At 40.9% G+C, this 72089-nt stretch overlaps 2 protein-coding genes across 4 annotated transcripts in view; one reads left to right on the top strand and one right to left on the bottom strand.

Annotated features, from left to right (window-relative positions):
* LOC132882992 (homeobox protein OTX2-like) overlaps nt 1-845 on the bottom strand; it is a 2486-nt gene extending 1641 nt beyond the window's left edge. The window contains exons 1-2 of the mRNA XM_060916111.1: nt 718-845; nt 161-312 (exon numbers count right to left, since the gene is read on the bottom strand). Of these exons, the coding sequence (XP_060772094.1) occupies nt 161-312; nt 718-814 (249 nt within the window). The 5' untranslated portion in view covers nt 815-845. The remainder of the gene's footprint in view (nt 1-160; nt 313-717) is intronic.
* A 28097-nt stretch (nt 846-28942) lies between these two features.
* Nucleotides 28943-63932, top strand: LOC132882991 (N-alpha-acetyltransferase 30-like). 3 transcript variants are annotated; one of them, XM_060916109.1, is made up of 6 exons: nt 28943-29028; nt 29130-29895; nt 47904-48027; nt 48620-48675; nt 54933-55032; nt 63277-63932. In XM_060916109.1, the coding sequence occupies exons 1-6, from the start codon at nt 28973-28975 to the stop codon at nt 63285-63287; spliced, it is 1113 nt and encodes a 370-aa protein (XP_060772092.1). In that variant the 5' UTR covers nt 28943-28972; the 3' UTR covers nt 63288-63932. The 3 variants fall into 3 exon arrangements, with proteins under 3 accessions (XP_060772092.1, XP_060772093.1, XP_060772091.1); XM_060916110.1 differs by lacking the exon at nt 54933-55032; XM_060916108.1 differs by lacking the exon at nt 63277-63932 and having other exon boundaries at nt 54933-55700.
* The last annotated feature ends 8157 nt before the right edge of the window (nt 63933-72089 follow it).

Raw genomic sequence — 72089 nt, 5'->3', positions numbered from 1 at the left:
TATGATTTTATCATATGAAATGTCTCAAGTGTTTATTACTTGCCAAGGTCAGATTAGATTTCTCCAATCCCCTATAATTTGATTTTGGTTCTACAAATAATATACATAAATATTCTAAACATTTTAAAAAAAAAAAACCTGTAGCCTGTGTGTTGCTCACCTGTACCCGAGATTCAGGAAGGTTGATTTTCATGGCCACCTCCTCACGCATGAAGATATCCGGGTAGCGCGTCTTTAAGAAAAGGGACTCGAGCACATCGAGCTGCGCGCGTGTGAACGTCGTCCGTTCGCGTCTCTGTTTGCGGGGGGTTCCTGCCATGACAAACATCAATTATCTTTGTTTTGTTTTGTTTTAATTAGATGTATATTTAAAAAAAAAAAAACAGGACTAGAATTCCTATTCTGCCTGATCGGGTAGGTTAAAGCAAAAGGCAGGATTTAATTATTTGTAATAAATCCGCAAATACTTATTTTGTCAGTAATTTTGTTTGATCATAAATAAGGACTTAAATATTAGGCATCGAACAAGGAATCATAGTGTCGAAATTCGATTCCAGTCCCAGTTTAAATTTGTCTGATCGAAAAAGTTGTCTGGGATTTAAAAAAAAAAAAAAAACTAAACACTTTTTTTCTTCTATATATGCATAATTGTTTGTTATTGGAATCACGAGGGCAAATCATGACGAAAGTTTTATTGATTGATTGATTGATTGTTACCTGGATAGCCCACAGTGGGATGCAGCAGCTCCATGGCAGTAGTAGCCAGACTGAGCCCATTCACTGTGTACGGTGCTGGTTTCAGGTAGGACATCATGATCACTCCTGGTTGAGAGAAGATCCTGCCGGACGGGACAAAAAGAACGGGCTCCTCAGTCGTGCTTTCCTTTTAGTGTGTAGTGCTCAAGGACAAGGCCACGAGGCAAGAAGCAGGGGAGTGAGGTAATGACGCGGTATGTATTTGAAAGGGGCGGGGCCACCAAACATCCCATAATTGCAACACGCCTTATTTGGGAACAAAAAACGAAACAGGGCGTCAACTAAGTATTTAAACTGACATCCTACTTAGTATTCTGTCTATTCTTTGCAATTTTCTACCCAAAGCATTCTCTATAGCCTACTCCTCAAGTTGTTTGTTCAGGCCTATTTAAGTTTTTTTTTTCCTCCTAATTTTTTTTTTTTAAATAATTTTATATTTGATCTAAGCACTAGATAAAACATGTGCTCTATGGGACGCAACCAGAGTCCGCACTAAAACGCAACCCGGCTGCATTTGCATAGTGACCATGGGGTTTCAAGACAAGCTAATTGTTTCCAAAGTAGACAGACTGATTGGGGGCCATTTGCAAAGACAAAGGCTACTGTTGATCAGATAAATGATGGCGATAACAAAAGCCCCTTTGGTGATCAACAATGAGCCCCAGCTGGAAGATTCTGTTTAGTGGCTCTGGGACTGAAACTGAAGCCATACTACCACTTCCTTTCCTGGCGTGTAACATTTCAATCAGCTTGGTCAATGATAAGAAACTTATTCTAGTGGACACGTTATTGACACTCCACAACGAGATCTCTGTTAATTAATTGCACCCGGTAATTAGATTTTCGTCGCGGGACGGTTGAAAAGTGTTGATGAACAAAGAGTATTCAAAGTTGAGCTAAACAAACAAACAAACAAACAAACAACCCATGGTCTTAGATAATGTCTGAAATGTCCGACTACCTCTTTTATCAATAAAGAGTGAGAATATTTAAAAGAAAATCAGTTAGGCAGAAATAATGAATAATGGTGTGATTTATATAAAATATTAGAGCATTGCAAATCATTAAAACCAACACTCAGGGTGTGACGTCACCAGTGAAATGACTTCTGGAGAAGAACAAAATCCCTTTCAACCTTTAACTTCAACTATTTTATGGAAGTCCTTTAGATAGGCTGCTTGGCTCAGTCTGTTAGCTGAAAGCCCAGACATCATCCACCAGTTGCTCCACATCCGCTCAATAATTCATTACTGGATTTTTCCAAGAAATTAATGAGCTAATCTGGGCTGCACGCGCTGCTCTAATTACGCGGTGCTGCGCGTGACTGCGCTTTAGAGCTCATTCATTTACTGCGTCATGAAAACACAACAGTCTGCATTGTTTTTCTAACGCCTTGGGGACTCAACCTAACAACCATCACAATGTCACTTTCCCAAACTACACAATCAGGAGGATTAATAATAATAATAATAATAATAATTCAGAAATGTAAATCACATATATTCTTTAATAATTCCAATATTACAACTTCATATATTTATTCTCTTTCTCCTCTTCTTCCTTTCCTTCCCTAATAATAATAATAATAATAATAATAATATCTTATTAAATCACTGTCGGTTACACTGTAAAAAAAAATAGTTGAGAATACTTGAAATTTCAAGGCAGCCGTCTGCATTAAGAATTTTATGTTTTGCCAATGATGTGCCCATGATAATCCAAACTATGATAAAACTGTTATCTTTATTAAGAATTCTTAATTAAGTCAATTTTCAATTCCTCATTCTGCCAACATAGATTTCTCTTTTTGCTGAACAGTGGCATTCACAGTAGTGCAAAAAGGCAATTGAGGTTATCAAAATTTTTTTGGGGGGGGGCTTTTTTCACCTCTATTTGGATAGGACAGCGTAGAGACAGGAAATGAGCGGGAGAGAGAGAGAGACAGATCGGGAAATGACCTCAGGTCAGAACCAAACCCGGGTCCCCGGATTTATGGTATGGCGCCTTATCCACCTGAGCCACGACGCCTCCGGAGGTTATCACAATTTATCATTAAACTATACATGCCTTTTTTCATTGTTCTACACAATTACAAAACTTCAATATTGAAATAAAGTTTTTAAAACCCACATCGTGGGTATGGCGTCGTGGCTCAGGTGGATAAGGCGCCATACCATAAATCCAGGGACCCGGGTTCGATTCCGACCCGAGGTCATTTCCCGATCCCTCTCTGTCCCTCTCTCCTGCTCATTTCCTGTCTCTACACTGTCCTATCCAAATAAAGGTGAAAAAAGCCCCCCAAAAAAGTCTGATAACCTCAATTGCCTTTTTGTACTACTGTGAATGCCACTGTTCAGCAAAAAGAGAAATCTATGTTGGCAGAATGAGGAATTGAAAATTGACTTAATTAAGAATTCTTAATAAAGATAACAGTTTTATCATAGTTTGGATTATCATGGGCACATCATTGGCAAAACATAAAATTCTTCATGCAGACTGTTGCCTTGAAATTTCAAGTATTCTCAACTGTTCTTTTTTTACAGTGTAGCACTGTCGCCTCACAGCAAGAAGGTCTGGGTTCGAGCCCAGCAGCCGACGAGGGCCTTTCTGTGTGGAGTTTGCATGTTCTCCCCATGTCTGCGTGGGTTTCCTCCGGGTGCTCCGGTTTCCCCCACAGTCCAAAGACATGCAGGTTAGGCTAATTGGTGGCTCTAAGTTGACCGTAGGTGTGAATGTGAGTGTGAATGGTTGTGTGTCAGCTCTGCGATAAATTGGCGACTTGTCCAGGGTGTACCCCGCCTCTCGTCCATAGTCAGCTGGGATAGGCTCCAGCTTGTCTGCGACCCTGTAGAACAGGATAAGCGGCTATGGATGGATGGATAAATCACTGTCCTTATGGTTATTTTTTTTATAAAGGTAAAATTTTTAAATAATACACACACACACACACACACATATATATATATATATATATATATATATATATATATATATATATATATATATATATATATATAGTACCTACTAAACCCTAAAACTCGCCCCACAGAGATGGTTAATTCGCATCACACAGAGCATCCTCTCGACCTGTTAAGGTGATCTTAAAGTTAGACTGCCTTTCAGATTTTTCAAGTGTAGGTCATAAAAATAATTTTCCCGACATCCAATTATTTCTGTTTAGTGGACCGAAAGTTACTGACTTCCAATTTTATTATTTTTTTAAACCTAGAGCAATTAATGAATTTAAAGCCACATGGCCCTAAATTCTCCGCTAATTTTTCCTGCTTCACCATGATGCAATTCAAGATACTACTCACGCATGATGTAGTGGTGGGCTTTCCCTGTTCATGCAAGGTATTGTGGGATACAAATTTGAAACAGGAGAGAAAAATGGAGGACGTGAGTGTGCGAATGAAACGAGAAAAAACGACTACAGTAATGGAAAGCGAGAAGAAAAGACGTTATGTTATATATGAAGGAAAGGAAACGCAGGACTAAACTAATAAATATTGGTGGTCAGCGAGCGCCTTGGTGAAATCAGCTGTTCATTAGTGACAGAATGATGGAACTGTCAGTGCACGGTCAAGGTAAACCTGTAGATGGCAGTAATGCAACACTGTGGAAGCCAGCTGCTGTAAAACCCAAAAGAAGAAGGAAAAGAAGAAGAAGGTAAACATGGACTTTCTCTGTCTGCTTGATTGTGCGAAGTGAGCGATTTCATGAACATTATTTGCTTTAATCCCCTCAAATTAAATAACTTCCCAGCCATAGAATGGCCTGATATTTTATGAGATATTACAGAAATAATCATATATTGCAATGACCAAATTTCAGAGGGAACTAAATTTCACGGATTTTATGAAATCGAAAGGCCGTCTAGCTTTAACTTTAGGATGCTTTTTGGCAAACTTGGCACAGATCTCTCCAGTGAAATATGGCCATTTTACACTCATTAATTTAACTGTCTCTACTTTTATTTCCTGATGATCAGCGACTGATGCTTTACATGCCTTTGTAGGTTTAGAAATATTGTCATATATCTGACACTGTTGTGGCAGAATAATAATAATAATAATAATAATAATAATAATAATAATAATAATAATAATTGAAATAAGAACCTATTACTTGAATTAAATGCCAGTAGACTACTGAATCATATTTGCCATGACTATATTTATACTATAAAAATATACAGTGTAATTATGATATTTCACTGTATTATATTACACTACATGGTCTATAAAACCTGACAAATCAAAGACTTGATGTGTGGCCATCACTTTCTTCTCTTTATAGGCTAATTTATTAATCAATTTTATTCTCCTGTGTTTTCATTAATATCATATCTCCAAATATTATACTTAAACACCTTATTATAATTCAAACCAATTTAAGGAGTTGTAATGTATTTTAAAGGAGAACTGAAGGCAAATTTTTTTATTCAAAATTCTATTTATCTCATTTTATTAAATATAAGTGCATTTTTGATAGCTATTTTGTCACTGCTATAGCAAGTTATGAGTGTTTGAAATACGCTATCAGTCCATATGTCAAAGCAATGGCCGTAAACAAGATTCATTGAGACCTGTGCGAGACATCGTAGGACGGAAGTAAAACGTACAGCGGAAATCAAAGTGACCGACATCTGCCAACGTTGTCAAAAGACGCGTGCGCCCTCTTTCGAATGATGATGTAATCAAGCCGGAAGTTTTGTTTGTTTTGATAGCAATCAGGAAAGTTTGAAAAAAGTAGGCAGTAATCGTCATTTAAACTCGTTTTTGTGCAATATTTCGTTTGGAAAACAGTTTTCAAAATGGCTGCACTGACGCCTGGCTGACACTTCACGTTTCGAGGTCTCGCACAACTCTCGTGAAGATCGTGTGGATAAGCGACGCCTGCCGTGGACCAAACGAACTAAATTCAACACGGCTAAAAACCGAATAAGCTGATAAGTATAATATTTAATTGCAATTAGTTGCCAATATGAGTCACGATATAAGGTTACCAAAACTGAAAACATACTGTAATTGAATAACACGTTAATTAAGAAATAAAGCAAGTTTAAAAATGACTTCAGTTCTCCTTTAAAGGGTTATATGCAACCAAGCAGTACACTCACATATTTGCTTCTCGTCTTTAGGGAATGATTGTTTGTGAATTAGGAGAAAAGGCTTGGCCTAATTGAACGGCTACAGACAGAAGGGAGGAGTTGGGTGGAATGGAAAACAACAATGTAGAAATCCTACAGTAAACAGCCCACCTACTGGCCCTGCTCTCAGCCTGAGTAAACATGCATTCTGTTTAAGACACACACACACAAGAACACAAGTGGACAAGTGCCTTCCTTGTAAATTTTCCATTTGCTCAGTGTATTTACAAAACAAACTGAGGAATAGAGCGATTAGAAATAGCAAGAACAAAGAATTGATGGAGTTGAAACAGTGAAGTGTAAAGTTAATCTGGCCTGAATAGCTGTCTGTCTGAAGAAGTGATGCCTAAAACTGTTTCTTTTTTCTTTTCTTCCCCTCTCGTTCAAACTGCTCCTTCACTCTTTTTATTTCTCTCAACCCTTCCATGTGCCTCTCACTAGTTTTCTGCCTCCTTATCCTTTTTAATTAGAAGGTCCATTTTCCTGCTCTAATCCTCTCCAGACCAACAATGCAAAAGAGCCAGTCTTTGAACAGCCGACCTAAATCCACCAGTCAGACGTGCACACACACACACACACACACACACACACACACACACACACACACACACACACACGCCAATCCTAACAAAACACAAATACAAAAAAAAACCCATATAAAGATACAAATTACTAAAAGTTTTAATTAACCCTATGAAGTTCATATCACCAATTAAAAAGTGATCAACAGTGTCCTGTAATGTATAAAATTACTACCTGTACATTCTGAGCCCATTAGGGTGTGTGTTGGTTTATTAATCACATTAAATAAAAATAATATAATTTTAAACACACACAAATACAATACACGTGGCATGGTGGTGCAACAGGTAGCATTGCTCTTTCACAGCTCCAGGGTCCCAAATTTGATGTTTAGCGTGGGTTATAGTCTGTAGCACACACTCTCTATAAGTGTCCTTATAGGATTCTCTGGGTTCTCCAGTTTCCTCCCACCTCCTAAAACATGCCAGTAAACGAATTAGTCCTTTGTGAAAGACTGATGTCCTATCCTGGGTGTATTCCTGCTTTGCATTAGCATTCCTGGAAAAGGCTGCAGCTTCTTCCTGACCAGGGAATGAACAAGTGAATGAACGAATGAATGAATGAATGAATGCAACAGTCTGCAAATAGTCCGGAAACCTACAAGTGACCGTGCTCGAAGCATTTCCATTTTTCACAATAGTTAAGCACAAACAACAATATACCTGAAATAACAACAGGCTAAATACAGTGTGTTTAAAACTTGGAAGAGAGGCAGACAATTAACTGCTAATTAAAATGGCTGGTAAAGAGAACATGGACAAGCTGTGTGTAGCTCTGCTTCTGTGGTGTACTAATGGAGTAATTAGCCTCTCACTGTGTGGTAATAGAGTTGGCTGTTCCATTGGGTCTCCAAGCATCAAATCAAGTTGAGCCTTGGTGAGTTCAGAGGTCACCATGTGCTACATGACTAAAACTGAAGCAGGAGTTACCAAAAGAGACCAAAGCCAATCCAGGCTGAGGGCTTTTATATATCATAAAGAAGTGAAATATTATCATCTTTGAAATCATTTGAACCAAATCAGAGACATGATGTTCGCCAACATACATCTATTCTTTTCTGTTTTGAAAAGGTTGCCATAAGATATTGAAAAAAGTACAAATATTATTAACAGAACAATTGATTAAATTGGAATTACGTACAAAGGACTGAGGTGGTTGTCTAGTCATAAATGTAGAATCTATTCATGTTTCCTAATTCCTAATGTATTAGGATAGTAGAAAAAACTGCATGATGATGCTACTTCAATGTTATCATACTATGGATTTCATTTATTAGTTCACAGACAGGACATAAGCTTGTTTGTGCTTTGTTCAATGTTGTTTCTGCATTTGTGGTCTAAATCCAGCTCAGACCTGAAGCCCATTTTCCATCCATCCATCCATCCATCCATCCATCCATCCATTTTCTGTAGCCGCTTATCCTGTGCAGGGTCACAGGCAAGCTGGAGCCTATCCCAGCTGACTGTGGGCGAGAGGCGGGGTACACCCTGGACAAGTTGCCAGATCATCACAGGGCTGACACATAGAAACAAGCAACCATTCACACTCACATTCACACCTACGGTCATTTTAAAGCCACCAATTAGCCTAACCTGCATGTCTTTGGACTGTGGGGGAAACCGGAGCACCCGGAGGAAACCCACGCAGACACGGAGAGAACATGCAAACTCCGCACAGAAAGGCCCTCATCGGCTGCTGGGCTCGAACCCGGACCTTCTTGCTGTGAGGCGACAGTGCTAACCACTACACCACCGTGCTGCCTGAAGCCCATTTTCGATTTTGTTAAATATTTAGTTCACATCACAAGCTATACAAAAGAAATGATCCCTGGAAAGACAATGCAGGTCACTGGAAATACAAGTAGTCAAAAGCAATAGAATCAATCTCGCACCCCAGGCCTGTGATTCCACCTCTCTTTCTGCTACCTTTTTTTTGGGGGGGAGTCACTAATCTGTAAACCCTGAATATAAGCTTAAGTAAAAACCCTGTAATACTGGTAACTTGGTAAAGCGGAGTTTCTCCCCATGAGAGACAAAATCCTGTTGACTATTCAGTGGATAAATTGTCCCAAAAGTAATGCCATTAGACCCGTGTGCTACGAATCCCTTTGTAGGAAATGCTGTTTAATTGCCAAGAGCCACTCATTGTTTGGGCTGACGGGAAAATATTATCTTGCAACTCAGGCTGGATCTTGAGAAGGAATGGGATTGAGAACGGAGTGGGAAGTGTGTGGGAAGATGGCCTAATGACTCCAGCACAGAAGAGGAGGAGAGGGATTAACAAAGGCCAATGGAAAAATCCAAGCTTCTGAAAGTGGCCATAGAGCCACTAGTTTAACTGGGGTGCATGGAAGAATCAGTGTGCCAGGTTTTCTTTTTTCACTCAGGATTTGTTTGATAATGAGTATAAGGGAGGTCTTGTCTTTTTAGTCCACTTGAGGGTAGAAGCAGCTTCTCTGAGCATCAGAACTTCTACTTAAGGCTCCATATTTTGTTGTTTTATTTTAGGTTTTGTTTAAAACATTTTTTTGGATCATTTTCTTCCACCTTCTCAAAAGCTCTTTACCACCTGGTAAGCAGATAATATGTTCAGAAAAATTCAGGAATTCCAGAGATACAAAGTTTGATCAGTGATGAAATCAGAGACAGGCTGTACTTGTAGACAAAAAAAAGAGAGAGAGAGAGAGAGATGGAAATGTGGAAAACAAAGCCCTTCCCTATCTTTATGCAAACTTACTATCCATTCCCACATGAATGTTGAAGAGTTTGGACAAAGCCCCAGCTCCCCTGCCCTCCCCTCGCTTTGCCCCTCTTAGTGGACCTGTCCATGACGATTTAAATTGGATGTGATGAGTGTGGCGGTCATCGTTATGCACCATTGTTAGAGGGAGCCTGCAATATGAGCAATGCTTCGAAGGCTTTACACACCGACTGGCTTTGATAGGTCATGAAGACAGGCGAAGCAAAACCCCTTTCTGTCTTTTTCACTGAGTCCCTTACAACAGAAGGCCTTTTTATGTGTGTTGCCTTTCTCCTGCCCCACATCACCATTATGCTGCTGGATTTAAGATGAGAAATTCAGCTGGACCAAAGGGGCTTGTCATGTGGTTCACCTAATCCACTTTTTACCTTTTCCTCTTACATTTATTCTGTACTTGATCCTGACCATAAATCTGATGCATGCAATGCAAAAGAGATCCTTGTCAGGCACAGCTTAGAAATCTTTCAATTTGTGAAAAGAAAACTGTATTGTTCACTACTAGAATGCAATTACTTTGCTATTAACGCAGTGTTTAAAAAGGTATGAATATAAGATGCAACAGCTGTCAACATACTGATGAACCTGAATGCAAAACCTAAAATGGTGCAGAGGTAGTATGCATAGATCTGTTTATTCTTCTGTCTGTATTTATGTTCAGATTTACATGTATTATCTGTTCATGTCTCTGTAGTAAATATCTATAAATGTGGAAGTGCCCTGTCTTGTAAACCCATGTCTAAATTTTGGTAATCTCATTTGGAAAAGCTGTTTTGTGGCTAAAGCTTTGTAACATGGTTAAGTGATTAATCTTGCCTGGGGGTAGCATCATCGTTTTCAGTCATTTCACTCTTCGGATTGACTAATAGCATATCTTCAGTAAGTTGGTTTTAGTCATTTGCTTTATATTTCACCATCAGTAGAAACATTTACATCTCACTTTGCAAATGGGAAAAGAAAAAAGAAATCAGGGATTAATTTTTGTAATGGGCGCCCTGCCCCCTAAACCCAAACGCTGTTTGCCTACCCCTCCAGTGCAGCTTAATGCTAAGACTAAAGTAAGGAATACAGTCTTCATCACCCTGCTGTTTTTAGAGTTTAAGAACAAGAGGGGTTTAATCCTCATTGTTTAGAAGGCTAGGGGGTGCCCAGGGTCCGGCAGCTGTAAAATGATCCAACTGGCATCCCCTAATCCTCCCAGAACCCCCAACCTCTAACTCTACCCCCCAATGGGCCTCATTATCAGCCCAGTATCTGCTACACACTGGAGACTCCTTCCAAATATGCTAAATAAAATCTCCTAACATCTCAACAATTACAAACAATTTTTAAGTCTGTTTATGTGGCGTGTCTAGCATACGAGTCCGTGTGTAAGTTGTTATTACTGAGAGACGGCAACATATTATTCATAACGTATGAATGCATTAATATAGATTAAACCTTGCAAGCAGGCACTACTGTTCGAGCTGTGGTGTTATAGAAAATAAATTATTACAAACTGTAATCTTGTATCATAACACGGTTTTATTAACACATTAATTATACAAACTTGAGCATTCAACAGAGTTAAGGTATAACCACTAATAATAAGCAATTAAATGTATTTAGTTGAGACAGGTCATGTGAATTGTTGAGTGCTGTTGTTCCATTCTGGAACATTTTTAAAGTCGGATGAAAAAGAATGTCTCTTGAACATAGGTCAGGGTACATTGGCAAATGCAAACTATGTACAAAGAATACAGAATATCAGTAGCATGAGGATAAATGTGAGAAGGCATTTCTTCCTCTTGCTGTCCATATTGTGTAGTGAATATCATTATCTCCTTCAGTCTCTCCTTCAGCTTTTTTGTGGCTACTGCCTCATAGAGGCAAAGCGAGTCAGTAGTCACTATGGTGGTGTTTACATTAGACCGTATCCATCTCGTTTTCGTCACGGATGCACTGTCCGTTCACATTAAAACGCCGGGAAACGACTCCACAGGCGGAACAACTTGAATCCGCCAGGGCCCACGTATTCAATCCATTACGTATCTGATCCGGTGCTGTGTAAACATTGAGATACGAGGAAACGCAGTGCTGAGCTCTAGCTGACGTTGTCATTGGACATCGTCACTGTGACATCCACCTTCCTGATTCGCTGGCGTTGTTCATGCCACGTTGGTCATGTGACGCGACTGCTGAAAAACGGCGCAGACTTCACTTCCTGCTATTGTTTCCGCCTTGCATCACCTTTTTGTTTTTCATTAAAGAGTATAAAAGTATGAATATAATGCTTTGCTTTGTCATTCTTAATGTTGTTCATGGTAAGATGCAAATACTGCCCATTGTGTAGTTATGATTGTCTTTAGGCTTGCCATCCTTCCACTTGCAAGTGGTGAGTGACTTGCGCATGCCCGATATGCACTGGGATCACACACACAGCAGCTCAGTCCCGAATCACTGCTCGTGCGCTTCACTCGCGCGCTCTGTGAGCTGCGCAGGGCCGGAGTGCGCACCCTCCAGAGGGCACTCACTGTTCAGGGCGGAGTGATTTGGATCGCAGCCGCTGAGGAGGAAGCGCTGAGCCGCACTGACACATTTCAACTTACGTGCCGTCTAATTAGTCATGTGATTAGCGTATCCGTGTATTGGCGTTGCTGTGTGCACGCGAATCGTTTTAAAAACGTTAATCTGATGATCCGCTGATATGGTCTAATGTAAACACCACCTATGTCATCTTGTTGTAAGAATGAGTGTAACAATAGCGTACTGCGCATACGCATAAGCATTACAGTCACCAGAACGGAGAATCATAGTCTCGCGATACGAACAGTTGATCTCGCGTTATCAAAGGTACACAAGGACAAGTGGTGAAGCCACTATGTCATTGTGTTGTAAGAACGAGTGTAACAATAGCGAAACTTCGTAACCAATCAGCACTTATCCTGATCAAGTTCGATTACCCATGCTACTTCTTGATGAACTTCGGAACCAATCAGAACCAGAAACAAAATAAGAGCAACCTCGTTATAACGTCGTAGTATCGAAAGATAATCGGCAGATAAAAAGATAAACGAAATTCACCTCGTGGTTCGCCAAGCCTACTGATTTGATATCAAGTAAGTTGTGTTTATTTTAAGAAAATGTACCTTTTGATTATCACCGCTTTTGTTTGGTCCTTCTGAAAGGTCAAATGAAAGGTTTTGTAAGTTTTTTTTTTTAATTTGAGCTTTTTGGCAGATATATTGAAAAGCCGATATCAAACTTCTGCTATTCGCTTTAATTCTTTAATTTAATTTTTTATTTTAGAGTCTTGACACTACACTTGTGAAACGAAATGTGCTCATTAGCACTAAATAACGCTTCTAAGACAATTCATGAACAAGTGCTTTCTTACTATTTTGAAAACAGATCTCGTTCACAGCACTGTATTTTGAACAAAACACAGTGTAACCAAAATACTACAAACCCTGATGCTGCGCACAGCTTGGTGACGCTTGCAAGAGATGAGGCGAGTAGAATTGATAGCATGTATATATGCTATATTTACTGTATGGACATGGGATCAGAAAACTATTTTATTCATAAGCAGTAGCCACATGCACCCATAGGATACCTAGTTTTTCCTTTTACTATTGTACTATCAAAAGAACTCTCTCTCATACCATCATCATCATCATCATCACTCTCTCTCTCTCTCTCTCTCTCTCTCTCTCTCAAAGGCTTATCTATCTCAAGCAGATGGTTCACTTGGAATAATGTGCAAGCAACATGATCGGCAGCTATGATAACGACATTCCTCATTATCCCGATGAACTTCCTTTCAATGAACTGCTCTTCTGCAATCCTCGGTTATCCTTATCTCTCCACTTCTCTCCTCCTTTCCCACCTATTTTCTGTTATCACCACTGTCTCTTTTGCCGACAATACAGTTTCACCCACTTTAATCTCCATCTTGGCTTATCTTTTTTTTTTTTTTGCTTTATATGTTTGTTCTTTATAGTCACCCTCCTTTACTCACTTTCATAATTTCCCCTTTTTATAACGTGATTAAACGTCACACCTTTCATGTCTTCCATCATTCCATCTCAGTTTGTACTCTGAGTTCAACACTGTGGACTTTCCTCTATGACTCCTTCACCTCATTTTCTCCTCTCTCTGAAACAACTACGCCCCCCTAACACACGCACACACACACACACACACACACACACACACACACACACACACACACACACACACACACACACACACACACTCTCTGTCATGAGCCCTGCTGTTGTCCAATTGTCTCTCTTCCCTGTTGTGCTGGCGCCCATCAAAAAGGCCCTAGGACGATCAGACAGTAAGGGGTCCCGAGTGTGCCAGGGCTGCCAGTGCAGACTCACTGCTTTTCTATCCCTCCTGTCCTTTTCCTTCTTCTTCTTCCATTTCATCTTAAATATTTTTTTTGTCTTATTTCTGCATGCACCCTCCTTTAAGCCACAGTTAGTGGGTATGTATTATTTAATTTAAGTTTAACTCTCCTTCGCTCGCAAACCAGAGATATCTCCACAGCCAGTACACTTCAAATGGGGAAAAAAAACCCATTTCCTTTTGGACTTTACCTTTGGCTATATTCTTTATACCTTTTGCAGGACAGTACAGCCATGTCTGTCTTAATCAGTCACATACCAGGCCAAATAACACCATTCATTTGGTACTTGAAACTCACAAAGACAATGGAGGATCACATGATAAGGATGGTTGTTTCCTCAGAACTCTTGATCACGTGATTGACCAGATGACATATTCTCTAGAAAGAGTCAAATAAGGCACAGCTGATAGCTGTATTTACGCATGGGCAGGCTCAGAAGTCTGGGAGGTCCAAATGACCCATGAACAACTTATTGTGTGTTGTCTCAAATTTGCCCTGGATTTAGCATTGGAAGAATCTAGCTACAAATGTTGCTCGCACTTTTCCCACCTAAGTCATTTGTCTAAATATAAAGAAATACATTCACTCGTCCATATACAACCATTTATATCTTAGACAGTCATGGCAAGAAGGTAGACAAAAGACTGTTGCTTTTAAAAAGAGACTTTCCCATAAGAGCTCCTTACCCTCTGCAGCAGTGTGACAGGCTTTCTCTAGAGAGGCTTGAGTGACTTTAATCTGGCCAGTAGAATCTGGCAGACATTTTAGAGCACCTGCGACTGGGCAGAGTGGCTTTTGTCCGGCCTTAACCCTGAACTTTTTCCCTCTTAATCAACTTAACAGAAACTAATTAAAGCCCTCTTCTCTCCAGGACCTGCATTGTGTCCCTCAGCATGAAACGTACAAACATAAATAGAGACGCTGAAGAGGGGCAATTGGATATGACAGCAGTAGTTATACAGAATATATTGTACATTGTGATCAATGAATCCCAATAAATAAGTAATGTCAGTCACTGCTGTAGTACATTAATTAATATTTCAGATTATAATTAAACATCATAGACATGCCAAATGCTTTAACTGTATACTTTGCATTCTGTTGCAGCACAAAATACGGTGCAGCTGGTTAAAGGATGATATGGACCTGTTTTTTATGATACTAATGCAAATCTAATTTCAGTGTTGTAATTGAGTCACTAAGCCTCGAGTCCGAGTCCAGTCTTGAGTCCGCGCAGAGCATTTTTTAACATAGTTACTGGGAGACCAAATGGTCTCCCAGTGGCCAGATTTGGTCTCCTAGTCAATGCCAAACCAGCTTCACTGGGAGACCAAATTTTAAACCAAGTTATGTCTTATCATTTGGTTCAATCAGTTGCAATTAATTAACCAAGTACCAACCCTGCAAGTACAAGTACAAGTGCAAGTGCAAGTACAACCCTGATTCCAAAAAAGTTGGGACAAAGTACAAATTGTAAATAAAAACGGAATGCAATGATGTGGAAGCTTCAAAATTCCATATTTTATTCAGAATAGAACATAGATGACATATCAAATGTTTAAACTGAGAAAATGTATCATTTAAAGAGAAAAATTAGGTGATTTTAAATTTCATGACAACAACACATCTCAAAAAAGTTGGGACAAGGCCATGTTTACCACTGTGAGACATCCCCTTTTCGCTTTACAACAGTCTGTAAATGTCTGGGGCCTGAGGAGACAAGTTGCTCAAGTTTAGGGATAGGAATGTTAACCCATTCTTGTCTAATGTAGGATTCTAGTTGCTCAACTGTCTTGGGTCTTTTTTGTCGTATCTTCCGTTTTATGATGCGCTAAATGTTTTCTATGGGTGAAAGATCTGGACTGCAGGCTGGCCAGTTCAGTACCCGGACCCTTCTTCTACACAGCCATGATGCTGTAATTGATGCAGTATGTGGTTTGGCATTGTCATGTTGGAAAATGCAAGGTCTTCCCTGAAAGAGACGTCATCTGGATGGGAGCATATGTTGCTCTAGAACCTGGATATACCTTTCAGCACTGATGGTGTCTTTCCAGATGTGTAAGCTGCCCATGCCACACACACTAATGCAACCCCATACCATCAGAGATGCAGGCTTCTGAACTGAGCGCTGATAACAACTTGGGTCGTCCTTCTCCTCTTTAGTCCGAATGACACAGCGTCCCTGATTTCCATAAAGAACTTCAAATTTTGATTTGTCTGACCACAGAACAGTTTTCCACTTTGCCACAGTCCATTTTAAATGAGCCTTGGCCCAGAGAAGACGTCTGCGCTTCTGGGTCATGTTTAGATACGGCTTCTTCTTTGAACTATAGAGTTTTAGCTGGCAACGGCGGATGGCATGGTGAATTGTGTTCACAGATAATGTTCTCTGGAAATATTCCTGAGCCCATTTTGTGATTTCCAATACAGAAGCATGCCTGTATGTGATGCAGTGCCATCTAAGGGCCCGAAGATCACGGGCACCCAGTATGGTTTTCCGGCCTTGACCCTTACGCACAGAGATTCTTCCAGATTCTCTGAATCTTTTGATGATATTATGCACTGTAGATGATGATATGTTCAAACTCTTTGCAATTTTACACTGTCGAACTCCTTTCTGATATTGCTCCACTATTTGTCAGCGCAGAATTAGGGGGATTGGTGATTCTCTTCCCAGCTTTACTTCTGAGAGCCGCTGCCACTCCAAGATGCTCATGTTAATGACCTATTGCCAATTGACCTAATGAGTTGCAATTTGGTCCTCCAGCTGTTCCTTTTTTGTACCTTTAACTTTTCCAGCCTCTTATTGCCCCTGTCCCAACTTTTTTGAGATGTGTTGCTGTCATGAAATTTCAAATGAGCCAATATTTGGCAAGAAATTTCAAAATGTCTCACTTTCGACATTTGATATGTTGTCTATGTTCTATTGTGAATACAATATCAGTTTTTCAGATTTGTAAATTATTGCATTCAGTTTTTATTTACAATTTGTACTTTGTCCCAACTTTTTTGGAATCGGGGTTGTATACATTTAACAAGGAAAATGAAGATCTATGTTATAAGATATACCGTACACACAAGATCATGTTGGTTAAGAAAAACAAAACTAAAATTTGGTTACTGAGATGGCTGATGTCAGAATCTGATGTTATTACTGTGTAACTTTGAGTGTCTTTGACATAACATTTGTGCTTGGTAATTGCTCTTGATAGCTGCGTAGTCACTGTAGTGTGTTTGTCTGTAGGGTGATTGGTGAACCATTTTGCATCACAGAATATGCCGCAGTGGTGCAGCCGCATGGACTCTGGGGCCTGTGATTGTATTGCCCAGACCAGTTGGTCTCCTAGTGGAAAATCCTTAAAAAATGCTCTGGTCCGCAGTGTTCAAGTCTGAGTCAAGTCCAAGACATTAAAGAAAATTTTGAGTCGAGTTCACTATTGATCCGAGTCAATTCCGAGAACAAGACTCCAATGGTGGCTGTTGCTGTCTTTCTGTGAAACCGTCTCTGCCACTGTGTTGGATTAATGTTACTGCTCGACTGCCCCATTTTAGTTAACAGGCCACAGATAAAAAGCTTGTTCATCGCTCAGCAAGCCCCGCCCACTATCAACAGGGCGAATAACATGAGAGAGGGTTAACACTAGCTAGTTCATTGCTCAGCAAGCAAGCCCCACTATCAACAGAGCAATGAACATAGCGTGTCACTTCCTTCTCTGGGTGGAGTCTTACCAAATGACGATTGAAGTTCGAGGTTGTCCTCGTCGTCTCCTCGATAGTTCTTCCTCATATGGAACACATAGCAGTGCATTTTTTCCCACTGCACGAGAAGTCTGTATAAGCAAAGCAGACAATCCTAGGGGCTTCTCTCCAGGTATTTTTAGCGCCATTAACATTAGTTTGTTCCTGAACATAATGTATGAACAGGTGAATGTGCATTCTTTTTCATGAAATTAGTATAAAAATTAATGTAGACATAAATATCTTATGCCAAATTATTATGGCATGTTACAAAAGATAAAGAAAAAATCAGAGTCCTCGTCTCCAATTTACAAGTCCGAGTGCAGTTAATTCATGAGTCCAAGTCATCAGTGCTCAAGTCCAAGTCAAGTCACGAGTCCTTAAAATTAGGGCACGAGTCGGACTCGAGTACTACAAGCCTGTCTAATTTAATAGTAATATTTTACACTTTCCCGTTATCTTTTACAAGCAGACCAAAGTACACTTTTGTGTACTTTTCACATACTCTAATTAGACTACATTAATGCATTGCTTGCAAACACACCCTTCTTAATTTCTGTCTTAATCTTAATTCTTAAGATGGATCGGCTATGGTAAAATTGACCCCTATGTGAATGAGTGTGTGAATGTGTGTGCATGGTGCTCCAAGAGGGACTGGCATCCCATTTAGGGTGTATATCTGTTTAGCACCCAGAGCTCCTGGGACAGGCTCTGGAACCAGCACGCCATCTTTACCAAAATGTATACTGTTCCTACTCATCTGGAGACATTGGGCATACCTAACAACCTGTGTTTTCTCTCTCCCCCTTCTTCTGTCTGTCCCTCTGAGTTACATGTCAATCCTGAGATCGAGATGCTGACCTCTTCTGCTCCTCGGACCTGCCTGATCCATCCTGATGCCCTGCGTTTGGCTGGAGTCTCATCACATCGCTCCTGTGGAGGACGGCCCCATATGGACAGTTGAAAGTCGCACTTAGAAGATGCTCTGGAGACTTACAGTAATGCTTTTATGGCTGAGGACTACAGTTAGCTTGCTAACTCTAGGACTGCAGTTGTCATGAACAGTTTTGCACTCAAGTTTCCATCAATGAACAGTTTATAACTTCAACAAAACAGACTTCATGTTAAAACTGTTATAATCACATTGTCTGTTATCACCCAAATGAGGATGGGTTCCCTTTTGAGTCCGGTTTCTCTCGAGGTTTCTTCCTCATGTCGTCTGAGGGAGTTTTTCCTTGCCACCGTCGCCACAGGCGTGTTCATTGGGGATAGATTAGGGATAAAATTAGCTCATGTTTTAAGTCATTCAAATTCTGTAAAGCTGCTTTGCGACAATGTCTATTGTTAAAAGCGTTATACAAATAAACTTGACTTGACTTGACCAAGATAAATCAATTGCTGAAGAGCACTCACTCACTCACTCACTCACTCACTCACTCACTCACTCACTCACTCACTCACTCACTTTCAGTAACTGCTTCCTGACCCAGGTCATAGTGGATTCAGAGCCAATCCCACAAACCGTGGGAATGAGACGAGAACACACCCTGGATGGGATGCCAGTCCATAGCAGGGCATCATACAGGCACATATTCACACACCCATTCACACCTACTTAGCTAATCCACCTGCCAGCACGTTTTTGGGAGGTGACTCACACACAACATGCACAGAAACTCCACACAGGCAGACACCTGAGCTCAGACGCAAACCCTGGATTAGTGAGATGGCAAAGCTACCTGCTGCACCACCACGCTGCTTACTGAAGAGTAGTGAATGAACGATCAGGACATTGACTGAAATACAATATTGCTGGGACAATTTTTTAAGATTTAAACATTTACAAATATTTCTGAATTATAACAAAAATATTAACATATTCATTAAAATTATTATTCTAGTGGGGGCGGCACAGTGGTGAGCACTGTTGCCTCACAGCAAGAAGGTCCTGGATTCGAGTCCAGCGGCTGGCGAGGGCCTTTCTGTGTGGAGTTTGCATGTTCTCCATGTGTCTGCGTGGGTTTCCTCTGGGTGCTCCGGTTTCCCCCAAAGACATGCAGGTTAGGCTAATTGGTGGCTCTAAATTGACCGTAGGTGTGAATGGTTGTTTGTTTCTATGTGTCAGCCCTGCGATGATCTGGCGACTTGTCCAGGGTGTACCCCGCCTCTCACCCATAGTCAGCTGGGATAGGCTCCAGCTTGCCTGCAACCCTGTAGGACAGGATAAGCAGCTACAGATAATGGATGGATGGATGGATGGATGGACGGATTCTAGTGATCTACTGTGACAAACTTGCATTCTGGTGAGCTTCACTATATCTGTTTCTATTGTAATAGTTGCATCTACTCATATAAAATGTTCTATTTCAAAGAGAGAACCAGGGAACAAGCACTGATGACTGAGTGGATGGGAATCCCAGCCACTTCTGTGGTTGTGCTCTCACACTCAGTCACAGGCTGCTAAGTGAGAGAGACAGCAATTAAGGAGACCCTGCTCAAATAGATAGGCTTCCAAAGGAGATTAAAAGAGAGAAACTGATTGTGCATGTCTGATTCTAGCTCATCAGAAAGTTCTCAGCCTGGAGGCTTAACTTTCAAAGAGAAGGTTATGCACAAGATTATGTGTATGTGTGCACCCACATGGACACACACACACACACACACACAAGAATGCACATAGACCACATTCATAAAGGCTTTTTACTATCCAGTAGTCTAGCATTAACATTCATTTCAGTGAAAATGATGCTGTCTGCACACATACATAAGCTTACGCTGTAAAATATTGACTGTAAATTTTACAGTGATTTACTGGCAATGGCGTCACCAATAACATACTGTAAAATGTTTACAATAAACAACTGTAAAACAAGTTAATTCATTAGTGGAAGTGACTGAATTAATGCAAGCTGGTTAGGTTTGTTGCAGTGACTTAGTTGTTTAGGCTGTGAATTGCAGAGCAGTAGGTTATGTGTTCAAATCCCAGCACTGCTGAGTTGGGTCCATGAGTAAGACCCTTAAACTTCAGCACGATTGCCTTAATTGTAAGTAGCTTTAAAAAAAAAAAAAAGGCATCAGCCAAATTATCAAATGTTCTGGGCTGTGTGTTACTCTATAAACAGATAATACAATTTATGATCAGCATATTCGATTTGGCATAGGTTTTACACCGGATGCCTTTCATGACACAACCCTCTCCAACCTATCCAGGCTTGGGACTGGTACTAAGTATGCACTGGCTTGTGCAACTCCAGTAGCTGGGTATTTTTACATAACCTGCACGTCCTTGAACAGTGGGAAGAAACCCATACAGACATGGGGAGAACGTGCAAACTCCATACAGAAAGGCCCCTGTTGGCCATGAGGTTCAATCTCGGAACCTTCTAGACAGTGCTAACCACTGTACCACCGTGCTGCCCATTACAGGACTTTACTGTAAATATGCAATATCTAAATATTATAGTTGTTGATTTTTTTTCAGTACTTCATTGGTAAACCTATTGCCAGTAAATTACTGTAAAATTTACAGTCTTTTTTTTTTACAGTAACTAATCTAAAATGACCTGCAAACACACCTACAAAACATAGGAGTGTGTGGTTGTTTTTTTATGGATGCTGAATATACATCACTATTGTGAACAAGCTACAAAAAAAAAAGAAGACTACATTATCCTCAACAAAATTCATTATCATTATAAGAGGACTTATATAATAGTCTACAAAAGAACTACAAAAAATATTGGGTTATTTTCATAGCTTGTTTGAGTGCGTCATCTCAGTGGGTTATTTCATATTATACTAAACCAAATTAGTTATCAGGTGGTGTAGTGGTTAGCACTGTCGCCTCACAGCAAGAAGGTTCCGGGTTCAAGTCCGGGTTAGGTTAATAGACCTAACCCATAACCACGTCGTTGCTTGTTGACCACAATGCATTATGGCTGATACCCGGGGTCAGCTCTGCTATATCATTTACTTTTGCCTTTGTTAAACACTGCATTGTTCTGTCTAAACAGTTTTAACCATGCCTAAAGTGAATTGCTGTGTGTCTTACTGTGTATCCACAACAAAGAGAACACCTAATTTGAGCTTTTATCAGCTGCCAGTTGAGAAGAAGAGAAGAAAGAAATTGATAAGTTTAATCCACAATGAAAACCTTCAAAATGAATCGAAATGGACAAGTGTTTGTAGCTTACATTTCTCTGGTGGGAAAAAGACATACATTCTTATAGAGGATTATAACAATCGACACTGTTCATCGTCTGAAATTAGAGATATTCCAAAGCCTGTAAAACAAAGAAGCGTTCTTCGGCCTTTGCCTCTCAACGTGCCGAAGCACTCGGCGGCTGAACGAGCCTGTCGGACCGATAAAACTCCCAAACCACGAAGGGTTCTCTTTCAGGTATGTATAATGTTCAGTGTACCTCATGAGCGGCGTATACTGAAGAAAATGCATTTATACTGAACATGGCACGGCAGATGAGTGGGTTTCCAAAGTTGTTTTTTATTTTGTAATATTTCCTGATATCAAGTTTTATTTAACTAATCACTCATTTATAAATGTTTTGATGCTGTTCATCTTGGCCCGGGATCACAAAGCAATCTTAGACTTAAGTCAACAGCTGATTTTTCATGAGAGTTTCTCTTACTGCATCTGTAACTTTCATTGTGCTGGATCAAGATTAAGTACAAGGCTAAGATTTCATTAGAACAAAGCTTCTTAGAAAATGGTAAGGAATAACTGAAGATTAAAAGAAACAAATTTAGATTTAAGTCTAAGATTGATTCGTGATCCGATATACGTCCTCAGAAATAAGACATTCTGAGATTTAATGTTGCTGTTGTACAGTGCGGTAGACTCGTTCTAGACTCTTACCTTCTCACCAAGCTTGATTTGGATTCCGATTTTCCTACTTTTCATTGTTGTTTGTCTCTGTGTTAGCCCTACGATGATCTAGTGACTTGTCCAGGGTGTACCCTGCTTCTCACCTATAGTCAGCTGGGATAGGCTCCAGCTTGCCCGCAACCCTGCACAGGATAAGAGGTGATGGATAATGGATGGAAATTAGTTACCATAATAGGTAGTTAATATGACCTAACACAGCAAAGAATGCTTTGTATTGATTCTTTTCCTATAACAACATGTCCTGTTGAACAAAATATTAGTTAGTCAAAATGTAACAATTCACAAATGGTTGTGTTTGAAAGTTCATGTTGTTGTTAATGTGTGTATCATTTCATAGTTATGAACAAGGGCGGCACGGTGGTGTAGTGGTTAGCGCTGTCGCCTCACAGCAAGAAGGTCCGGGTTCGTGGCCGACGAGGGCCTTTCTGTGCGGAGTTTGCATGTTCTCCCCGTGTCCGTGTGGGTTTCCTCCGGGTGCTCCGGTTTCCCCCACAGTCCAAAGACATGCAGGTTAGGTTCACTGGTGACTCTAAATTGACCGTAGGTGTGAATGTGAGTGTGAATGGTTGTCTGTGTCTATGTGTCAGCCCTGTGATGACCTGGCGACTTGTCCAGGGTGTACCCCGCCTTTCGCCCATAGTCAGCTGGGATAGGCTCCAGCTTGCCTGCAACCCTGTAGAACAGGATAAAGCAGCTAGAGATAATGAGATAAGATGAGTTATGAGTAAATCATGAGTCATTCAGAATAATAACATAAAATAAACGTTTCTTAAAAATGTTTCTCATAGTTTGCTCATGTACACTATTATTGAATCGTTAAAAGCTATGAGCAAAAGGTTGTGAATTAATTAAAATTAAAAAATGAACAAGTATCACAAATTGCTATGCTCAATGGTATCATTACTGCATATGGGCAATTCCATGTAAATGTCAACCTCACCATGCAAAAATAAAGCAACATGTAATACATCAAAACCACTCCCAGAGATCTCACCTAGGCCTGTATTTTACAGATGTGAACAAGCTGAACCAATTTGTAACCAACCTAATATGTCACTGTCAGTCTTTCTTTCTTATAATGTAAACCCCAAGCTAAAATCAACTTTGATCATGTACAATTCTATATTATTGCCACAAGCCACAGAAATGTATGCTAAAATCCACAAAACAGCAAAACAATAGCCATCCTAAATATTATTTAAGAACTTTGATAGTTTTAGCTGATATTTAGAGAGTTTTTCAAAGGGTTATGGTGGTTAAATTGCTGATTTTCTAAACATACACCATGTCTATTTCAGACGCGTCACATCCATAACGGAATTTCGTCACATCCATAACGCTGACTTTTCCTTCCGAAACTCTGCATGAAATACAAAATATTTTAAACAAAGATTTTTTAATATTCACCTTGGACCCCTCTATCAAATGGATATCTCCATTTCGACATTAGGTTTACGATTTCACAGAGTTTGATAAAAATGTACAGTCACCCAAGAAAAGTGATACTTTTTCTGTCACATCCATAACGCATCTTTTATTGGCATTTTCTGGCATGCCCTAGATGTACTATGGGAATTGTTCTTGTTCTATCACTTCTCCAGTATAGTACAGCCTTAAAATATGCAACACCTGTTTAAATACTGGGAGACAATAAAACATGCACTGGGTCATTTGTTGCCATTTTGAGTTCAAGTGTCACGTCCATAACGCTGGAATTGCTCATAATTAGGATCTCAGGTGCAGGGCTGGGGATAAACAACAATGCAACAACACTGCCCTCTTCTGCTACTTTGGTAGTACTGCACTACAAATATCCACATGAAGAAAATTCTGAAATCCTCAAGGTGTTTACCCTGACTGACTGAAAACTATTTGTAATGGCCAGAGGTGGACAAACTACCCAACTTCATTACTTAAGTCAAAGTACAGATCCCACTGGTCAAATGTTACTCCGATACAAGTGAAAGTTGTCCAGTCAAATTTTTTACTTCAGTTAAAGTACTGAAGTACTTACTTTTAAAAATACTTAAGTATCAAAAGTACATTTTCTGTCAACGCATCGTTGTATTATTGCCACAACGCTTACAAAACCTAATCCCGTTACCAAAGACAGAAATGTGAATTCACAAAATGAACGCATGCTGTGCCATCATGGTGGTTTAACGTTAAGCTAGCTAGTCTGTGAAACTCCACCTGACATGCTAGCAAACGCTTTTCAAACTCTAAATCATATTGGGTAGTTAATGCTACTAGAAAATAAATATTTCTATATTCTAAGAATTTCATTGTGCAAGAGGACATGTCTTTACTGTGCATATGACAATAAACACTTTGAACTTGAACTTCTGTTTAATTGGCAAGATTATGCTAAAACATATTTCTGAAAGGACTTCAGATAAGTTAACGTTATTCGTGTTAGTGTAACTCCATTTTTACATGCTAACTAACAGTGTCCAAGTTAACTAGCTATGTGTTAACGTTAGTCGTAGGCGGGCAAATCCATAGAAAGTCATTTGACTAACCAGATTGCATAGCTATTGCAATGTTATCGCTAGCTCTAAAAGCACACACAACTTTGTTGGAAGCTTTCTCTTGGAATAAAACGTTTATATGCCTCAATATGCTTCCGCAGGTTGGATGGCGAGTTTTTGTAGGCCGTAATGTGGTTCGTTTTTGGCAAACATTTAAAACGAAATGAATCTTTAATCCTTTCAGAAAACTGAAACATGGGTTCTAGGTATGGCCACGGGTGCGTGCGTTACCCAGAAGAACCGTCTCCTTCCATTCTGCCATCAACTGATCGTCTTAAATAACGCTGCTGAGAAATCACTGAGCTTGATTTTATCCAGTCTATGGACGTGACGTGACCCTAGTGATTACTGATAGACTGTCTCAGTGTCACCTGTGAAAAAAACAATCACGTTTTAGAAAAGAAAAGAAAACACATCCACTTTCAAAGCTGCTTCATAGTAACGAGTAACGAGGACCTTGACAGAAATGTAGTGGAGTGAAAAGTACGATATTTGCCTTTCAAATGTAGTGAAGTTAAAGTCATAAGTTTAAAAAAAAATACTCAAAAAAGTACAGATACTCAAAAAGTGTACTTAAGTACAGTACTCAAGTAAATGTACTTCGTTACTGTCCACCTCTGGTAATGACATATTTGGTAATTTGGGACACATGTTTTCATTGGTTTAGGCCTTTATGTTCATCCTCAATGATATTTATTGTTATTGACAGATTATTGATTTAATTACTTATACAGAGAATCAGTACGTCAAATTTTTAAGAAGAAACAGAAACCTTTATTTGTCACATGCACACTTCAAGGACAGTGAGATTCATCCTCTGCATGTAACCCACCTGAAGCAGTGAACACACACCCAGAGCAGTGGGCAGCCATACTACAATGCCCAGGGAGCAGTTAGGGGTTAGGTACCTTGCTCAAGGGCACGTCAACCCAAGGCCGCCCCATATTAACCTAACTGCATGTCTTTGGGGAAAACCGGAACATCCGGAGGAAACCCACACAGACATGGGGAGAACATGCGAACTCCACACAGAGAGGCCACACCGGCCGCTGGGCTCAAACCTAGAACCTTCTTGCCACCATGACAATACAATTTTCCCAAATCATCTACATATTCGTATATTGTATGAACACAGTAGACAAAGTAAGGGGCAGCACGGTGGTGTAGTGGTTAGCACTGTCACCTCACAGCAAGAAGGTTCTGGGTTCGAGCCCAGCGGCTGATGGGGGCCTTTCTGTCTGGAGTTTGCATGTTCTCCCTGCATCTGTGTGGGTTTTCTCCGGGTGCTCTGGTTTCCTCCCGCAGTCCAAAGACATGCGATTAGGTTAACATGGGGCAGCCATGGCCTGAGGTTGGGCTGAAGTGCCCTTGAGCAAGGCACTTCAGCTTGCCTGCAACCCTGTAGGACAGGATAAGCAGCGACAGATAATGGATGGATGGAAGGAAAATCCTTATTCTCAATAGAAGTCATAACATTATACATATACAGTAAGACTTAACACCCATCCATCCATTATCTGTAGCTGCTTATCCTGTCCTACAGGGTCGCAGGCAAGCTGGAGCCTATCCCAGCTGACTACGGGCAAGAGGTGGGGTACACCCTAGACAAGTCGCCAGGTTATCACAGGGCTGACACATACACAAACAACCATTTGTTAAATTTTAAGAAAAATGTTAAGTCTTATGGGGGCGGCACGGTGGTGTAGTAGTTAGCACTGTCGCCTCACAGCAAGAAGGTCCTGGGTTCAAGGCCGGCAAGGGCCTTTCTATGTGGAGTTTGCATGTTCTCCATGTGTCGGTGTGGGTTTCCTCCGGGTGCTCCGGTTTCCCCCATAGTCCAAAGACATGCAGGTTAGGTTAACTGGTGACTCTAAATTGACCGTAGGTGTGAATGTGAGTGTGAATGGTTGTTTGTCTCTATGTGTCAGCCCTGCAATAACCTGGCGACTTGTCCAGGGTGTACTCCGCCTCTCGCCCATAGTCAGCTGGGATAGGCTCCAGCTTGCCTGCGACCCTGTAGAACAGGATAAGCGGCTACAGATGATGGATGGATAGGTGGATGGACGGATAGATTTTATTTTTTTAATTAATTTTCGTATATTTTTATTAGTATTAGGTTTATATCTCTCTTTCATGCCACATCTTGTATTATGGGGACCACAATGGAAATAAGTTTTGTGTTATCCCTGGCAATATCTACAGTATTTTATGTATTTGTTTTTCTACTCATTTTTTTTGGATTATTTTGTTACGTTTATCATTTTTATGTACTGTACTATTGCCAAATAAATCACATCAAATCAAAAACTATCCCAGTACATCAGGATTTACCCTACTTTCTTTTGTTGTTTGATTGATTGATTGCTTTATTCCGAACAGTAAAAAAGAAAGATAGAAAAAAAAATTAAAAATTAAAAATGCAATGATCAAAACATCATCATAAACAAACAGAATAGCGTAGCCACAAGGCAGTAAAATAATAATGTTCGGAAAGGATTAGGAAGAAGTAAATAACTTATCAAATCCTATACCACTGCTAATCAAACGTCACTTTCCGCCATAATAAACTATATATATAAAAGAAAACAAAAGCAACAAAAACATACCAACATGGTATAATATTGACCAAATCAAATATACAGATACTTATGTTATGCATACACACATCTCATCTCATTATCTCTAGCCGTTTTATCCTGTTCTACAGGGTCGCAGGCAAGCTGGAGCCTATCCCAGCTGACTACGGGCGAAAGGTGGGGTACACCCTGGACAAGTCGCCAGGTCATCGCATGGCTGACACAGACAACCATTCACACTCACACCTACGGTCAATTTAGAATCACCAGTTAACCTAACCTGCATGTCTTTGGACTGTGGGGGAAACCGGAGCACCCGGAGGAAACCCACGCGGACACGGGGAGAACATGCAAACTCCGCACAGAAAGGCCCTTGCCAGCCACGGGGCTCGAACCCGGACCTTCTTGCTGTGAGGCGACAGCACTAACCACTACACCACCGTGCCACCCACACATCTCATCTCATTATCTCGAGCCGCTTTATCCTGTTCTACAGGGTCGCAGGCAAGCTGGAGCCTATCCCAGCTGACTACGGGCGAAAGGCGGGGTACACCCTGGACAGGGCTGACACATAGACACAGACAACCATTCACACTCACATTCACACCTACAGTTAATTTAGAGTCACCAGTTAACCTAACCTGCATGTCTTTGGACTGTGGGGGAAACCGGAGAACATGCAAACTCCGCACAGAAAGGCCCTCGCTGGGCACGGGGCTCGAACCCAGACCTTCTTGCTGTGAGGCGACAGCGCTAACCACTACACCACCGTGCCACCCCCCATACGTACCCATACCCACATATCTCATCTCATCTCATTATCTCTAGCCGCTTTATCCTGTTCTGCAGGGTCGCAGGCAAGCTGGAGCCTATCCCAGCTGACTACGGGCGAAAGGCGGGGTACACCCTGGACAAGTCGCCAGGTCATCACAGGGCTGACACATAGACACAGACAACCATTCACACTCACATTCACACCTACGGTCAATTTAGAGTCACCAGTTAACCTAACCTGCATATCTTTGGACTGTGGGGGAAACCGGAGCACCCGGAGGAAACCCACGCGGACACGGGGAGAACATGCAAACTCCGCACAGAAAGGCCCTCGCCGGCCACGGGGCTTGAACCCGGACCTTCTTGCTGTGAGGTGACAGCGCTAACCACTACACCACCGTGCCACCCCCCATACCCACATATATACACTTATATTATCAATAGAATGTTATTGTAACTCCTCCTCCCTATACCTCATAAAGATCTGTTCCTTATACCTTTTTTAAACTGGTTTATAGTTGTACATTTCATGAGCTCCACATTCAAACTGTTCCCTAGTTTTACTCCACAAATAGAAATACTGAACATTTTTAATTTCCCCCTAAAATTATAGCCCCCCTCCCCCATCCGAGAACATTGTTTGGTACTTTATAATTCCTTACTTTGTACATTATTAAGGCAGTTTTATATTCTATAATATCCCTGAATTTTAAACATTTTGAATGTAAGAATAGTGTATTACGTAATTATGAACAGTTTGTCATGTCTGTGTGCGGCAGTGTGTCGTAAAACTGCTTTGCAGCAATAATGGCGGTCATTCCGACACACCGCTTTCCGGCAGTGAGGAGAGCGGCGCTGTGGAGGTAGTGAGAGAGATGGAGCTTATCTGAGGCTGGAAATGAACTGTTGTTTTTATGGACCCGTTTTGTTTATGAGACTTGGTGAATCCTGCTTCCTTTCTTAGGTTTATTAGGATGGCCGCGGTTCCGACTGGGCCTGGCAGCGGATCGCGGGAAGAGATGATTTCCTTCCCCGGGAATGGGTGCCCTGTCCTGGGGGAACTGGAGAACCTCGGGCGGAAGCTGCAGGACTTGGTTGTGGCACCTACTGGCCAGAAACCACATGTGTGCGGATGTAAAGTGGGGCGAGGTAACACCCGGGATTACCCGTTCTTGGAGCTGAACCATCAGTGTGAAACGTTTGAGCGACGAATAAATGGCTTAAATTGTGTCGGAGTGTCTGGTTTTATCCATAAACATAAAGAGGATGAGAGCTTGAATGGACTTAAAGTGGCTGTAGAGCACTGGGACAGATCCAGCTGCGTCCAGAACACCAGCAACCCAGAGCACAAACTAGGCTTACCTTACCAAGGCATGAACAAGAGTATAGTTACATTATCTCGAACTGAAGCCAGTCAAAGTCATGCAAATACTGGATATGATCTTGGTACTAAAGTCACAAAATGTTACCTAAGGACTGATCAGGGACCTGAGGTAACATCTCAGACTGTATCTGCTGCTGATGGACCAGTACTGGAGATGTGCAGGTTAGACCTGAACCGTTCGCCTGCTACAGAACCGAACCAAAGTCAGGATGTTGTATATGTGCACTATGAGTCTGAGCTTCAGATGCCAGGCATAATGAGACTGATAACCAAGGATCTGTCCGAGCCTTATTCCATATATACGTACCGGTACTTTATCCACAACTGGCCACAGCTTTGCTTTCTGGTACGTAAAAAGCTGCATATGATCTGGTTCATGCTGACTAGACCTCAGGATGAAATGTCGATGAGCAAAGTGAAAATTAATATAATAATAATAATGGGTCATTCTACGTCAATTCAACCGGGGCCCGCGCACTTGGGTCTCAAAAACTTCTGAAAAAATCACCAGATGTACCCGTGTTACCTAGGAGAAACACTGTGCATTTATTTGAATGTAAGATGTATACTTTCCATGTTACAGCCAGTTTTACTGGGCGAGGGGGGGGGGGTCAATTTTGTTCAGACTTTTTTTTTTGTCAAAGTTCACAAGCCCATAGCTCAAGAACTAAACCATGTAGGAGGCTCAAATTTTGCATGCTGGTACATAAATAGGAATAGTATGTAGCAAAACGGCGGCACGGTGGTGTAGTGGTTAGCGCTGTCGCCTCACAGCGAGAAGGTCCGGGTTCGAGCCCCGTGGCCGGCGAGGGCCTTTCTATGCGGAGTTTGCATGTTCTCCGTGTGGGTTTCCTCCGGGTGCTCCGGTTTCCCCCACAGTCCAAAGACATGCAGGTTAGGTTAACTGGTGACTCTAAATTGACCGTAGGTGTGAATGTGAGTGTGAATGGTTGTCTGTGTCTATGTGTCAGCCCTGTGATGACCTGGTGACTTGTCCAGGGTGTACCCCGCCTTTCGCCCGTAGTCAGCTGGGATAGGCTCCAGCTTGCCTACGACCCTGCAGAACAGGATAAAGCGGCTAGAGATAATGAATGAATGAATGATCCTGCATGGTCATAGCACTCCCTCAAAGATGATCAAAATTTTATTGGAGTGTGCTCTGGTTAGGCCTTCAGATGACATATTTTTACCCAACATAGGCTCTTGATTTTTTTTCCCTTATTGAGATAAGTAGAAACACTCTCAAAAAAAGCAATAAACGGAAAGGAAACTCTATCAGCGTTTGAACAGAAGACCTCACAAGTCTGACAAATCATTTTGGATGTCATTTTCAGAGCACCGTAACACCTTGTGGGAATGTGCGCAAGTTTTTTAAATATTTTTTTCTTTATTCTCTATGATCCCTTCTTTTTAGAAACACCAATTTGGCTTGTCTTACTTGAATCTTTCTTTTTTATTTTCCACCCTGAACCGGGGAAACAATGGTGCAAAATGCACCATTGAGAGCAATATCACTACGTTCAGACTGCAACCTGAAACGACCCATATCCGATTTGTTGTGAAATCCGATTTTTTTGTTAGGCCGTTCACATTACCAATTATATGAGACTTGTATGCGATCTCCAATATGAACGGAAAACGACCCAAAAGTGTCCCGCATGCGCAAATTGACACGTAATAAGCACATCTACGTAATACGTAAACAAAAAAAAAGCGCACTCTTCAAGTTTAATGATTTCTTTTTTTTGTTTGTTTGTTTAATTATCTGGTTAGTGTTAAAGTGTGAGGTCTCGTGTGCGTTTTTGTTTCTGAACTGAAATGAAAACGTGTAGCCTGGTAACGAGGGTTGACTCCTAAATGTCTCTCTAATTTCTATATAAGTGCACTACATGTTACTAGGAAGTAATGGATTTTTAAACTCTATATAGTGCACTCGAGCTTCAGTAGGCAGTCATTTGGGATACGGCCGCTGTATTACCAAACTCTTAATTCAGGCTTAATAATTTGCACATATTTATTTCATCATATTAATAAACTTTTTCTACATTTTTATAAATATTTATTTAGATTGTTTATAGCCAGCTGAATTCTGCAACTTCTCTCAGCGCTGGCTCAAGGTGCATAAACACCAGTGCAGTTTGCGATGGAGATGAGGCGAGACCTGGCGATGTGGTTTTTGTGGCGGCGGCGGAACTCACACAATAATCTGATTAATGTGGGCAGCAGAGTAATGAGACCGAAGGTGTCAAATTACTGGAAATTTCCAGAACAATCTTATAATCTTGTAACACAGGATGGTTTAAGTTATAAATCAGTTATAGAAACTGTTTTATTTAATCAGGCTAACAGATCAACATCCAGGTCCCTACCAAATCCACCATTAGCTTGATCAATTCTATAAAAGTCTATTTAAATTCTGAAAACTGTACAGATGTTGTTGTTTTCCACCAAAGAGGCGGGATTAGCCAATGCAGAATAGTGATGTTTGTCTCTTGTTGATGACGTGTAGGTCGCATGAATGCTACCTGTCCGGTCAGACTGCAGTCGCATGTGAAAATAACGGATATGCATCGGAATTAGGACCACATATCCAAGCGGCCTGGGTCGCATGTGAAAAAATTGGATCTGTGTCGTTCAGATTGTCAATAACAAATCGGATACAGGTCGCATATGGGCAAAAAAATCAGATATGGGTCGTTTCAGGGTGCAGTCTGAACGTAGTCCATGTTTTCTATAACATTAATGTAAAAAGAGTAAATAACCAAAGGCCAATTGTGCCCTGACATGATCACCTGAGAGTGCCTGTGCAGGGGTGGAGGGATCCTTTTCAATTTCAGGTTCAATTTCATTGTCCACCAGGTTAATCTTTTCAATATTGAGAGTAACCACAGGTGCCCCTAAAATCACTGAATCATTGAAATTGAAAAGGATCCCTCCACCCCTGCACAGGCACTCTCAGGTGATCATGTCAGGGCAAAATTGGCCTTTGGTTATTTACTCTTTACATTAATGTTATAGAAAACATATTGCTCTCAATGGTGCATTTTGCACCATTGTTTCCCCGGTTCAGGGTGGAAAATAAAAAAGAAAGATTCGAGTAAGACAAGCCAAATTCAGCGGTCTCAAAAGTAGCCGGTCACCGGCGGCAAATCGCCGCCTATGGCTTGTTATGCCGCCGGCTATTGTCAGTCGAGTCACAAAATTTAATATTAAATATTTCTGACAGCAAAAAAAGTTGTGAACGTAAATTACATCCACTATGTCATGTATGTCCGTTGCCGCGTCAACTGTGTTTACATCCTCGACACGAGTGCAGCCATTACTGCCGCCTGTGTTGCCAGATTGCGCGTTTTTCCGCCCAATTTGGGCGGTTTTAAGTGCATTTTGGCAGGTTTTGAACATATTTTGGGCTGTAAAATGTCAGCAGTATCTGGCAACATATTTTTTTACTTAATACAAGAAATTAATGGATGCCAACGTTTTTGCCAAAATGGTATTTTATTTTCCATTGTTTAGGCAGCTTCAGCATCATACTGTGAGATTCTGTTCAAATTGTTTTTTTCTTCTATGAAGCCTGAGCCATTTATTTTATTAGTTTATAATTATTGTTTAATTTAGTCTTCAGGAGAGACTGCCTGCACACAGTACTAGTATTAATAGTTTTTTTTCTTACATTAAAGCTGAGGCATTTATATTATATTTGAAGGTAACTTCATGTTGTGCTGTGAGGTTCTGTGCACTTTAACTTTTGAACCAACAGGAGCATTTGGATAAGTAAAGCCTATTTTTCTGCATTTTTGTAGTCCTGGTAATCTTTTATATTGGTAAAGTTGTTTATAGGACTGTAGCGTGTATCGAGTGTGGGTGGAGCACAGAGGACGGCAGGACAGCGTTTGGAGGCAGACAGGCGATTTATTTTTACAACTTTTCAGTATAATCGCATTCATTCATTCACACGCACACACTTGTCTGGTCCCGGGTTGCGCTCCCTCTCCTCTCTCTCTGCCTCCTTAAATAGGGAGCGGTTACTGGGAAAACACACACACAAACACAGGTTAATTATCCTCAGGTGTCGCGATTCTGCCACTCACCTTCCCCGGCTCCACCCTCCTGTCACAGACCGGCGCTTGACCACGCCCCCGCTGCCACAAGGACCATTTCTCAGTGTCTGTTTTTTTTAATCAATAGTTTTTCAGTAATAACTTAATATTTAACATATCACTCAATTTTAAACAACCCCCACGCCTCCCGCATAGTCTCCAAAATTTCTGTGGGAAACACTGGCGTGCGTAACAACGCTAATCAAGCTTAAGCTAGACGACCCGCCTCAAATACCCGTCCCGGGTAAATGTTATCCCAATTTTAGATGACCTGTTCCAAACCATCCCGCCCCATGAAAAATTCGTACTTGCATCTCTCTCTCTCTCTCTCTCTCTCTCTATATATATATATATATATATATATATATATATCCCTGCACGCTTTGCGTGCATTATGTCTGCCGCTGGCAGACATTTTACCATTTTGCACCCTGCTATTCTCCCAAACTTTGAAGCCCCTGCAAATTGGTGTTTTTAAAAAGAAGGGATCATGGAGAATAAAGAAAAATTTTTTTAAAAAATCTGCGCACTTTCCCACAAGGTGTTACGGTGCTCTGAAAACGACATCCAAAATTATTTGTCAGACTTGTGAGGTCTTCTGTTCAAACACTGATAGAGTTTCCTTTCTGTTTATTGCTTTTTTTGAGAGTGTTTCTACTTATCTCAATAAGGGAAAAAAATCAAGAGCCTATGTTGGGTAAAAATATGTCTTCTGAAGGCCTAAACAGAGCACACTCCAATAAAATTTTGATCATTTTTGAGGGAGTGCTATGACCATGCAGGATCATCCAGACCAAAAATGACAGTTTTGCTACATACTATTCCTATTTATGTACCAGCATGCAAAATTTGAGCCTCCTACATGGTTTAGTTCTTGAGCTATGGGCTTGTGAACTTTGACAAAAAAAAAAGAGTCTGAACAAAATTGACCCCCCCCTCGCCCAGTAAAACTGGCTGTAACATGGAAAGTATACATCTTACATTTAAATAAATGTACAGTGTTTCTCCTCGGTAACATGGGTACATCTGGTGATTTTTCAGAAGTTTTTGAGACCCAAGTGCGCGGGCCCCGGTTGAATTGACGTGGAATGACCCTAATGGCAGCACAGTGGTGTAGTGGTTAGCGCTGTCGCCTCACAGCAAGAAGGTCCGGGTTCGAGCCCCGTGGCCGGCGAGGGCCTTTCTGTGTGGAGTTTGCATGTTCTCCCCGTGTCCTTGTGGGTTTCCTCCGGGTGCTCCGGTTTCCCCCACAGTCCAAAGACATGCAGGTTAGGTTAACTGGTGACTCTAAATTGAGCGTAGGTGTGAATGTGAGTGTGAGTGGTTGTCTGTGTCTATGTGTCAGCCCTGTGATGACCTGGCGACTTGTCCAGGGTGTACCCCGCCTTTCGCCCGTAGTCAGCTGGGATAGGCTCCAGCTTGCCTGCGACCCTGTAGAACAGGATAAAGTGGCTAGAGATAATGAGATGAATAATAATAATAAACTTTATTTGCCAGGTATGTGAACACACACAAGGAATTTGACTCCGGTTTCACTTAGCTCTCTTAGTACAAACAGATAAAAAGCGTAGACAAAAACAAAAAGCTATGTACATGTAGAAGGGTAAATATACTGTATGTATAGACAGCATAGTGCAGGGATGAATTAGTAAATATAAATATACAGTGTGCACAGAATGACGGTATGAGTGTGCAGATATTTCACAGTTGATGTTACTGATGTTTGAGTCCGGTTTTAGCTGTTCGTCACAGAGACAGCCTGAGGGAAAAAACTGTTCTTGTGTCTGGTTGTTTTTGCGTACAGTGTTCTGTCGCGTCTCCCAGAGGGGATTAGTTTAAACAGTTTGTGACCAGGGTGTGATGGGTCTGCAGAGATGTTACCTGCCCGTTTCCTGACTCTGGACAGGTACAGGTCTTGGATGGAGACCAATAATTTTCTCCGCAGACCTTATTGTCCGTTTCAGTCTGTTCTTGTCTTGTTTGGTGACCGATCCAAACCAAACAGTGATGGAAGAGCAGAGAACAGACTGAATGATGGCAGAGTAGAATTGTGTCAGCAGCTCCTTAAACAGGTTGAGCTTCCTGAGCTGGCGCAGAAAGTACAACCTCTGCTGGGCCTTTTTGATGATGGTGACTGTGTTGGTCTCCCACTTCAGGTCCCGGGAGATTGTGGAACCCAGAAACCTGAAGGTTTCAACAGCAGTCACAATGTTGTTGGTGATGGTGATGGGCGGGGGGGGCTCCTCCTAAAGTCCACTGTCATCACAGTTTTGAGCGTGTTCAGCTCAAGGGCATATCACAGGTAAATTCAGGAAGGATAATCAGCTAGCATGTCATCGTTTGGTCAACAGTTACTGTTGTTCCTAATTCCATTAGTAATCTCATTCTCATCTCATTATCTCTAGCCGCTTTATCCTTCTACAGGGTCGCAGGCAAGCTGGAGCCTATCCCAGCTGACTACGGGCGAAAGGCGGGGTACACCCTGGACAAGTCGCCAGGTCATCACAGGGCTGACACATAGACACAGACAACCATTCACATTCACACCTACGGTCAATTTAGAGTCACCAGTTAACCTAACCTGCATGTCTTTGGACTGTGGGGGAAACCGGAGCACCCGGAGGAAACCCACGCGGACACGGGGAGAACATGCAAACTCCACACAGAAAGGCCCTCGCCGGCCACGGGGCTCGAACCCAGGACCTTCTTGCTGTGAGGCGACAGCGCTAACCACTACACCACCGTGCTGCCCCCATTAGTAATCTGTTTATGGCTAAAAAGAAGACAAGACCGTCAGTGACAACGTAGCTCGCTCTGGCCCCGTCTAGTCCAGAAGAAATGATCTAAAGTGGGCCACCTTGCACAATAAAATATTGCTTCTATATAGTGTATATAGCTTGCTATATCCACCCTAGGAATACCAACCTATTTGCCAGAAAGAATCCAAAATGGTGAAGAATTGACTGAGAAGAAGCGATTTTTGTTGAACTGCTCATTAAAGTGCATATCACGGGTAAATTCAGGAGCAAGATCAATGTAATTCTCCTATTTTATATTAAACTTTAGTCAAATATCTGTCACATTCTGCATTCTCTGCAATTTTTTTACCTTGCGCAATACCAGAAAAATTCAGTTGAAATCAAGCCATTTGAGGCGAATTGGTCCGCCTCTGAAAAAACTTTACATTTGGATTTCCCGACAAATATTGATTTTCGTGACGTCGCGTGCGGGACGCGTCCCTCTGAATCCTACGTCAGCGCTGGTTTGTTTATGGCAGATTCTACCATAACAGAGGCCAGTTAAGTCCCATCTCCTTAAATTGCTGAATTGATTATTTTGATCATTCTATTAAGTTTTTCTAGTAGCATTTGGGGTCTTGGACATTCACAGTAAATTTTAGGACAGTAGTCCTGGTAACTAACTAATAAAAGCCTGACATGACAGACATGCTAAATGACAATAGAAACACATCGGTTTCTATCATCAAAATCTGACAGACAAACTAACGTCTGCCATCGTATTCTGACAGACACTCTAGATGACAATAGCAACAAAACGGTTTCTTACATTATTAATCTGACAAATTTAGTAATAATATTAAATACCTCATCACTAGAACCAAATAATAAAATAAAATATTGAAATAAAAAAGATAAAATTTATTTTCAAAATTGAAATATCAACAATAATTGTCAGAACAGTGACGATAGACACGACTGTGTCACTTTCGCGGGGAAATAACACATTGAAATGGCCTGTCGGCTGAAAGGGTCGCAAGCGGCTCTGATTTATCTCAACTTACGATAGTTTTCCTCCAGAAAATTTTAAATATGAATGCACAAATATATTCTCAATGTTTCTATCGTCAAAAATTTCTATCGTCAGGATAGCTGACTGAAAATCTTACCTTGATTTATTTGATGAAATCTAGCTGTCAGAACTCCAGGTCTTGCCCGGAAGTAAATGTCTGCTGTCGCAAAAATGATGCGCAGTAGAATTTCCTCTTTGCGTCAGTCAACATGTGCGTGGTGAGGGCTTGAATTTTGCTATCGTCAGGTGCATTAGACTGACAGACTGACGATAGCATTTTTTAAAAATAACTGTGGGCTTCTCTCGTGAACGAAATAGTTTTTTCGCTGTTAATCTATTTCAACTCTATCTGTTGACACCCCAAAATGATAAAGCCTGCTTCCACACGATAACTACCAAAGATCCATAATGGCCGAGTCTATCGTCAGGTCATCTGACAGAAATTCACTGACGATAGCAACAGGGATAATGAAAGTGATTTTTAAAATGGGAGTTATGTCTGTCAGATATGTCAAAGAAATAGAACTTTATTCTTTAAAAATCTTTTATTGATATACTCAGTGTATTTTTAAATGACGTGCTGTTTTAGAAGACCAAATACCATATTTTCAATCTTGAAAATATTACCTCACTGAAAAAAGGACAAGAAAAATTTCTTATTTTGTGGGCAAGTGGTTAATGGATCCAGTTACGGTAGAATCTGCCTTATGAGAAAACGACCTGGTGGTTTTCTGCAAATTTCTTCAACGTTATCGCGTAATTATTAAAATGGTTAACAGATGTATCGTAGGAGGGTGTAGCAACACCAATCTTGATGGGATTAATACTCATTGTTTTCCAAAAGACCGGACAATGAGAGAGAAATGGGAGCGCTTGGTCTACACAGGCTGTGCACTGAAACCGTGCAAAGCTCGCGCAGCCTGCTGGCGCTTCCGCAGGTGACGTCACGACTCTGGCTCCAGACTCCCTTGGGATTTTTCCGGACGCGTTTTATTTTTTTCTGCTGTAGACAGATGGCCTTGTGCAAAATTACCCTTCTGAATGAGTGTGTAAAGGGACATGCTTTCATATAAAAAAAATGAAATTGGTCCAGAATATGCACTTTAATCTCCTATTTTGGACCAGTGGTGAAACTTCGTGAATACTTGCACTCTGGAGAAAGGGTTTCATTCGGCAATCACTGTGCATTATTGAAGCACAAGCTGTACAAAAAGGCCTCTGTAAAATTAATAGCATTTCGATCTAAAGCATGCCTGTTTCACTCCCACTGCAAAGCCCCAAGGACAGCAAGTGAAACCTGAGTTGGATCATTGGGTGTCGAGAAGCTCTGGTTCTGCCTGAGTAGAGGTTATATAATATATAATAAGCATGCATATGTCCAGTTACTGCTTGGCCACAGAGTTAGACATGAGCCCATCATTTGTGTGCACAACACCAGAGAAATTGTTTAAAAAATGTAACAAAATACAATCTGCAATTTTATCTTTTTTTTTATCACATTATTCCATAGGGGCGGCACGGTGGTGTAGTGGTTAGCGCTGTCGCCTCACAGCAAGAAGGTCCGGGTTCGAGCCCTGTGGCTGCTGAGGGCCTTTCCGTGTGGAGTTTGCATGTTCTCCCCGTGTCCGCGTGGGTTTCCTCCGGGTGCTCCGGTTTCCCCCACAGTCCAAAGACATGCAGGTTAGGTTAACTGGTGACTCTAAATTGACCGTAGGTGTGAATGTGAGTGTGAATGGTTGTCTGTGTCTATGTGTCAGCCCTGTGATGACCTGGCGACTTGTCCAGGGTGTACCCCGCCTTTCGCCCGTAGTCAGCTGGGATAGGCTCCAGCTTGCCTGCGACCCTGTAGAACAGGATAAAGCGGCTAGAGATAATGAGATGAGATGAGAAGAATATGCACATCAGGCCATCCTTAAAAAAAAATCCGTTTCCTGTCCACCGGGTGAGCAAAAAAATTTTCAGTCGGGAGGGATTTAAAAAAAAAAAAAAAAAAAAATATATATATATATATATATATATATATATGGATGGATAAGAAATCGCAATGCTGTGTTTGCTTTTTCTTTCAGTACTTTTTTATTACAAAAGCAGACACATTTAATAAAATATGACGGTTTAATCAACTGAAACTTGTACAAAAACTTTAAGTTAGCATTTTAAATCCTGACTGCAACATTTGCAAAACTTTTACAAAGGTACTTAAAATGTACCTTTGTACACACGGACTTTTTGTAGTTCTAAATCGAGCGTTAGGCCTAGTTCGGATGAAATTACCCTATTAAAATGATCACTGAATGATTTGTTTTTCTGAATCTTTACTATTTTGTTGTTCGCTAGAATACCATTTTGCGATTTCACACTTAAGCAAATGTTTGAAAACTCCGGATCTCCTTCCTTCATGGTGGCTGCCATTTTTTTGTGCCGCACGGCGCATGCGCAGAGCTGATTCAATTCTATGTTCTGCGCGGAATGCAGGGCTTTCCACAAGCGCCGGCTGCTGGCCATACAGCTGACTACACAATTAAGTCCAGCCGGCTACTTTAATGACTATTATTTTTGTAGCCCACAGGCTCTAAATATTAATTTTCGATTTTCATCTCATCTCTATCCGCTTTATCCTGTTCTACAGGGTCGCAGGCAATGCTGGAGCCTATCCCAGCTGACTACGGGCGAAAGGTGGGGTACACCCTGGACAAGTCGCCAGGTCATCACAGGGCTGACACATAGACATAGACAACCATTCACACTCACATTCACACCTACGGTCAATTTAGAGTCACCAGTTAACCTAACCTGCATGTCTTTGGACTGTGGGGGAAACCGGAGCACCCGGAGGAAACCCACGCAGACACGGGGAGAACATGCAAACTCCGCACAGAAAGGCCCTCGCCGGCCCCGGGGCTCGAACCCGGACCTTCTTGCTGTGAGGCGACAGCCCTAACCACTACACCACCGTGCCGCCAATTTTCGATTTTAATAAAATTAAATGTTTATCTAACGGACTGACAATAATGTCAAACTGAACCGCACTCATTTAAGTTGTGATTCGCGCTGTTTGTACCGATAATAACCACAAATTCCCCGCCAACTTCGTTGATCAAGGGAGAGTAACTCATCCGCGGCCCTGACATGCAGTGTGTGTGCGCGCGCACTCGGTGGAGGCAGTAGTGTGTCGGGGCCGTCAGAGGCGACATCGGAGGGAACAGAAGCAGAGATAATGCTTAAATAAATGGTCTGTGGAAAATGCATTTAATTCTGGGAACTGCATGCACAGGAGTTTATTTTGTGTTTACTCCCTGGCTGGCTACTTATTTGTCATGGCTGGCTAGTATGAGCCTTAGTGGAAAGCCCTGGGAATGCGTAAATGTCAAGTTCGATTTTAGATTTACGAACCTGAAAAAAATGTCGAAAAACCGGCGTTAAAAAAAAAATTTCAACCGCACAAACGGCGGACCAGAAACAGAACATTTTTTAATAATGGCCTCAGGCCAGCTTTTTCAATTAGCACTGCAAAATTCACAGGACAGGGCGGCACGGTGGTGTAGTGGTTAGCACTGTCGCTTCACAGCAAGAAGGTCCGGGTTCGAGCCCCGTGGCCGGCGAGGGCCTTTCTGTGTGGAGTTTGCATGTTCTCCCTGTGTCCGCGTGGGTTTCCTCCGGGTGCTCCGGTTTCCCCCACAGTCCAAAGACATGCAGGTTAGGTTAACTGGTGACTCTAAATTGACCGTAGGTGTGAATGTGAGTGTGAATGGTTGTCTGTGTCTATGTGTCAGCCCTGTGATGACCTGGCGACTTGTCCAGGGTGTACCCCGCCTTTCGCCCGTAGTCAGCTGGGATAGGCTCCAGCTTGCCTGCGACCCTGTAGAACAGGATAAAGCGGCTAGAGATAATGAGATGAGAATTCACAGGACATTCTGACATTTAAGCAGCTTTGGGAAAGGTGGACCATGGGAGCAGCAGTGTAATACTCTCTCATGCAGTGCGCAAATGCATTACAGATGGTTTAAATTTATTTTAGTTCTAAAGTTCCTTCAAACTAATGGTCATGGCCTGCAGACAAGAATAAACACGTTGCAGAATAAGAATATGTTACTATAAAATGCTAATAAATATATATATATATATATATATATATATATATATATATATATATATATATATACAGTCAAGCCCGGAATTATTCATACCCCTGGCAAATTTTGACTTAAAGTTACTTTTATTCAACCAGCAAGTTTTTTTTTTGACCGGAAATGACATAGGCTTCTCCCAAAAGATAATAAGATGATGTACAAGAGGCATCATTGTGGAAAAAATGATTTCTTAGCTTATATTTACATTTGAACAAAAAGTGGCTTGTCCAAAATTATTCATACCCTTTGCAAACTGTCACAGTCTATGGGGAAAACCCAAAGTTCTATACCATTCCAAATAGTCCAAGCTGTTCTAAAGCATCCTAATTACCCTGATTAATTGGGAACAGCTGTTTTAATCAACTCAACAGGTGAAAAACAGCAGCTCTCTGCAGTTGGTTTATGGACAGTCATGGCTAAGACAAAGGAGCTCACTGAGGACGTGCGGCTGCGCATTGTGGCTGCTCACAAGTCAGGAAAGGGCTATAAGGCCATATCTAAATGTTTTCAAGTTCCAGTGGCTACAGTGCAAAGTATTATTAAAAAATACAAGACGTTCCGCACTATGGAAAATCTCAGAGGATGTGGTCGGAAGCCAAAGTGACACTTGTGCTGGCCAGGAGGATAGTGAGAGAGGTGAAAAAGAATCCAAGGATCACCACCAAGGCCATCCTGGTGAATCTGGGCTCTGCTGGTGGCAAGATCTCAAGGCAGACAGTCCAACGGACACTGCACACTGCTGGGTTCCACGGATGCAGACCAAGGAGGATGCCACTTCTCCAGATAAGGCACACAAAAGCCCGCTTGGCCTTTGCAAATGCTCATCTGGACAAAGAAGACGACTTCTGGTCTTCTGTTTTATGGTCAGATGAAACAAAAATTGAATTGTTTGGCCACAATGATGTGTCCTTCATTTGGTGTAAAAAAGAAGAAGCTTTCAACCCTAAGAACACCATCCCCACTGTCAAACATAGTGGTGGGAACCTAATGCTTTGGGGGTTTTTTTCAGCCAATGGACCAGGGAACCTAATCACAGTCAACGGCCCCATGAAAAAAGACCAGCACATCAGGATTCTCAACAACAACATCAGGCGGTCTGCAGAGAAACTTGGCCTTGGGCACCAGTGGACATTTCAGCATGACGACGACCCAAAACACACAGCAAAGGTGGTGAAGAAATGGTTAGCGGACAAAAACATTAACGTTTTGCAGTGGCCCAGCCAGAGTCCTGACTTCTGTGGAGGGAGCTAAAGATCAGGGTGATGGCAAGAAGACCCTCCAACCTGAAAGAGTTGGAGCTCATCACTAAAGATGAATGGGCAAAAATACCAGTGGAGACATGCAGAAAGCTGGTCAGCAATTATAGGAAGTGTTTGATTGCTTTAATAGCCAATAAAGGTTTTTCTATTGATTATTGAAAAGGGTATGAATAATTTTGGACATGCCACTTTTTGGTCAAATGCAAATAAAAGCTGAGAAATATTTTTTTCCACAATGATGCCTCTTGTACATCGTCTTATCTTCTGGGAGAAGACTGTGTCATTTCCAATCAAGAAAAAAATTGCTGGTTGAATAAAGGTAACTTTAAGTCAAAATTTGCCAGAGGTATGAATAATTTCGGGCATGACTGTATGTGTGTGTGTGTGTGTGTATATATATATATATATATATATATATACTAGTGCATCTCAGAAAATTAGAATATTGTGAAAAAGTTCAATATTTTCCATTAGTTATTTAAGAAAGTGAAAATGTTATATATGATAGACTCATTACACATAAACTAAAATGTTTCAAGCATTTTTCTATTTTAATTTTAATCAGTATGGCATACAGTACAAAAACATAAAAAACCCATCTCAAAATATTAGAATATTTCATTTCGAGTTTGAGTAAAACAGTATGAACACAGTGCATCTCTCGGTCTAGTTCAGTACACACAACCATAATCATGGGGAAGACTGCTGACTTGACTGTTGTCCAGAAGATGATCACTGATGCCCTCCACAAGGAGGGTAAGCCACAAAAGGTCATTGCTGAAAAGGGTGGCTGGAAAAGGTGCGCAAGCAACAGGGATGGCCGCTGTCTTGAGAGGATTGTCAAGAAAAGTTGATTCAAGAACTTGGGAGAGCTTCACAAGGAGTGGACTGAGGCTGGTGTCAGTGTATCAAGACCCATCACGAACAGACATCTTCAAGAAAGGGGATACAACTTTCGCATTCCTAATATCAAGCTACTCCTGAGCCAGAGACAATGTCAGAAGTGTCTTATCTGGGCTAAGGAGAGAAAGAAATGGACTGTTGCTCAGTGGTCCAAAGTCCTCTTTTCAGATGAAAGTACATTTTGCATTTCATTTGGAAATCACGGTTCTAGAGTCTGGAGGAAGAGTGGAGAGGCACAGAATCCAAGGTGTTTGAAGCCCAGTGTGAAGTTTCCACAGTCTGTGATGATTTGGGGTGCCATGTCATCTGCTGGTGTTGGTCCACTGTATTTTATCAAGTCCAAAGTCAACACAGCCATCTACCAGGAGATTTTAGAGCTCTTTATGTTTCCATCTGCTGACGAGCTTTTTGGAGATGCTGATTTCCTTTTCCAGCAGGACTTGGCACCTACCCACAGTGCCAAAACTACTACCAAATGGTTTGCTGACCATGATATTACTGTGTTTGACTGGCCAGCCAACTTGCCTGACCTGAACCCCATAGAGAATCTATGGGGTATTGTCAAGAGGAAGATGAGAAACACCCGACCCAAAAATACAGATATGCTGAAGGCCACTATCAAAGCAACCTGGGCTTCAGTAACACCTCAGCAGTGCCACAGACTGATCACCTCCATGCCACACCGCATTGATACAGTAACTCATGGTAAAGGAGCCCCAACCAAGTATTAAGTGTATAAATGAATATACTTTTCAGAAGTTGGACATTTCTGTATTGTAAATCCTTTTTTTGATTGATCTTAGGGAATATTCTAATAATTTGAGATACTGGATTTCTGATTTTCATGAGCTATAAGCCATAATCATCAAAATTAAAACAAAAAAGGCTTTAAATATTTCACTTTACATGTAATGAATATAGAATATATTAAAGTTTACCTTTTTGAATTAAATTATGAAAAAAGGAACTTTTTCATGGTATTCTAATTTTTTGAGATGCACTATACACACACACACACACACACGTGCGTGTGAGCGTATGTGTGTGTGTGTGTGTGTATATATTAGGGTACATCAGTTGCCCCCTAAAAATGAAAAGTTCCTCCGATCATGATGCATTTTTGTTTTTCTGTTCCTTTTGGTAAGAAAACACACTGGGTGAAATATTTTGACAAAATTCAAAAGTTTAATGGTGGCACCAGGAGCTCAAAGTTATGGAAAAAGCTGCTATTTTATGACAAAATTTCGATCACTTTTCATGAAACATTATGGCACCTTATAGAGTATACCAAATATCTTAGATACACATTTTAGTCCATATTCTAAATATATTATCAAGCACAGTTTGAGTTTTAGCTGTTCATTGAATCATTGTTCAACTACTTTTAAACAATACAAATGTATTATGAATCACATTAATGCTTCTCAATCCCTTGCAAAGGTTCTTAACATGATCTCTGGGTCACAAGGAATCAATAAATGGAGTCCAACATTGTGATTCAAACCTTATGCGAAAACATAAAATAAGCGTTTTTTGGCAAAAAATGAACCTCATGGTGCCACCATTAGACTTTTGAATGCATCAGATTTTATGAAAGTGAGGGCAACTGATGCACCCTAATATATATATATATATATATATATATATATATATATATATATATATATATATATGAGTGATTCCACGCTTATGGGTACTGAAATGGAGACATGAACTTATTTTTAAAAATTCACCTAAAACCATTTCTTTTTTTACCATCAGGTCACAAAACATGTAATCTTTAATGAATGATATGTTAAAAGATAACTTTAATTTTCTGAGATGTAATAAAAACATATTTATATGCCAAAGTCAGAACGTAACAGAAGTGTTGTGGACATATACATTCTCAATTTTAACAATGTAGAATTTACTTTTTGAAACATAGGAAGGTGATGTTTTAGCAAATATAATTAATAAACATGTGTAGTAGAATAAACATACACATTCTTTCAATAAGATTAACATGGTATATAGCTAGATTGTAATTAATTTGTAACAGACGCGAGATGGACAATCGTAACAGAAGTAATGTAACAGACATCATTTTGGAACTCATAGGCTTGACTTTGGCATATAAATATGTTTTTATTACATCTCAGAAAATTAAAGTTCTCTTTTAACATATCATTCATTAAAGATTACATGTTTTGTGACCTGATGGTAAAAAAAGAAATGGTTTTAGGTGAATTTTTAAAAATAAGTTCATGTCCCCATTTCAGTACCCATAAGCGTGGAATCACTCATATATATATATACGTGCGTATGAGTGTGTGTGTGTGTGTATAGCTACACACACGTGTGTATGTATAAAACACTTTTTCAGTAACTAAATAATTGTTTTAGTATAAATACACAGGTGATTATTTTAAAAAAATTATTTAAAAATTATGTATTTCAAACTTCAAAAATGGCATGCAAATGTAATAAAGACACAGCGCAGACTTGTGTCACTTATGTATGCCGAATCACATGAAATGCTTTGTTTTGATATCTCATCTCATTATCTGTAGCCGCTTTATCCTGTTCTACAGGGTCGCAGGCAAGCTGGAGCCTATCCCAGCTGACTACGGGCGAAAGGCGGGGACAAGTCGCCAGGTCATCACAGGGCTGACACATAGACACAGACAACCATTCACACTCACATTCACACCTACGGTCAATTTAGAGTCACCAGTTAACCTAACCTGCATGTCTTTGGACTGTGGGGGAAACCGGAGCACCCTGAGGAAACCCATGCAGACACGGGGAGAACATGCAAACTCCACACAGAAAGCCCCTCGCCGACCACGGGGCTCGAACCCAGACCTTCTTGCTATGAGGCGACAGCGCTAACCACTACACCACCGTGCCACCCCACTTTGTTTTGATATAGATAAAATAAATCACAGTTCCACCTTACCTTTGAATAGTTTTAGACCAAATTTCGTAGCATCTTTAGTGCTTTTAGGAACAGCATTTTCTTTCATAATTTGTAATTCTTCCTCACTTAAGGTGACAAAACGTTTGGCTGCCATTTTGCTGAGTCACTCGAGGTGATTATTGAGAAATAGTCCGAATTTCTCAACCAATCAGCATGCGTGATTTTCTGTAGTCACCTTTGTATTTATACTTATATATTTCTATCCACATTCACTGGATATGAGCAGTTGCATACTCTGATTGGCTACTCTACTACTAGGATATCAGCTCATACCATGAGTAGAGAAAAACCAGAATGGTGGAGCGTGTTGCTGAACCAACTGAGGACGAAATAAAAACTCTACTCGAGACCAAAACCCCAAAAAAATACAAAATATGGAATAAAAGTACATGATGCTAAGAATATATCTTTACTTTATTTTTCAAGAATTATTATCGCATTTTTCACACATTGCTACTGTCATTTCGTCAGTTTGTTTACATTCTAAGAGGAAATTATTTTGTCAGACATTTTGTATCAAGTGTTTATTTATTGAATTTGTAAAAAAAAAAAAAAAATGCTCTGTTTCCCAAAATCCAGTGAATGTAGATAGAATAAAACAGTTATTCCACTCAATCTTGTCGTACATGGCTTATAGCTGACTCGGTGCTCCGCGCCTCGTCAGCTATCAGCTCATGTACAACTCGATTTCGTAGAATAACTGTTTATATAATGTGTGTGTGTACAGTGGTGCTTGAAAGTTTGTGAACCCTTTAGAATTTTCTATATTTCTGTATAAATATGACCTAAAACATCATCAGATTTTCACACAAGTCCTAAAAGTAGATAAAGAGAACCCAGTTAAACAAATGAGACAAAAATATTATACTTGGTCATTTATTTACTGAGGAAAATGATCCAATATTACATGTCTGTGAGTGGCAAAAGTATGTGAACACTGTATAAACAGTGTATAGTCCGTGTTCCCTGTAATAACTAATAATTTCACCTCTGACTGCAGTGTGTCTGAAAGGAACCTTTGAAAAGTTTAAGGCAAAAAATGAAAAAAAAAATCTATCTTGGTGTTATCGTCTTTTGAAAATCTTGCATAGAAAAAAAATCCAGATAAAGTTAGAGCTTCTATCACTATACGTAAGTATATTAATGATTACGAGTGTTTGATTTTTAAGCAATGCTTTTTTTTATTTCAGGCAATGGTACAGGAGGTCTGTGTGGGAGCAATTGTGTGTAAACTGGACATGCACAAGAAGCTATTTCGCCGTGGATACATTGCCATGCTTGCTGTGGACTCCAAACATCGTCGAAAAAACATTGGTGAGGTTTCCTGTCTTTAAAGCTGGGCATACACTGTGCGATTTTTGGCCCGATTTTGACACGATTTTCACTCGTGCGACTATTTTGGAGATCGGGCCGAGTTTTGGCTCAATCGTGCGTCTCGGATCGTGTAGTATACATGGGGTAACGACAAGCGATTAACACCTCATGACCTCCTCCCGATCGATCGGATGAAAATCAAACCTGTTTGAAATCCTGAGCATCGCATCCGAGCATCGGATCGTATAGTGTGAGAACAGGAATCGTAAGCTGCGTGCTGTTTACCCCTGCGATTCACTCGTACAGTGTGAGCAGCAGCTAAATACCGCGATTGAAAAAATCGCACAGTGTCTGCCCAGCTTAAGTTAAAGAACAGATCATTTTGTCAGTCAAATACGACCAGCGTTTATTGTCCGTTTGGTCCAGGATTTATATTGTTTAAATAAGTTTGAAGAGCAAAACATATCCAGACACACCGTAAAATTCCGAATTCACTGTATTTGATGAGGACAGGAAAAGCATGTCATGTGACCTTATACATGAATGTCCTTGGAAAACCTTGCACAGAACTGTTTTTTATCCTTTATTTCAGGCACTAACCTTGTGAAGAAGGCCATCTATGCGATGGTGGAGGGAGACTGTGATGAAGCAAGTTTACACATACTCTTTTACAGATTTGCTCAAATACAGTGGTGCTTGAAAGTTTGTGAACCCTTTAGAATTTTCTATATTTCTGCATAAATATGACCTAAAACATTATCAGATTTGCACACAAGTCCTAAAAGTAGATAAAGAGAACCCAGTTAAACAAATGAGACAAAAATATTATACTTAATCATTTATTTATTGAGAAAAATGATCCAATATTACATATCTGTGAGTGGCAAAAGTATGTGAACCTTTGCTTTCAGTATCTGGTGTGACCCCCTTGTGCAGCAATAACTGCAACTAAACATTTCTGGTAACTGTTGCTCAGTCCTGCACACCGGCTTGGAAGAATTTTAGCCCGTTCCTCCGTACAGAACAGCTTCAACTCTGGGATGTTGGTGGGTTTCCTCACATGAACTGCTCGCTTCAGGTCCTTCCACAACATTTCGTCAGGACTTTGACTTGGCCATTCCAAAACATTAACTTTATTCTTCTTTAATCATTCTTTGGTAGAGCAACTTGTGTGCTTTAGGGTCGTTGTCTTGCTGCATGACTCACCTTCTCTTGAGATTCAGTTCATGGACAGATCTCCTGACATTTTCCTTTAGAATTCGCTGGTATAATTCAGAATTCATTGTTCCATCAATGACGGCAAGCCGTCCTGGCCCAGACGCAGCAAAACAGGCCCAAACCATGATACTACCACCACCATGTTTCACAGATGGGATAAGGCCACACCAATTCGATTAGCTGGTTCACGGAATCGCCGCTTGAAGAAAATGCAAAATGAAAAAAAAATCTAAATCGACTGCAGGTTGAGGTCACGTGACATCGAAAACCAATCAAATCGCCCCTTTCACTTTAGATAAAGACTTGTGGAAGAAACATGCCTGTGGAGGGGAATCCTGCAAAGCCTGTGTTTGTGATTGTTAGGATATTCAGCGAACAGAAGCGTAAAATCTTTGACAGATGTGTCGAAATTCAAGAGGGGGAAAACTTTGCACAGTTGTACTCAAGATGCCGTGAGCTTGTTACCCTGCGATGTGCCAACTTGGACAACGACTCTGTGGAGGTGGGTTTGATTTATATATTTCATTGATTGATGTGAGGGGCAAACAAAAAATCATTCAAAGTATTTAGCCATCAGAAGTAGCCTACTCCTGGTCAAATCTTTTTTTCTGTGCATTGTAGATGTTCAATTGACTGTAATTCAGTCGTTTATTTAGCCTATCTGTTTACTGGTTTGCCTGATAAAAGACGTGCAGCCAGAGCTCGCCGTTAATGCATATGGGTGGAAATAAGATAAGCTATTAAAAGAGCCATATGAAATGTGTAACAATAATGTATTGTCTTTGTTTTGTTTCTCTATTATGAAAGCCCTCTATTTCCACCGCTAATTTTACCATCAGAGCTTTTTTTTTAATTTTATTTTGCGCGCTCACTTCATATTTTTCCTGAAAAAATCCGAGAACCAACTAATTAAATTGGTGTGGCCTAAGGTTCTTATGCTGGAATGCAGTGTTTTCCTTTCTCTAAACATAACACTTCTCATTTAAACCAAAAAGTTCTATTCTGGTCTCATCCGTCCACAAAACATTTTTCCAATAGCCTTCTGGCTTATCCATGTGATCTTTAGCAGACTGCAGACGAGCAGCACTGTTCTTTTTGGAGAGCAGTGGCTTTCTCCTTGCAACTCTGCCATGCACACCACTGTTGTTCAGTGTTCTCCTGATGGTGGACTCATGAACATTAACATTAGCCAATGTGAGAGAGGCCTTCAGTTGCTTAGAAGTTACCCTGGGGTTCTTTGTGACCTCACCGACTATTACACGCCTTGCTCTTGGAGTGATCTTTGTTTTTTCGACCACTCCTGGGGAGGGTAACAGTGGTCTTGAATTTCCTCCATTTGTACACAATCTGTCTGACTGTGGATTGGTGGAGTCCAAACTCTTTAGAGATGGTTTTGTAACCTTTTCCAGCCTGATGAGAATCAACAACGCTTTTTCTGAGGTCTTCTGAAATCTCCTTTGTTCGTGCCATGATACACTTCCACAAACGTGTTGTGAAGATCAGACTTTGATAGATCCCTGTTCTTTAAATAAAACAGGGTGCCCACTCACACCTGATTGTCATCCCATTGATTGAAAACACCTGACTCTAATTTCACCTTCAAATTAAAGCCTCACTCACAACCTGCCGTACGTGCTGCTACGGGCGGTTTACGGTAAAAAATAGGGCAAAACTCTGCTTGAGACTTGCGCGACACTTGCGTGTGTTCAGCGCCGTAGAAAGTCGCAGACTGCCCGTGGAGACTTTTGGTCCTACACATGCAAATTCTATGGGTCTTGCGACAAATCATGAATGCATACACTATGTACGGGACCCGTACTCCTTTTGTACACCTGAATCAAGTCAGCAGCACGGCTAGTAGGGGCTTTTTGCGATGACAGTAAGACTCATGAGTAACGCACGGTCATTGTATGAGTGATGTGCCTCAGAAGTACTACACAAATATTCCATACTTGCTATTTGTGTGGCGCACAAGACAGAAGCACATCTCACTTTCTACCCCATGTATGGTGTGCACGCAGCACACTCGACCTGCATGCAGCGTACACCACCTGCACGCAGTGCACGCGACATGAGGGGCAAGACTCTGGGTATATACAGTATATTGGGGAGGAACCGATCATGTAGCATTGTAGAAGGGAAGAAGACCACGTCATTTGCTGTTTTTGAGTATATGATTAATTTATCATGCAAACGTCAAATATTAAAACATGAGTCTAAGGGAATAACGCATTTTATTACACTGTAAAAAAATCCCAACTAAATATCCCAACAGTTTGAGCACTGAAACACACTCTGAGCTGCTGTCCTGCACCTACTCCTGCTGAGTGGTGGGACGGGGTGTCGGGATAGAATAGAATAGAATGCCTTTATTGTCACTATACACATGTACAATGAGATTAAAGCATCTCCAATAACAGTGCAAACAGCGTTTAGAGAGGGAGAGAGAGAGGAAGGAGGGGAAGGGAAAAGAGAAGAAAAAAAAGGGGGGGTAAGGTGCACAGTCTGAGGTGTATGTGTTGTGTTACACATTATGGAGTGAGGTATTGCACATATAAAGTATTGCACAGTGACAGTCACATTGTAAATTATTGCACGAGAGAGTCCCATTATAAGATAAAATATTACACATTATGAATTATTGCAAGGTAAGGTAAGGTGCACAGACTTGAGGTGTATGTGCTGTGTGTAAGGTGCACAGTCCTGAGATGTACAACCCCGATTCCAAAAAAGTTGGGACAAAGTACAAATTGTAAATAAAAACGGAATGCAATGATGTGGAAGTTTCAAAATTCCATATTTTATTCAGAATAGAACATAGATGACATATCAAATGTTTAAACTGAGAAAATGTATCATTTAAAGAGAAAAATTAGGTGATTTTAAATTTCATGACAACAACACATCTCAAAAAAGTTGGGACAAGGCCATGTTTACCACTGTGAGACATCCCCTTTTCTCTTTACAACAGTCTGTAAACGTCTGGGGACTGAGGAGACAAGTTGCTCAAGTTTAGGGATAGGAATGTTAACCCATTCTTGTCTAATGTAGGATTCTAGTTGCTCAACTGTCTTAGGTCTTTTTTGTCGTATCTTCTGTTTTATGATGTGCCAAATGTTTTCTATGGGTGAAAGATCTGGACTGCAGGCTGGCCAGTTCAGTACCCGGACCCTTCTTCTACACAGCCATGATGCTGTAATTGATGCAGTGTATGGTTTGGCATTGTCATGTTGGAAAATGCAAGGTCTTTCCTGAAAGAGACGTCGTCTGGATGGGAGCATATGTTGCTCTAGAACCTGGATATACCTTTCAGCATTGATGGTGTCTTTCCAGATGTGTAAGCTGCCCATGCCACACGCACTAATGCAACCCCATACCATCAGAGATGCAGGCTTCTGAACTGAGCGCTGATAACAACTTGGGTCGTCCTTCTCCTCTTTAGTCCGAATGACACGGCGTCCCTGATTTCCATAAAGAACTTCAAATTTTGATTCGTCTGACCACAGAACAGTTTTCCACTTTGCCACAGTCCCTTTTAAATGAGCCTTGGCCCAGAGAAGACGTCTGCGCTTCTGGATCATGTTTAGATACGGCTTCTTCTTTGAACTATAGAGTTATAGCTGGCAACGGCGGATGGCACGGTGAATTGTGTTCACAGATAATGTTCTCTGGAAATATTCCTGAGCCCATTTTGTGATTTCCAATACAGAAGCATGCCTGTATGTGATGCAGTGCCGTCTAAGGGCCCGAAGATCACGGGCACCCAGTATGGTTTTCCGGCCTTGACCCTTACGCACAGATATTCTTCCAGATTCCCTGAATCTTTTGATGATATTATGCACTGTAGATGATGATATGTCGAACTCCTTTCTGATATTGCTCCACTATTTGTCGGTGCAGAATTAGGGGGATTGGTGATCCTCTTCCCATCTTTACTTCTGAGAGCCGCTGCCACTCCAAGATGCTCTTTTTATACCCAGTCATGTTAATGACCTATTGCCAATTGACCTAATGAGTTGCAATTTGGTCCTCCAGCTGTTTGCCTCTGTCCCAACTTTTTTGAGATGTGTTGCTGTCATGAAATTTCAAATGAGCCAATATTTGGCATGAAATTTCAAAATGTCTCACTTTCACCATTTGATATGTTGTCTATGTTCTATTGTGAATACAATATCAGTTTTTGATATTTGTAAATTATTGCATTCCGTTTTTATTTACAATTTGTACTTTGTCCCAACTTTTTTGGAATTGGGGTTGTATGTGTTGTGTGTAAGGTGCACAGTCCTGAGGTGAATGTGTTGCGTTTCACATTTTGGAGTGTGGTATCACACATTTTAAAAGTATTGCATAGAGAGTCACCTTATAAAGTACTGCACATTTATAAATTAGTAAAATAAAATAGACTATAAAGTCAGAGCATATCCGAGTTCAAGGGATGTCCTTGTCCTTATCACTGAGCATGGCGCAATGGCCTGACAGCGATGATGGGATTGCAGTGTCCTCACTTCTGGGCGTCGTTAGCTGAAACATACATGAAAATCAGCATATATAATATTAATTACATAAGCATATAGATACTGAAATGAATGTTTAAAGCATGTGTATTTACCTGTAAAAATCCCTCTGGCGGGGTGCTGTGCCTTCTGCCAGCTTGAAGGCATACTTCTCCCTGTCCGTGCAGGGCTCGCCGGTGCTGCTACCATCATCAAATTCTTCTTTCTCCTCTCCCTCTGCTGTTTCAGAATGGGTTACTTCACTTTTGCTCGCTTCTTCTTGGGTCCCATTTTCTAAACTTTAAGCTGAAAATTTTTTTTTAATTTTCCCACAGAATATCCAATGTTCTTCAATCGAAACACAGATGCAGAATGCTGCAGACACGCTGATTTTATACCCACTCCTGGCTTGCATCACACGCAAATTGAGTGATTGTAACGTGCTAATCACATGCGTCACACATGCTTCACAAGTGCGGGCCGAACTCGTAGCGCAGGAAACTGGTAAAATGCAAGTCTCCCACACTCACTGAACACACACTGATCATGTGCGTCAGATATACGCTTTCCACGTGCTAACGGTGCAATTTTTCCCACGCCTCGAGGAAGTCAGGTGTGCAACCTGTACTTGACAAGTACTTTGCCTGTACTCCTCCCCCAAACTTCCCCCCGGGTTCACCGCGACCCTGCGGCACGGCTGCGAGCTACCAAACCCTGTGGCCCGTGCGTGTCCAAAAACACTTACGGCGGGTTGTGAGTGAGGCTTAACTGCTAATCCTAGAGGTTCACATACTTTTGCCACTCACAGATATGTAATATTGGATCATTTTCCTCAATAAATAAATGACCAAGTATAATATTTTTGTCTCATTTGTTTAACTGGGTTCTCTTTATCTACTTTTAGAACTTGTGTGAAAATCTGATGTTGTTTTAGGTCATATTTATGCAGAAATATAGAAAATTCTAAAGGGTTCACAAACTTTCAAGCACCACTGTATACTATACATACTCGGATGATTTGAATCTCGACAAATAAGAAAAGAATACTGATTAGTTTATTTATGGATGAATTGATTTTTATTTATTTAAGGATAGCAAACTTGCTTTAATAACACAAAGATGACTTGTTTATATTATTTAATTTATTTCTTTAATCATAAGCAATCATAAGTTTTATGTTTCTGTCTATACTAGGTGGTGCTGGAGACAGAGATCACAAACAAGTCTGCTCTGAAGTTATATGAAAACTTGGGTTTTGTTCGAGACAAGCGACTCTTCAGATATTATCTTAACGGTGTGGACGCTTTGCGGCTCAAACTGTGGCTGCGCTGAGCTCAGGCTCTGTCAAAGCCTCTCTTTCTTCAGTACGCTCACAGTCAAACACAATTTAGACTGGGCACGATCAATCAAGGCCATCTTTACTGGTTAAACAAAGTACTATACTTGATATATCTCTGTGAGAGCCAGGGAACGCAAAGGAAAAAAGTGTTAAAACACCACAAGTGTCGCAGCTCAAGTCCTCAAAGAATCATTTGGTATGAATTAGAGGTCTGCACGGGTCGGATTTTTCAGTCCCGCCCGCGCCCGCATTGTGCAGTCCCACTCGCGCCCGCAAAGAATTATGATTTTCAGTCCCGTTCCCGCCCGCGCCTGCCATATTTTGTCCCGCTCCCGCCCGCAAATCCCGCATGATGCAGACGTTCGCGTTATTTCTCAGGAAAGTTCTTGTCTTGACACAGCGTGATGGTGCCCCGCCCCCTACTTTGAGTGGATTTGAGCATAAATATCTACAGCTCACGTTTGTTATTGTTTACCTTGTTTCTGAATTCAGCATGTAGTATCTCTAATAATAATAATTAGGGCTGTCAAACGATTAAAATATTTAATCGCAAATTTTTATCACATGAGAAACCAGTGTAATTCTCTGATCAGCATAAAAAAGTGAATGGACTTGCTTTGTACCAATGTTGTTGTTGTTTTTTTTATTGCAAAGCAGAGCTAGTAAAAGAAGTGAATTGATTTACTGCTTGCGTTAGTCTACAACTTTAATCAGAGAGACAGGTTACACAGTGACGGTAGGCTTGACTCAATGCTATCCCAGAAATCCTTCCTGTAATATGCAAATTTGGCCGCCTCTGATTGGACAGCCAAATTTGCATATTACAGGAAGGATTTCTGGTATAGCATTGAGTCAAGCCTACCGTCACTGTGTAACCTGTCTTCTCTGATTAAAGTTGTAGACTAACGCAACAAGTAAATCAATTCACTCATGGTTCTCTTGCTAGCTGGGTGTGAACTGCGAGTCATTAGAGTGATCAAAGAATTTCCTTTTAGGGTGATCAATGGCAAGTTTAAGCTGCCATTCCTCACTCAATCTGGCAATCTGACTTTCTCTGCAAATTTAGGCATCTTAAAATGTTTTTATTAATGCCAAATAAAATATCCAGCACAAATTATATATGATAGACATAAATTAATCATTTATAAATTTTATTTCAAGCACGTTTTTAGTTAGCGGGACTGCAGCTTATCACCGCTCCCATCCGTGTCGGATATGTGCACTCCCGCTCCCGCCCGCGCGCGCATATGTGCACTTCCGGTCCCGCCCGCACCCGCAATGAGCTTTCAAAATTTGTCCCACGCCGCACTGCTTTGCGGCGGGTCCCGCGGGACTCCCGCGGGAGTGCAGGGCTCTAGTATGAATCTAAGCAGAGCAGAAGAACAAAAAGGAATCGATCCAGCAGGTTCAAATAAAATAAAATGAAACTGAAAAAAGGAAGCGATACAAGTCAATTTGTGTGAGTTTGAGTTGAGGCTTCAAATAAGGTGTGTTTTTTTCCATCATGTTTATCCTTATACAGTGATTGAACAAAGACTGCAGGGTTTTTTATGTAGTGTGAGGTGTTTGATTGCACTGAGGATTTGCTGTGAGCAGTGTGTGTGCGCTAGTAATGTGCTTATTGGCAAAGCTGACGTGATTTCTACATGAGTGAGAGAGGTCTACTCTGCATTGGACCATTGGAGTAATTTCTCCAGATGCTTTAGTTATGTCAGGTATCATTTAATGGGCTACAAGGACAGTTAATGAACTAAAAGAGCAAATACGCAATGTGGAAAACAAAGAATAAAAAGGTATCGTTTATCAGAGCTCTTTAATGTGGTACTGATGCTCATATGCACAAATGTAATGCGAGTGTAAATACTTGCAAAGGAGGCAATTTGAATAGTTCAGTAGTGCCTGTTCAAGGTGAATTAATTTCCTACATTTAAATCTATGTATTTAAAAGAATGTCTATCCTAATGAGAAAAAAAACAGCTTACAGTGGTGCTTGAAAGTTTGTGAATGAACCCTTTAGAATTTTCTATATTTCTGCATAAATATGACTTAAAACATCATCAGATTTTCACACAAGTCCTAAAAGTAAATAAAGAGAACCCAGTTAAACAAACGAGACAAAAATATTATACTTGGTCATTTATTTATTGAGGAAAATGATCCAATATTACATATCTGTGAGTGGCAAAAGTATGTGAACATTTGCTTTCAGTATCTGGTGTGACCCCCTTGTGCAGTAATAACTGCAACTAAAGTCTGATCTTCACAACACATGTTTGTGGAAGTGTATCATGGCACGAACAAAGGAGATTTCTGAGGACCTCAGAAAAAGCGTTGTTGACACTCATCAGGCTGGAAAAGGTTACAAAACCATCTCTAAAGAGTTTGGACTCCACCAATCCACAGTCAGACAGATTGTGTACAAATGGAGGAAATTCAAGACCATTGTTACCCTCCCCAGGAGTGGTCGACCAACAAAGATCACTCCAAGAGCAAGACGTGTAATAGTCGGCGAGGTCACAAAGGACCCCGGGGTAACTTCTAAGCAACTGAAGGCCCATCTCACATTGGCTAATGTCAAGTTTATTTGTATAGCGCTTTTAACAATAAACATTGTCGCAAAGCAACTTCACAGAATTTGAACGACTTAAAACATGAGCTAATTTTATCCCTATACCCAGTGAGCAAGCCTGTGGTGATGGTGGCAAGGAAAAACTCCCTCAGACAACATGAGGAAGAAACCTCGAGAGGAACCAGACTCAAAAGGGAACCCATCCTCATTTGGGCAACAACAGATAACATGACTATAACATTAACAGCTTTAACATGAAGTCAGTTTCGTTGATGTTGTAACTCTTCATTGATGGAAACTTGAGTGCAAAACTGTTCATGACAACTGCAGTCCTAAAGTTAGCAAGTCAACTGTAGTCCTCAGCCATAAAAGCGTTACTGTAAGAGTCCAGAGGGTCCTCCAAGTGTGACTTTCAACTGTCCACATGGGACCATCCTCCACAGGAGCAATGCAATGAGACTCCAACCAGACACAGGGCACTAGGATGGATCAGGCAGGTCCAAGAAGTAGAAGAGGTCAGCAATCCCAGGACCGACATGTAACTCAGAGGGACAGATTTGAGGGGAAGAGAGAGAAAACACAGGTTGTTAGGTATGCCCAATATCACCTGAATAAGTAGGAACAGTGTACATATTGCACTGAGTGCAAGCAGGGACTCCGACAAAACTAACTATGACAGCATAACTAAAAGGGGAGAGCCAGAAGGTAACACAGGCATGAGGGCATCCCGGGACATAAAGCAGCCAGCTACTACACCGTCAACAAACTCGAGTGAACAAGCGAGAGGGGGACTGACAGCATCCATACATCCCAGTTTACCAAAACACTATGTCTGAGGACCCTACAGATCTACATCTTTACCTCATAAACACCATTAACAAAAGGCTTGACTAAACAGATATGTTTTCAGCCTAGACTTAAACGCTGAGACTGTGTCTGATTCCCAAACACTACTTGGAAGGCTGTTCCATAACTGTAGGGCTTTGTAAGAAAAGGCTCTGCCCCCTGATGTAGCCTTCACTATACAAGGTACCAGCAGATAGCCTGCACCTTTTGATCTAAGTAGGCGTGGCAGGTCGTAGAGGACCAGAAGTTCACTCAGGTACTGTGGTGCGAGACCATTCAGCGCTTTAAAGGTCAATAGTAGTATTTTATAACAATATGAAATTGGATTGGGAGCCAATGCAGTGTGGATAAGACAGGGGTGATGTGGTCATATTTTCTAGTTCTAGGAATGTTAATGTTCATGAGTCCACCATTAGGAGAACACTGAACAACAATGGTGTGCATGGCAGGGTTGCAAGGAGAAAGCCACTGCTCTCCAAAAAGAACATTGCTGCTCATCTGCAGTTTGCTAAAGATCACGTGGACAAGCCAGAAAGCTATTGGAAAAATGTTTTGTGGACGGATGAGACCAAAATAGAACTTTTTGGTTTAAATGAAAAGTGTTATGCTTGGAGAAAGGAAGACACTGCATTCCAGCATCAGAACCTTATCCCATCTGTGAAACATGGTGGTGGTAGTATTGTGGTTTGGGCCTGTTTTGCTGCATCTGGGCCAGGACGGCTTGCCATCATTGATGGAACAATGAATTCTGAATTATACCAGTAAATTCTAAAGGAAAATGTCAGGACATCTGTCCATGAACTGAATCTCAAGAGAAGGTGGGTCATGCAGCAAGACAACGACCCTAAGCACACAAGTCGTTCTACCAAAGAATGGTTAAAGAAGAATAAAGTTAATGTTTTGGAATGGCCAAGTCAAAGTCCTGACCTTAATCCAATCGAAATGTTGTGGAAGGACCTGAAGCGAGCAGTTCATGTGAGGAAACCCACCAACATCCCAGAGTTGAAGCTGTTCTGTACGGAGGAACGGGCTAAAATTCCTCCAAGCCGGTGTGCAGGACTGATCAACAGTTACCGGAAACGTTTAGTTGCAGTTATTGCTGCACAAGGGGGTCACACCAGATACTGAAAGCAAAGGTTCACATACTTTTGCCACTCACAGATATGTAATATTGGATCATTTTTCTCAATAAATAAATGACCAAGTATAATATTTTTGTCTCATTTGTTTAACTGGGTTCTCTTTCTACTTTTAGGACGTGTGAAAATCTGATGATGTTTTCAGTTATATTTATGCAGAAATATAGAAAATTCTAAAGGGTTCACAAACTTTCAAGCACCACTGTACTAGCTCACAACACACTTGCTGAGGTGGTAGACTGTGAAGAAAATGTGTGAAACAGTTTTTGAATTACTACTCCTAACGTTACATCATAGACATTATTTCATTTTAGTAAGTAATAAAACAGTAAAACAATTATAAAATAAGTTTTTCATTATTAATGAATTTAGTCAAATAATAATGAAGGGTGGAAATGCAGATGTGCCATCTTTCATGCATTTTATTTATTGGAGTATGCTGCTAAAAAAATAAATAAACAAATTAAAAATTAAAGCTAAACGGCTTTTCAATTTCATAAAACCGGTGAAATTTAGTTCCCTCTGAAATTTGGTCATTGTGCTACAGTTGTGGTCAGAAGTTTACATCCACTGATATGAATGTCATGGCAATATTTGGGCTTTCAGTAATTTATTTGAACTGTTCTTTTTCTGGGGCAGAATGTACAGCATACATCTTTACTTAAAAAAAACCACTAGAATTTGGTGCAAAAGTTTTAATTTTCTTTGGGTTTTCTGAAATCAACACAAAGCCAAAATTATACATACAAGGTCAAAAATTTCTTGGATTATTAATTCAGAGGTGCTGAAACTTCCAAAATGTCTCTTATCTTGCCAAGGCCGAGGTCTCTTAACTTCCTGTTAGTGATCATGATTGACTACAGCTGGTAGCTTCTCTGTGCCTTCATAAAAAGGGTTTGTTTACAGCACTCATTGGATTGACCAACACACAGTAAAATGGGAAAGTCCAAGGAGCTCAGTACAGATCTGAGAAAGAGGATCGCAGATATACACAACTCCAGAATGTCTCTTGGAGCCATTTTTAAATAACTGCAAATGACAAGATCAGTTCAAACAATTGTATGCAATTTATTGTGAGGTGTAGCCACTTTGCTTCAAGAAAACCCAAACTGTCACCCTCAGCTGAAAGGAAATCAGTTTGGATGGTCAGGAACAACCTGGGACCCACTATGGCACAGCCCTGCCATAAACTGGAAGCTGATGGATCACTGTCTACAGTTCAGATCAGCATGGACTAAGAGGCTGCTATCCAAGAAATAACCCCCTGCTCCAAAATTGACACCTTCAAGCTCAACTAAAGTTTGAAGCTGACCACACGGACAAAGAAAAAGCCTTCTGGAGGAAATCTGTATGGTCAGATGAGACAAAGATTGAGTGGTTTGGCCACAATGACCACCATGTACAGAGGGACACTGTACCAGCTGGTGGTGGTGGTAGGATCATCATGCTCTGGGGCTGTTTTGCTGCCAGTGGAACTGGTTCATTGCGCAAAGTGGATGGAATAATGAAGAATTTAACTACCTCAGAATCCTTCAGCATAAACCATCAGAAACTTGAACACGACTTGGGAGTAATAACAGGACAATGAACCCAAACGCATCAGAGCTGGTTGTGGAGGATAAAGCAGGTTCTGAAATGTAGTAAAATGTCTCTTTTTTTAAATCTTAAACATATCTTCCTTTGCATTTTGTTGTGGATTCTGTATTAACTACTTAAGATATAAAATGTTCACGGAATTTATAGCACATTATTAAGCTTAAAACAAGTCCTGACTTTAACCCTATTGGACCGTGCTTATAAGTCGAGTCCAAGCCAAGGAAAAAAAAAAAAAACGAATTTAATTGAATTCTACCCTGAAGAGTCGTGAAGTATCCAACCAGAATTCTGCCAGAAGCTTGTTCATGGTAAACAAAAATGTTTGGTCAAGGTGAATCTTGCAAAGAGACATTTTACCCAAATATTAAGTGTGCTGTATGTATATTTTTGACCATGTATGTATAATTTTGACCCTGTGTTGATTTCAGAAAACCCAAAGAAAATTAAAACTTGTGCATCAAATTCTAGTGTTTTTTTTTTTAGATTAAAGATGTATGCTGTAATCTGCTGAAGAAAAATAACAGTTCAAAGAAATTACTGAAAGCCCAAATATTGCCATGACATTCATATCCAAGATGATATTCATGTCACTGTATGTAAACTCCTGTAATATCTCAAAACCCCCAGGCCATTCTGTGGCTGGGAGGTTATTTAATTTGAGGGGATTAAAGCAAATAATGTGCATGAAATTGCTCGCTTCGTGCAGTCAAGCAGACAGAGGAAGTCTGTGTGCACATGCGCAGGTTTACCTTCTTTTTCTTTTGGGTTTTACAGCAGCTGGCATCCACAGTGTTGCATTACTGCCATCTACAGATTTACCTTGACCGTGCACTGACCGTTACATAATACAGCTAAACAAACAGCTGATCACACCAAGGTGCTTGCTGACTGCCGATATTTATTAGTTTGGTCCTGCGTTTCCTTTCCTCTGCAACATATCGTCTTTTCTTCTCGCTTTCCGTTACTGTAGTCGGTCTTCCACGTTTCATTTGCACACTCACGTCCTCCATTTTTCTCTCCTGTTTCAAATTTGTATCCAACAGTACCTTGGGCAAACAGGGGAAAGCCCACCACGTGATGCATGATGTAGTATCTTGAATTGGGTCATGGTGAAGCAGGAAAAAATAGCAAAGAATTTAGGGCCACATGGCCCTAAATTCATTAATTGTTCTATTAAAAAAAATTGGAAGTCTGTGATTCGAATTCAGTAGCTTTCGGTCCACTAAACCAAAAGAATTGGGTGTCAGGGAAAAATTCTTTTTATGACCTACACTTGAAAAATCCGAAAGGCAGTCTAGCTTTAACAAAGCATTGACACCCGAGACTCCTTATATAAATGTCTCCTTACAGAAAGCTTCACCATATAAACAGTTATAGCATTTTTTAGACTTTTATTATTAGGCGTAGACTACCTATCTGGAGCGTCCTCCATACAAGTCCCTGTGAACGAGCTGTTACTACAGAAGAGACTATAACAGAACGATGGCATTGATATAAACACGTGATTTGAATTACAGCTGACATCACTGTCAGAGCTGCTGTTACAGAACATTAATCAGATTCAAGTATTCAAAATATAAACATAATAATATTTTAGTGTGGAATGCAAAGGAAACAGATAAAAATAGACAAAGAATTGTAACATGTAGAACCAAGACAGCTTATGGGTTTGGTTTCGTTGATGCTCTTTTATTATTACATCTGACAAAAATGGTCACAGATTGGGAGAATGTGGTATAAATGTGGTTTAATCATTTCTATACCCAGACGTTCATCCTGTGAATTATTCTTGTTATCCAGTCTGCGTGAAGTCATCCACAGTGACGGTGACAGTGACAGTATTTTTCTGTTGATCTTGCCTTGTTTTATTTTTAATAAAAAAATAAAAAATAAATTTAAATATATAAATAATAGAATAAATATTTCATAACCAGACAAAATGATGGATGCCAGCTATACACAACTACATATATAAGATCAGTTCAGACAACTGAAAATTGGAAATAAATTTATAATTCTGTGGCGTGTGTAGTTACGTTAATGCGTCAGTTTCAGGATGAGGTGTTTCCTGGAGATAGAGGAGAGTGAAAGACTGGAGTACTTAACCGTCTGTGGAAAGCAGGAGGAAGTAGAAGAGGAGAGAAGATAAGTGGAAGAGGAAGCAGCTGAACTTTTCACATTTTACAGCTTTCACTGAAAGTTTAAATGAAGTGTGTTTTAACTTTCCGTCTGTTTGAAGATGTAATGCTATTATCTGGAATTACGCTGTAATGTAGCTCAATTACAACATGCTGCTTAGTTTTGCAATTAAAGAAGACAATTATTCTATAAATCAGGGCTTTTCAAAGTGTGGGGCGCGCCTCCCCTAGGGGGCGCCAGAGTTCTTCAGGGGGGGCGCAACGTGAGGAAAAATAAACCAGAATAAGTTACTATTGCGGACGTTTAGCGAACTTCAGCTAGCCTTTGCCAGAGACAAAATGGATTGATTTTTAGTACCTAAAGCTACAGTGAGTGAGGAGACAGAGTCTGGGCCAAACAAAAAAAAGAAGGAAGTATGACCACGATTATTTGAAGTTTGGATTTTCATGGACTGGATCTGAAGATGCTCCACTGCCACAGTGTGTTGTCTGCCAAGAGGTGCTAGCTAACGATGCTATGAGATGTTTAAAATGTGTAAAACGAGATGTTTAAAAAAAAAAAAGCACAGATGTTTAAAATGTGTAAAAAAAAGATGTTTTCAAAAAGCACAGATGTTTAAAATGTGTAAAAAAAAAAGATGTTTTCAAAAAGCACAGATGTTTAAAATGTGTAAAAAAGATGTAACATTTTTTTTTACACATTTTAAACATCTGTGCTTTTTAAAACATCTTTTTTTACACATTTAAAACATATGAGCTTTAATAAAGCTCATATGTTTTAACCTCCTAGGGCTTAGCGGTCACATGAGTGGACAGCACTTTATGGAAATTCGGAACAAGAATCCACATATGCGGACATACTTTTTCTCTAAAAGTACATCTTATCAAAAGATGATGCTTAGTTTTTATTCTAATCAGGTTCTAATAAGCCCAAATAGCAAAGAGAAATAAAAAATGCATGTAAAAAAACAGCTTGGGCCTTAGGAGGTTAAATGTGTAAAAAAAAAGATGTTTTCAAAAAGCACAGATGTTTAAAATGTGTAAAAGAAAAAAATAAAAATGTGTACAACCATTTTTTTTTAAATACGAATGGAACATTAAGTATAGCAACAACAACAAAAAAATTGTGTTGGGGGGGCGCTGTTGTTTATTTGCTCTCTGAGGGGGGGCTGACTCTCCCACACTTTGAAAACCCCTGCTATAAATAAAAGTGAGACCTCAATACATGCATTGCACTATTTAGAGCCACAGGCAGAGCGCAGCGCCAGAGCAAAACCACAACTTGCACAGAGTATCCGAAACAAATGTAGAAAATCTCTCAGCCTTGGGTCTTCTCCTACTTCAGTCAGCTGAGCTTGGCAGATGGTAACTGTCGCTTTAAAACTGCGTATTCTTATTATATCAGACTGGGATCTGCACCTGACGCCAGGGGCGCCGCCAGAAATTTTGGGCCCCATGAAAGATTAGAATTTTGGGCCCCCCAACTTTGCCCACCCTCGTCACAATTGCACTATTGTCATTATTTGACTTTTGATAGCCCATGGACCTTGAGTTTGTGACTTTGTTATTACATTTTGTGTATTAACCTACCAGGGACTAGATGAAAACTAGTCAGTGACTAATTCTGGTGCGTTTACAATCACAAATGAAAATTCAAGATTTTGCCACATGCTTCTTGTGCTAGGACAATTGGTAGTGAAATGTGTGATGTGACTGCTAATAAATCATAGAAAAACGTTTTCTACCCAGCATCAAAATACCTATGGAAATCCCATGGATTGTTACGTGTTAAGCTGTGTGTACTGTTCTGCTGTTCTGTACTATCTGTTCAATTTGAAACCAATGGTTTAGAACGTCTGAACATTCCACACACGTAACCATGTCAAACACTTGACTGGTGTCCATTATTAGCAACACTTTAATCTAGCAAACTGTATATGGCGCTCACTCATTAACAACTTCAATCCTAAAGCATGTATGGGTTGTATTGCTGCTTACCTCCTTCTCCAAAGGGGGGTTCAGTGGTTTGGTAGGGCGGAGGTCCCCTGAGGCTGAATCTGTGCTTATTTAGGGCACCCCATTAGTTATGAAACTGGTTATTAGCACTAGTTATTAGCACCAGCATAACGTAATATTTCATCTTGTTTATCACACAAGTCAGTTCAGTTATTAAAATGGAAAAAATGTCACTGTACAAACTGTAAAAGTGTTCTCTTGATAGGCTAATCCAACCACGTTCATACTGTTCATTTACCATTCGCTAATATTTTGAACACACACATGAGCGATAGCTACCTTTCTTTGGGAAAAACGGAGTGACCAGTTGCCTGCCTCTCCGGTCCCTCTCAGCTTTCAGCTGCCTTTCTTTACGTTTTTGACAGCCACTCTTCATATTTAGCGATCATAGACTGTACGCACTCCACTGCTGGCTGGCTGGCTGCTGCACCGCAACACAGCAGCAAGTAGCGTTGCACTGATCAGCACACAGATTTAACGCATCGCGCTTCTACCAGAACTGGACCGTACCATTTCGCAAAAGGAGGAGGGTTAAATGACAATATGTTGAAGAATTCAAGAAATAGACAACCTTGTTCAATTAGCTCATTTTACCAGATGGAATATTGCATTGTTGTTATTTCAAAAGTCTTATTAAAATCATTAAAAGCATATTATCAGCCCCTTAAAGGGCCCCATGGCAGTGCTGGGCCCCTAGAATTGTTCTAATCTTTCCCCCCTTGGCGGCGCCCATGCCTGACGCATGCCTGACCAGATATTATGAAGGGAAGAATGAACACAACAGTCCAGTGCAGGTCCAGGAATGTAACTGTTATATACTTCAGATTTTCAGCATGTTGAATGACCAGTCACGATGTGGAATGTTAAAGATGAAATCCATGAGCTGGTTTTGTATTGAACCGGTTTCTCTGGTGCTTCTCCTTGGGCTGTATTGAGCAGTAGTAGTTCACTTGGGTGAGAGAAACGGTCAAGCTAATCATTTTGATGACTATTCTGTAGATGTGTGAAAGTGTCCATGATTTCCTAGTTGTGTTACAGTGCTGGAAATAATGCGCCATTACCAAACACCTTTTATAAACTTTGACGATTAGCAACTGAGAAAATATTAATTAAGGCCTTAGTTTGTATCCACTAAAGTCAACCAAGTCATAAAAGCTAGAAACTACAGCAACTGAAGTAAGTACTAATTATGTCCACTAATACCTTTAATACTTAAATAATATTGGCTGGTTTTTTTTTTTTCATGGTATATTAGCTATACAGTGGCATGCAAAAGTTTGGGCACCCTTGCTGAAAATGTCTGTTACTGTGAATAGTTAAGTGAGCAGAAGATGAACTGATCACCAAAAGGCATAAAGGTAAAGACGACACATTTCTTTTCAGCATTTTATGCAGGATTTGTGTATTATTTTTTGTTCTGTACAATTGGAGAGTGAAAAAAAGAAAAGGAACACCATGTGAAAGTTTGGGCACCCCAATACATTTGAGTTCTCAGGGAACTTTTACCAAGGTTCCCAACCTTAATTAGCTTATTGAGCTGTGGCTTGTTCAAATTCTTCGTTAGGAAAGGTCAGATGATGCAGATTTCAAAGCTGTATAAATTCTCTGACTCCTCAAACTTGTCCCTAAAATCAACAGCCATGGGCTCCTCTAAGCAACTCCCTCGCATTCTGAATAATAAAATAATTGATGCTCACAAAGCAGGAGAAGGCTACAAGAATGTAGCAAAGTGTTTTCAGGTAGCTGTTTCCTCAGATTGTAATGTTATTAAGAAATGGCAGTTAACAGAAACAGTGGAGATCAAGGTGAGGTCTGGAAGATGAAGAAAACTTTCTGAAAGAACTGCTCGTTGGATTGCTAGAAAGGCAAATAAAAACCCCTGTTTGACTGCAAAAGACCTTCAGAAAGGTTTAGCAGACCCTGGAGTGGTGGTGCACTGTTCTACTATGCAGCGACACCTGAACAAATATGACCACCATGAGAAAGTCATCAGAAGAAAACCTTTCCTGCGTCCTAGCCACAAAATTCAGCGTCTGAAGTTTGCAAATGAAGATCTAAATAAGCCTGATGCATTTTGGAAACAAGTCCTGTGGACTGATGAAATCAAAATAGAACGTTTTGGCCACAATGTGCAAAGGTATGTTTGGAGAAAAAAGGGTGCCAAATTCCAGGAAAAGAACACCTCTCCAACTCTGAAGCATGGGTGTGGATCGATCATGCTTTGGGGTTGTGTTGCAACCAGTGGCACAGGGCACATTTCATTGGTCGAGGGAAGCATGGATTCAAATAAATACCAGCAAACTCTGGAAGCAAACATCACACCATCTGTAGAAAAGTTGAAGTTAAAAAGAGGACGGGTCCTACAATAAGACAATTATCCAAAACACACCTCAAAACCTACAATGGAATACCTCAAGAGGCACAAGCTGAAGGTTTTGCCCTGGCCCTCACAGTCCCCTGACCTAAACATCATTCAAAATCTGTGGATAGATCTCAAAACAGCAGTGCATGCAAGACAGCCCAAGAAACTTGTAGAACTGGAAGCTTTTTGCAAGGACGAATGTGTGAAAATCCCCCAGGTAAGAACTGAAAGATTATTAGCTGGCTACAAAAAGTGTTTACAAGCTGTGATGCTTGCCAAAGGGGGTGTTACTAAGTACTGACCATGTCAGGTGCCCAAACTTTTGCTTCAGGTCCTTTTCATTTTTTGGTATTTTATACCTGTAAATGATGGAAATAAAAATGTAATCTTGCGGAAAATATTAAAGAAATGTGTCCTCTTTACCCTTATGCCTTTTGGTGATCAGTTCATCTTCTGCTCACTTAATTATTCACAGGAACAAACATTTTCAGCAAGGGTGCCCAAACTTTTGCATGACACTGCATTCCATTCAGCTAGCATGATATTGAACGAGTTGAAAATGAGTTCAAGATCATGCTAGCTGAATGGAATATATCTAATATACCACGAAAAAAAGCCTGATGATGATGATGTTGATAGGGCAGCACGGTGGTGTAGTGGTTAGCACTGTCACCTCACAGCAAGAAGGTCCTGGGTTCAAGCCCAGCAGCCGATGAGGGCCTTTCTGTGTGGAGTTTGCATGTTCTCCCTGTATCTGCGTGGGTTTCCTCCAAGTGCTCCGGTTTCCCCCACAGTCCAAAGACATGCAGGTTAGGCTAATTGGTGGCTCTAAATTGACCGTAGGTGTGAATGTGAGTGTGAATGGTTGTCTGTGTCTATGTGTCAGCCCTGTGATGACCTGGCGACTTGTCCAGGGTGTACCCCACCTCTCATCCATAGTTAGCTGGGATAGGTTCCAGCTTGCCTGCGACCCTGTAGAACAGGATAAGGGGCTACAGATGATGGATTATTATTATTACCTCGCCCAGGATAGAGTCCACCGGGGGCGAGGCATTGTTTTCGGTTGGGTTTCTTTTAACGATATTACTGGAAAACGGCTGGATTTTGAGGGTCACCTCATATTGAGGGTCATCCGGTCAAGGTCACCAAAAAAGTCAAAATCGTCTTTGTTGTGTCTACTGCCTCATATAGAGGCGCTAGCCACTACGTCATCATGCTGTAAAAATGTACGAGTGTAACAATCGTGCACTGCCCATGCGCATATACGAGTTCCGATTAAAATGGCTGATGGGTGTATACAATTCAGTTCACCATTCGAAATAAATGGACGAGACTAAAGAAATCACTTTCAGACATGTTTATGTTCATTACAGAGGGAAAGTGTGTTCCACTGAGCTCTAACGCCGGGCCATTTCTGGAAAACAAGAGTTTTGGTCATGGCGACAGCGTGTGTATGTCAGCCTCGGTTCTGAGGTTTCAGTTTCGAAAACTGTAAGAGGTAAGAGTAGAATAATATAAAGTACAGACGCTTGGCATATTTTACTTCTGTGATTTTTAAATTGTTAATTTTTTGATTAAGCTTCATGTTTGTGGCTATTGCCTCATAGAGTAAATATATGTGCTATATTTACTGTATGGACATGGGATCAGAAAACAATACCTATTTTTTTTGAGATGGCTTCCTTCATATTCATCATAAGTGCTACTGGGCGAGGTTTTGCCTGGCAACACTTATACATGCACGTTCTTTTCAGGTGTACAACAGGTCTCTTTCAAAATTCTCTCAATCTTCCATATTTGATGAAGCAAACCTGGCGGCCATGTTTGTTTATAAATTGTCACAGTTGCTCGCTAGCGCGGAAGTTTTACGTCTCTGACGTGTGACATCATGTTGTCTTGACAACCATGCAATATCGTAAACCATATTCAACGCTCATTCTCCATTGGGTAGAATGACATGATACACATAGGATCAGCTATATGCTAACGATATTGCATCCTATAAACCAAATGAATGAAACCCACTAGAAGGGAATAGAACGTTTTTATGCCATTGAAAAAGTGTCCTGTGTGTATAATAATCTGTGATACTGAATCCAGCATGGTGGTGCAGTGGTTAGCACTGTTGCCTCACAGCAAGAAGGTTCCGGGTTCGAACCTTACGACTGATGGGGGCCTTTCTGTGTGGAGTTTGCATGTTCTCCCTGCGTCTGAGTGGGTTTCCTCCAGGTGCTCCGGTTCCCCCCACCAATATCCAAAGACATGCAGTTCAAAATTTCCCATAGATGTGAATGGTTGAGAGGAGAAAACCTCTATAATAATCCAGTAGAAGGTAACGGGAAACCACTACTGTAAGGTTCCCCAGAAACTCTGGCCATGTCACTGTAGTGACATGCCAAATAGAGAGATACTGAAGCATTTTACTCTGCAGTGAAAATACGACGAAAGGCAATCAAAACATGTCTAAACTTTCAGACACAAGTTTAGTCTTTTGGCGAACATGAATCATAAACATCAACATCTGTTAAAGTACCAGGGCAGTGGATATGAATCTTGTTTGTTATATTGTCTCATATGATTTGCTGCCTGTGATCTTGACAATCCTAACACACAAAAGTAACTTGGGCTTGTTTTGGCTTCACCCTGTTTAATGTTATGTCTGATTAACGTAAAAGCCGCACTGATATAATCTGGTTGGGAGTGGGTATTGGTAATGGTGAATTTCTCATCTCATCATCTCTAGCCGCTTTATCCTGTTCTACAGGGTCTCAGGCAAGCTGGAGCCTATCCCAGCTGACTACGGGCGAAAGGCGGGGTACACCCTGGACAAGTCGCCAGGTCATCACAGGGCTGACACATAGACACAGACAACCATTCACATTCACATTCACATCTACGGTCAATTTAGAGTCACCAGTTAACCTAACCTGCATGTCTTTGGACTGTGGGGGAAACCGGAGCACCCGGAGGAAACCCACGCGAACATGCGGAGAACATGCAAACTCCACACAGCAAGGCCCTCGCTGGCCACAGGGATCGAACCCAGACCCTCTTGCGGTGAGGCGACAGTGCTAACCACTACACCACCGTACCGCCCCTTGGTGAATTTGTATTTTAAATATTAAAATGAAAAAGAAAAAAAAAAAAACTACACTGTGTGCACAATTATTAGGCAAGTTGTATTCCTGAGGATTAATTTTATTGTTGAACAAATACAGTGCTCTCAGTCAATCCAAATTGTTAATAAACCTGAATGTTTAACAAAGGAAAAGGGAGTTTAGGCTTTCTCGGGGGAATATAAGTGTGCACAATTATTAGGCAACTAATTGAAAAGCTAAAATTTTCCCATCTCACTTGTTTATTTAAATTTTTAGAGTAAGTGTAACAAATAAACACTTTTGGTATTTCTAAGATATTCAGTGACCAATATAGCCATCCTTCTTTTCAATAACTGCCATGAGCCGTCCATCCATCGAGTCTGTTAGTTTTTTTATTTGTTGACGATCAACTTTTTGTGCAGCAGCAACTACGGCCTCCCGAATGCTGTTCAGAGTGGTGTACTGTCTTCCCTCACTGTAAATCTCATGTTTAAGAAGGGCCCACAAGTTCTCAATAGGGTTTAAGTCAGATGAGGAAGGGGGCCATGTCATTACTCTCATCTTTAAGGCCTTTGCTGGTTCGCCAAGCAGTGGAGTACTTGGATGCATGTGATGGTGCATTGTCCTGCATAAAAATCATGGCCTTCTTGAATTATTTTTTACTCCTCTGACGATCAACGGTACTGCCATGGAGAGGGTGAGCAGCACCAAGTTCCTGGGAGTGCACGTCTCAGAGGACCTGCCCTGGAGCAACAACACAGCATCACTGGCCAGGAAGGCTCACCAGTGCCTCTTCCTCCGCAAGCTGAGAAGAGCTAGGAGTCCCAACCCCCATCATGTGCACCTTTTACAGAGGTGCCATTGAGAGCATCCTGACCAGCTGTATCACTGTGATACGGCACCTGCACCACGTCCTGCCGCAAGACCCTCCGGCACATCATGAGAGCAGCTGAGAAGATCGTCGGCACCTCTTTCCCCTCCCTCCAAGACATACACAGCACCCGCCTCACTCGGAAAGCCCTCTGCATGGCAGGTGATCTTATCCACCCACTATACAGCTTCTTCAGACTGCTGCCATCAGGGAGGAGACTGCAGAGTCTTCGGGCTCGAACCAGCAGACTGAGGGACAGCTCCATCCACCACGCTGTCAGGATGCTCAACTCTCTCCATGCTCTGTCCCCCCCCCCCTCCCGTTTTGCCCCCTACACACACAAACTTTGGATCCTGCATCCTTCCTCATCAATACAC

Source organism: Neoarius graeffei, chromosome 3 (assembly GCF_027579695.1).
Source record: "Neoarius graeffei isolate fNeoGra1 chromosome 3, fNeoGra1.pri, whole genome shotgun sequence".
Taxonomy (NCBI): domain Eukaryota; kingdom Metazoa; phylum Chordata; class Actinopteri; order Siluriformes; family Ariidae; genus Neoarius; species Neoarius graeffei.
The sequence above is the reverse complement of the archived record's forward strand: the minus strand, read 5'-3'. Positions and strand labels throughout refer to the sequence as shown.

Bases quoted from the DNA above. Each gene is read 5' to 3' on its own strand.
- LOC132882991 (XM_060916108.1), top strand. From the start codon at position 28,973: ATGGCGGTCATTCCGACACACCGCTTTCCGGCAGTGAGGAGAGCGGCG. The intron at 29,896-47,903 runs GTACGTAAAAAG...TTTTTATTTCAG, and splicing joins GGCCACAGCTTTGCTTTCTG to GCAATGGTACAGGAGGTCTG. The intron at 48,028-48,619 runs GTGAGGTTTCCT...CCTTTATTTCAG, and splicing joins ACATCGTCGAAAAAACATTG to GCACTAACCTTGTGAAGAAG.